Source organism: Dipodomys ordii, unplaced genomic scaffold (genome assembly GCF_000151885.1).
Source record: "Dipodomys ordii isolate 6190 unplaced genomic scaffold, Dord_2.0 Scaffold41, whole genome shotgun sequence".
Taxonomy (NCBI): domain Eukaryota; kingdom Metazoa; phylum Chordata; class Mammalia; order Rodentia; family Heteromyidae; genus Dipodomys; species Dipodomys ordii.
The window spans coordinates 7332402-7404490 of NW_012267257.1; the positions used below are offsets into that span (position 1 = coordinate 7332402).

At 38.7% G+C, this 72089-nt stretch overlaps 3 protein-coding genes across 4 annotated transcripts in view; 1 reads left to right on the top strand and 2 right to left on the bottom strand.

The window, feature by feature from the left end:
• The first annotated feature begins 27435 nt into the window (after positions 1-27435).
• Sepp1 (selenoprotein P, plasma, 1) lies at positions 27436-37522 on the top strand. Of its 2 annotated transcripts, none has more exons than XM_013018586.1 (5): positions 27436-27539; positions 30639-30854; positions 31519-31731; positions 33870-33987; positions 36109-37522. In XM_013018586.1, the coding sequence occupies exons 2-5, from the start codon at positions 30652-30654 to the stop codon at positions 36718-36720; spliced, it is 1146 nt and encodes a 381-aa protein (XP_012874040.1). In that variant the 5' UTR covers positions 27436-27539; positions 30639-30651; the 3' UTR covers positions 36721-37522. The 2 variants fall into 2 exon arrangements, with proteins under 2 accessions (XP_012874040.1, XP_012874041.1); XM_013018587.1 differs by lacking the exon at positions 27436-27539 and adding an exon at positions 27951-28027.
• On the bottom strand, positions 36941-59100 carry Ccdc152 (coiled-coil domain containing 152). The gene is made up of 8 exons (XM_013018588.1): positions 59014-59100; positions 54368-54473; positions 47033-47101; positions 46152-46216; positions 43918-44020; positions 39793-39920; positions 38002-38085; positions 36941-37741 (listed from the first exon to the last, which is right to left on the bottom strand). The coding sequence occupies exons 1-8, from the start codon at positions 59098-59100 to the stop codon at positions 37619-37621; spliced, it is 765 nt and encodes a 254-aa protein (XP_012874042.1). The 3' UTR covers positions 36941-37618.
• Positions 59101-71837: 12737 nt separating this feature from the next.
• Positions 71838-72089, bottom strand: part of Ghr (growth hormone receptor) — a 125996-nt gene continuing 125744 nt past the window's right edge. Inside the window, exon 10 of the mRNA XM_013018643.1 lies at positions 71838-72089. This exon is cut by the window's right edge and continues 2758 nt beyond it. The gene's annotated coding sequence lies outside the window, so the exon portion shown is untranslated.

Below are 72089 nucleotides of genomic sequence, written 5' to 3' on the forward strand. Positions count from 1 at the left end.
AGGGTTGAAGGAGAGCTGGAGGGGCAAAGCGAGATGCACCATGGGCAATGCAGGATGCTGGCAGATACTGAGCAAAGGAGCCGTAGTGCTCTATGAAAAGAGCAGAGTCAGTGAGGTGAAGACGGAAGTGTGGCTTCTAATCCTGACCCCAGCAGTTATTGATGCTGATCAACTGCATCACCCAGCCAGGCACTGGGTGGTTCATACCTGTAATCTTCCTATTCAGGAGCCTGACAGCTAAGGATCAGGGTTCAAAGCCCTTCCAGGAAGGAAAGTCTGTGAGGCTCTTATCTCTAACAAATCACCAAAAAGCTGGAAGTAGAGCTGTGGCTCAAGTGGTAGAGTGCTAGCCTCGAGCAAAAGAAGCTCAAAGGCAATGGGCAGTGCCTAGGCCCTGAGTTCAAGCCCCATGATGGTCACAAAGCAAAACAAAAATCCCCAAACATCAACAACAAACGAAAGTGTATATATGAAATCCTTACCTACAATGTGGCTTTTATGTGATAGTAGCCTTTGGATCAAAACTTGAATTCAAATATTATATATTTATATATATACACACACACACATGCACATATACATACATTTATATATCCATATATATCCATATCTGTATATATACATATATATAGTATCTATATATACATACACGGATATATGGATATATATATATATATATATATATATGGATACTAGGTCTAAGTAATGCAATCTTGTCCTCATTATCATCTTGGCACTTTAATAAAGGATGAGCACTTTCCTAAAATCTCTAGAGATGAAATAGGTCATTCTTTGAATTGCAGATGTGTCATATTATTTAGCTCCAGAACAGTCTTGCTCCAGGAAATTCTTGCCCTAAGCACCTAATTTTCCTCACCTGGCTTGCTTTTCTCCTGTAAAACACTTTTGTTAGGTTTAGCTCCTCACCTGGCTTGCTTACCTGTATGAAACACGTTGGTTAGGTTTAATTCCTCACACTGTTTTGGTGTATACAAGCTTTGTGCTAGCTACATTCTGGGCCGCAAGATTTTTGGGATTCGAATCTGCTTGCACATGCTGGCATTTTAATAAAGACTCCCAATTCAACCTCTTAAAGTGTGGCTTCTCTGTATCTTGCTGATCGAATTCCCTTATAGTAATAACTATAACGATATAATGTAATATAGTTATTGTCTCTTGCTCGGACAGGCTTTTGTTAGGGAGATTCAGATCCATATCCTTAAACTATTCACAACCTGTTCTCCTTGCCAGTGTAAACAAGCTATGAATCACATTCACAGGCATTCCTAGTAAAAAGAGTCAGCTACCCACACTCCACCCCCAAATCATGGGCCACCTGAAACAGAGTGTCCTTGTCACCTTAGCTGGAACAAAACAACTGGAATGGTGCAAAAAACACCATAGTCTATAGCACGTGATACTTAAATTGTTAAACTTAAGTCACAGATCTATGTATTCATATGTTGGCAATTGAATAAACATTCCTCTGTGGTGTGTGTGTGTGTGTGTGTAATTTTAAACACTGAATAACACAGAGGAACAGGAGAGCTGTGCAGTTGATTCCTGCACTAGATTCTACCCTCTCCATCTCAGCAAGTGTGTATTATGCCAGGAATGCAACCATCCCTGTTGCATGTAGGCTGAGCTCTCTGTCAGAAGACAGATCGTGGTAAGATAAGGATTGACTGAGGAAGAACTTAAAAAAATGAAGAAAAGCAAAAGGAATGCTAAATCCCCCCAAACACATCTATAAACTATAGAGTATCTTAACCTGGGATCAAGAATTATCAAACACTAGAAAAGTGAGGGAGAATTTGATTAAATCCTTAGTTATGAAGAAAATGTATGAGAAGAATAAGTTTGGTTAAAAAATGGTTTGTTGAAATTTGAAAATGTCAGTAAAAATATGTTTCTCTTGGCCAAAATATCTGATTGATAACTGCAAGAAGCTGGATGGAGATGTAGTCCAGCTGAGGAGTCCTGGCTTAGGGTGTGGGAAGGTTTGATTGTCACAAAAAGTTAAAACCAAAAGAAGAGAAAAGAAAACAACAAAACCTTCTCAAGGGTCTGGGATTCTAACTTGAGCTTTTTAAGAAGTATAAACAAGATCATCCCATGGAGGAAGAAAGAGAACAAGACTTGACCTTTCCTGTGTAAAAAGAAAAGGAGTGAGGGGAGAGGAGAAGCAAAGGAATATCTTAACCAGATACCTTCTGAAGAATATTGGGGAGGGCTGAAGAGGTGCTGGATTCTATTGCAGAGCAGAATCGAACAGAGACGGTGTGTATAGATTCCTATTGGAAAAGGCAAGTGAGACAAACCGATGAGGAAGTTCTGTTTGACACAGACTGTTCCAGTTTGCCTTTGTTTTTAGCAGCTGCCACGTTCCTGTTCAAAGCCTTGTGATTCGAACTGTGTGCTATACACACGTGCTACAGCTGCAACACCAGGAAAAGGAACTTGGGGAGCTGGCAAACAACACAGGCACCTACATTAAACAAACAAGCCATGGTCCCCATGGGCCAGAGATAAGATGATGGTGGAGCAGGGGACAAAGGGCAATCAGTGGACTTTCCGAGCTTTCATTTCTGACAGCATTTGTCCTGGAGGGGACAAGAAGGATATCTTCCATTATTCCAGAGAAAATATTCAAACACTAACAGGTAGTTTTTCTTCTGGGGTTTCTTAACAAGTAACCAGAGTCAACAAAGCTGATAAAGCCTGCTCCTTCCCAACCCCATGATTGTGCAAATAGTTTTTTTTTTTCTGAAATGGAGTTTAAAGTGTTAGTTTTATTAATGAAAGAAGAAGAAAAAGAAAGAAAGAAAAAGAAAAAGCTGGGTGCCAGTGGCTCATTCTTGTAATCCTAGCTCCTTAGGAGGCTGAGATCTGAGGATAGCAGTTTGAAATCAGTCGGGGCAGGAAAGTTCAAGAGACTATTATCTCCAATTGACTACCAAAAAGGGTGGAAGTGGAATGGTGGCTGAAGTGGTGGAGTGCTAGCTTTGAGCACGAAAACTCAAGGACAACACCCAGGGCTTGAGTCCAAGCCAAGTCCCAGGACAAGCACAGAAAGAAAGAAGGAAAGGAAGAAAGGAAGGAAGAAAGAAAGAAAGAAAGAGAGGAAGGAAGGAAGGAAAGAAAAACAAACTTGGATAAAAGAATACTATTTGGTTTAAATGCCAAAGCATATAAATTGAGGCAATTCATTTTGCTATTGAGAATTGGAAAAGAGCCAGTAGAAATTTGGCTAGGTCTGCCAGAGAGTGGGGGAAAGACAGGCAGCCATTGTTTCTGGGCAAAGGCAGGTGGAAAGAAATCACGAGAGGACAGGCCTAGCAGGAGGAAAGGGGGTGTGTGAACATCTCCCTGCCCCCAATTCTGCTCCATCATTAGGACAGATGAACAAATAGGCTCCTCTTTCCTGGCCACACAATTTCTGGTTCTTCTCTATTTGTGGTAGAGGCTCACCACTTGAGCCACAGCTTGACTTCTGCTTTTTGGTAGTTAATTGGAGATGAGTCTCACAAGATTTTCTGCCTGGGGGACTTCAAACCATGATCCTCAGATCTCAGTCACCTAAGTAGGTAGAATTTGAGTTGTGAGCCACCAACACCTGGCTCTTCTCTCGCTGTAGTGGCCATATACAGTGTTGGATTTGTAAGACCTGATCCATTGGCTATGGAGCTTCACTTTCCTCCAATGACTGATTCGCTGAGTAGGGCTGTGTAAATTAGGACTGAAGAAAGGGAGACAAAAGCAAATCCAGCAGAAACTTATTAGCTTGTGTACCCTGTATACTCATGAGAGCCTTTGGAGATGAGTAATTCTGTGTGGTTAGAATTTGAACTTTTATAGTGTCTTAGCAAAGAATGATAATCTAATAGCGAAGTGACAAGGCAGAGGAAAAGGACTTTGATCTTCTCCAGCAATCTGATTTTGGAGAGGTAAATCTCTATCTATCTATCTACCTATCTATCAATCCAAGCGTTTAGAGTTGTATGGTGATTCCAGTGAGAGAGAGCTCAAAACAATCAGTGTGCTGAAGTGGCGGATTTGCCATATTCTGGTATTTCCTCTGCATGAAAACTTTACTTTCTAGTTCCTTTGGAAATAATAGCCCTCAGGCTTTCTGAGGATTCCTTGAGATAATCCTTTCGAAGTTCCCAGAACTGGCCTAGGAAACAGTCCGTGTTCGATAAATGCTACCTGCCATCATCGCTGCTACCACTGAAATCCTGTGAGTTTCTCCAAAGCCATTTGATTACTGATTTGTGGATAAGGGAAGCTGTGGATACAAGCTGCTAAGTAGAAAGTAGAGAAGCAAAATTTATGAATAGGATTTTCTTCCTTCTAGAAATTCCTGGAGATGGTGAGAAGATTAGTTGCAACAGCTGATTGGGAGATCACCCAGTCAGGATCAAGCATTAAATACTACGGTCTAGATTTTGCTAGCACAGATGGGTGTTACTTAGGTCTGCAGATCTCTGAGGGTCACATAAAAATAAAAGGGAAATTATGAAAGCAGTTTTGAAAGAGCTTTTCAATATTGAACTGAGAGATCATAAAGGGGGCAGGACATAAGCATAATTCCATCAGCTGCCTAGGAATGTGAATTTCAGTCACCTCTATCTCTTGACTACATCAGGAAAACTGTACAATTACATTAGATCCAGAGGTTGAAGATACACATTAAGAAGTGTCCATTTTGCATAGACAGTATTATTTTCTTCTCTAGGCCATGTAGCCCTTGCCCCCACCCCCAACCTTTTTAGCATCCCAAAGCCCGTATTTCCTGCTTCTTGCAGAATTCTGATGGGGAGCTCTCTGTGTCTCCTGAGTTGCACTTCTTAAGACCTCAAATAAATTCCTGTTTGTGCACTTTCTGAGTTTGAATTGATTGACAGTGATACACAAGGAAATAAATTGTCCATTCAGGTGCAGAGAGAAAAAGGGCAAAAAGTGAATGGATGTCTAATCAAAGATTAGGGTAGGATCCTAAGTCTTTTTTTTTTTTTTTTGTCAGTTGTTTGGCCTGAACTCTGGGCCTGGGCGCTGTCCCTCAGCTCTTCAGCTCAAGGTAAACACTCAACCACTTGAGCCACAGCACTACTCCCAGTTTTCTGGTGGTTTTTTGGAGAAAAGAGTTTCATGGACTTTCTTGCCTGGGCTGGCTTTGAACCGTGTTCCTCAGATCTCAGCCTCCTGAGTAGCTAGGATTACAGGTGTGAGCCACCAGCGCCAGGCCCTAAGTCTTGATTTGCAGAAAAAAATCTTCTTTTGGCTTAACTTGAAGCTGAATATAAATGACTCCTCATTGAAATAGAGCTGGGAGATTGTACAAGAGGGAAGCGAGGAGAAGTAGCTTTCCTTTGCTGTGAGGGTACTGAGATGGAAAGGGTTAAGTCCAGCGCTCACACACACAACTGTTGCCCTTACTTTGATCATCAAAAGCAAATGTTCGCTATAACTGCTAGTCAATTTTTAATCTCAGGAAGTACACCCTTGGGCTTTGAGAAAAAAGACAACATGCTGTTTGCATGGAGTAATCTTTTGAATGAAAATTACAAGAAGTACCTGCCCAAGCCCCCAACAGACCAGACTACAAATCAAAATGGAGTCACTCACATCTCCAGACTGAAACGCACTTGTTTTCTGAGCTTGCCAGAAATCAGGACAGGTAAAAGTGAAGTTTTCTACACTGTTTTGATGGGCATGGAATGTTCCTTCTGCTGTCATCCTTTGTTCTTTTGCTGGCAATGAGGTTTGAACTCATGACTTCGCATTTGCTAGGCAAGCACCACTGGAGCACATCATCAGCCCTTCTTGCTTTGGTTATTGTTTCAGACAGGGTCTCAGTTTTGTCTGCAACTGGCCTCAGATTGTGATCCTCATACCTCCACGTCTTGTGTAAATGAACTACCACACCCAGCTAATCCTTGTCTCCTTTACGCCTTGTAGAAAGGATTGCTTAATCTGATATTAGTTAGTCTGGTTTATCAGTTATTACTCTATTGGTCTGACTCCTTGTCTCCTGCCTTATAAGGAAAAAAAAATCAAAATGGCCATGTGATTTTAGTTCTTCGTGTCTGCTTTTTCAGCTTTTTTTTCCCTGCCTAAAAACTAACCTCTTCTCTTCAGTTTATTAGAATATTTATGCTGTTTTATGGACTAAGTGTTACCTGATTCTAAAATTTCAAAATAAACTCAACTAAGATCTTCAAATCAGTTCACAATTTTATCCTTTGGTGATATCTAGTTGTACAGTGTACTGACTAGATTATTCAGATTGTCTAAAGCTGTTATATTCTAGGTGCTTCTGCAACTGGGATATGATTGAGGATGACTGTACACCAAGTGGGGAATCTGTTAGAAAAGCAAGGTAAAGATGGTGAGCTATTGGGCCTCCTCTGACCCTTTGACATGGAATTCTTTCTCTCTTGTGGCAAAAATAGAGCAATGTCTTCATAAAACCATGGGCTTTCAACTACTGAGCACACAGGTAAAGCACATTTTCCAGAGCTTTTGGGATCATGTGATTAACACTAGAAAATGTTCTAGCTCCCTCTCCCCTTTTTCCCTCCCTTACTCTCTTCCTCTCCCTTTCTCTCCCCACCCCCTCCCTTTAAGCAAGCAGAGCCACAGTCAGAGGGGTACTCTGAGTCAGAGTCTTGGAGTAATCCCCCTGGAATTGCTGCTGAAGCAGCAGGAGTGTAAAGTGGATGAGAAATAAAACTGTTGATATTCAGCCACAGGAAAGGACAAGCAAGGCTGGTGTGTGTTCCAAATGGGAACCTCTCTCGATGTCACATTTAACACACAGTGGTTTCAGATCTTTGCAGGAAAAATGGCTGGGCTCCACAGGCTGGCCAGATGTGTGTGAGGTGGAAGACTTAACATCTTGGCACTATAATCTGGGGCGGGGGTGGGGGGTGGGGGAGTAGGGGGGTGAGGGGGCGGTAGGCTGAGCGATCTTTAGGTGGACCAAGGCCAAGAGTGGCAGTGGTGGAACTGGTGAATGTGTGAACATCTCTGATTCCATCTTGATCTTTCATCAGTGGATGCCCACAAGCTCCCGTGTTTTTGGACCATGAGTATGTGTCTTGTGGGAAGGCCAGATAGATCCAGTGCTTGAAAGTAGGTATGAAGTACGAATTAAGGTCGGAGCAATTAAGTCAAGAAGAAGGATGTAGTCATGTTTTCACTCAGAGTAGTGGTAAGAGGCTGTATGGACCCCTCTGTGCTTGTTAGTGGGATAGGAGCCGAGCTCCTCACCACATGGGCCGAGAGAGTACAGGACTTGTAGCTTCAGTGAAATGGTTGAGTTGGCCAACAGAACATTTGTTAGCCAACAACTTTTCAACTTGGCCTGGCTGACCCCTGTGACTGTGCTGAATAGTAAATACTTCAGTGGAACAATGAGATCTATTCACATATCCAGGCTAGTTCTGGGTCTGCTGTCACAGAATTAAGTATTCCCATAGCAGCCCTAACTTAGAGGATAAAAAGCAGATTTTCTTTTTTCAAAGCCACCTAACAGTTCCCCTGTCTTCTCAAAGCCCTCTCCAGTATGGTGGTTTAACCCAACCATAGCTGACCTGGGCAATTTTGATCATATGAACAGGGTGTGCATTTAGAATGATCAAATCTCTAACCATGTCAGCTATATTATGGCTGTTAAGGCTGTTTTGACTGATGTTCACAAGCAAAGTCTGTTTTAATTTTTCACAGCATGAAGTCATGAAAAGGTATTTATTATCTCTTAGATTATGATTCCAAGAATGTGGCTGTTTGGCTGGCACAAGCTGGACATTAATACTACCCAGGGACATAGGCTTAGTGTCAAATGCATTATAATGGTACTACACCATAGGGATTAATTCAAGACATCTCGACGACTGATTTGTGTAGGCTCATGCTTGTCATGGGCCATATTAGCTACACTGAAAGGATTAGAATACTATATAAGGACTATTATAGCACACTAAAACAAGCATATCTGTCGCCAGACGGAATTAGAGTGATTATCTTTATAATAGCTATAAAATATGACTATAATCATATAGGATCACTGTGTATATTATCTGTTTGGATCATGAAAATGATGCACATTCGCTGATGGGGACTTTGAAAGACTGCAAGATTGTTTTTTCAGGAGAATCTAAGCGATAACCACAAACTAGGCTACAGAGGCCACCCTGACCGCTGATACAGCTTGTGGTTGCTCAACGTTCACTTTGTATAGAAACAGAAAGCAGCACAACAGAAAGCAGCACAGCGTCCACTCCTGTGTGTAGAGAGGCTAGGCCTGCCTACATAGACTGAGTTTTGTTGCCTCAACTTCCTTATTTAGAAAGGTTAAGTGATTATGGCATATGAGATCCAGCAAAGCCTTCCAATTAAAAGCACCTTAGAATTATTTTAGAAAAATAAAACCAATTATAAAATATTTTTAAGGTACTGGAAATAATAACTAGATACTCATATCTACTGATAAGTAAGTATTCACATTTTGGCATTAAAATTTTTTATTGTTATTATAAAGATAAGGTAAAGAGGGGTTGTAGTTACATAAGTCAGTTAAAGAGAACCTTCCTTCCTCCTTCCTTTCTTCCTTCCTTCCTTCCTTCCTTCCTTCCTTCCTTCCTTCCTTCCTTCCTTCCTTCCTCCTTCCCTCCTTCCCTCCCTCCCTCCCTCCCTTGCTCCCTCCCCCCCTCCTCTCTCTCTCTCTTGCCAGTCCTGTGGCTTGAACTCTGGGCCTGGGCACTGGCCCTGAGCTTCTTTTGCTCAAGGCTAACACTCTACCACTTGAGCCACAGCACCACTTCGATTTTTTTCTGTTTATGTGGTACTGAGGAATCTAACTCAGGACTTCATATATGGTGGGCATGAACTCCACCACTAAGCCACCTTCCCAGCCCAATTGACCTTTTTAACACATATGCTTGTATTGTAAATCATTCAGATTATGCTTTGTTTTCACTTATCTGAATAATGTACCCCATCTACACTGGATTCCAAATCCTCTTAAGCCATTGGACAGGGCAACTGTGGGGGTTAGTTTCATGAATGCTGCCAGATTATTTGCAAGCAGTTTCCACAAAAGTTCTGGCCTTCTATGTTGAGGTTTTCTCAAACTCTGGAATTTCCTTAGCTGAATAGGCAAAGACTTGCAAGTTTACATTCCCACCAACAATGCAGTAAGGTTCCCTTCTGGCCACATCCCCTCCAGCATCTGTTGTTATTAGAGTTCTTGATTATAGCCATTCTAACTGAGGTGAGGTGGTATCTCAATGTTGTTTTGATTTGCATTTCTTTTATGGATAGAGACGTTGAACATTTCTTCATGTATCTATTGGCCATTCTTATTTCCTCTTCAGAGAAGTTTCTCTTTAAGTCTTTAGCCCACTTATTTATTGGGCAGTTGTTTCTTTGAAGATTTGTTGTTGGGGAATTTAACTTTTTGAGTTCCAAGTATATTTTAGATATGAGACCCTGTTGTATGGCTAGTGAAGATCTTCTCCCAATCTGTGGGTTTTCTATTGATCTTGCTAGCTATGTCCTTTGCCATGCAGAAGCTCTGCAATTTCATGCAATCCCATTTGTCCAACCTTTCTTTGATTTGCTGTGTTTTTTGGTTTCTATTACGAACATTTTGACCTGTGCCAAGGAGAGGTAAGGATTCTTCTATTCCTTCCTGTAAAGTTTTCAGGATGTCTGCTTTGACTTTGAGGTCTTCGATCCATTTGGAGTTGATTCTGGTGCAGGGTGATATATAAGGATCTAGCTTTAGTTTTCTACAGGTGATTAATTAATTTAGCCAGCACCATTTACTGAAGAGGCTGTCTTTCTACTATTCTATTTTTTTTTAGCTCCCTTATCAAAGATTAAGTGGCTATAGGTCTGTGGGTTCATTAGGGACATAAATATTTTTTTCTTTCTTGCTATTGTTTCTAATGTACTTATAATATACCATGTGATTTTTTTGTTTCTTTGTATGTTCCTCCCCCACAGTATAACCCCTGTTTTCACTGTATTTGATGTTGGTGCCCTGCATCTTGTGTATACATTTCTCTATTTCAGGGAGGGGAAGGGAAAAAAACAAAATGCTTAAATAGGGATGCAGGTTGACCCACTGTAACAATGATATGTACAAGACACTATGTTGAAAATGAACTTTACAACTTTTGCAGGGGTGGGGGGGAGTGTGGTTGTGGAGGTGAGGAAGGAAGGGATGGTAGGGGAAAAACAAAGGAGGAGGCAACAATGCTAGATAGGAAGTGTACTCATTACCTTGCTTGTGTAACTATAACCCCTCTGTACAGTATTTTTACAATAAAAAATGTACAAAAAATGTCTTCAGCCAGGAACAAGATTCCTTGTATTTTGGTTCTTGCCTGAACAGAAAAGTAGTCTTGAAAGTGTTAAATTTCACTTGTAGCCTCTCCAAGAACACCAACTATAACAGCACGTTCAGTATAAAAGAATTCTAATTTAACAGACTAAGTATAGTTTTAAAATGTGTTCTAGTCATCACACCCATTCATCTTAAGTCAAAATGTATATTTTGGCAGGTTTTTTCTTCCATATTAAATTATTTTAATCACACACACAAAGAAGACTTGCAAGTATCAGGGAGTAAAGCCAAAAGCAATGATCAACGAATGAGAGGCCGAGTCAAGGATAAAATTTTCCTTGTTCTTCTCAGGGAAAATTCTAAGTCACAATGCATAAAATTGCTCAGAGAGCCCAAACAAAGGTTAATGAGTTGAAATGCCCAACTCTCAATCATCTATGCAACTCTGTTATGTCAAGTATACTTAGCTCCCCACTTCTGTTTTGACATACTTCTCTAAAGGGCATGCATCCACCTCTCTGGGTTGCTGACTGAGCCATGGTTGCTGACAGAAATGTGGTATAATTCTTCGGTATTATAAGGTTAAAAAAGTCATATACCCCTGAGAATTCAATATAGTAATATTCTTACTTATTATATGTTTTTAAATTTTGTGTTTCAAAAAGATTGTATATATTTAGCAGAGTGTTGCTGTTGTTGGTTGTGGGGACTGAGCTCTGGGCCTGGGCACTGTCCCTTAGCTCTTCTGCTCAAGGCTAGTGCTCTACCACATGAGCCACAGTACCTCTTCCGCCTTTTTTTGCTTATGTGGTGCTGAGGAATTGAACCCAGGGCCTCATGCAGGCAAGGCAAGCGCTCTACCACTGAGCCACCTTCCCAGCCCCTGAGATTAAAAAAAATATTAGAGTGTGTTAGATTCATGAAAAAGGAGGAAATAGGCCTTGAGAATTTGAGCAGTATTACTTTGGTTGGGTCCTTTGTAACACATAGCAAAGTCTTAGACACAAAAAGACATGTTTAATAAATATACATCGTATGGATGGAAGAATTAGAAATAAGAATCAGAAGGACATCAAAGCTGGGTTGCTTTTCTAATAGGCCTGAGGATGAGGGAGAGAACTATTTTTTTCTAATTACTTCCAAGCATAAATGCTTAGTTACAAAAAATTGAACCAAAATTGTTTCTATTAATCTTTCATCCTTGAGTTCTTGTGGCATTATAGGGCATAATGCTGTCTTAATTACTTGTCTGTGCTTTATTAATTTATTTCTGCAGTTCATTAAATACTCTAAGAACATCTTGATTTGCTTTTCTTTGTCTCCCTTTAATTCCTAACCTGGAGCAGGACTTGATTTCAATAAAAGCTGAGCTCTTCATTAATTGCTGATAGATTAAGGGATACTTACTTTTTATAAAAAGTTATGCAGATGTGTTAAAAATGAGAGATTAAATTCTCCTTTAAGTGCTGAGGTTTGCTGACTTTGCTTGGAGACAAACAAGGACAAACTTTGAGCAGAGCTTCCGTTCTTTGGAAACATGTGATCTTAGTCTGCAAACATTAGCAAATTTGAGAATGTTCTAGTATTTATTTATTGCATAACACAAATGCACAGCTTGGTGAGTGTTAATATTTTCTGAGAATGACAACAGACTTTGGAAAAGATAAAGTCTGTAAAAATAGTCCACAGTTATCCAGTGTTAGACCTGGGCTTCCTTTGCCAGGAAGCCTAGGCCAGGATAAAAAGCCCAGCTTGGTAATATATAAGTCTGGGAATCAAGAGATTAGAGTTCTAGTTCTGTCTATCTGTGAGGTGATGGGAGTCTAACCTAGTTCCTGGACCTTCAGTTCCTTGTATTTAATAGGAGAGGCATGGGGCTGGGAAGGTGGCTTAGTGGTAGAGCGCTTGCCTTGCATGCCTGAGGCCCTGGGTTCGATTCCTCAGCACCATATAAGCAAAAAGAAAAACAAAGCCGGAAGTGGCGCTGTGGCTCAAGTGGTAGAGCGCTAGCCTTGAGCTGAAGAGCCGAGGGACAGCTCCCAGGCCCAGAGTTCAGGCTCCACGACCGGACCCCCCCAAAAATAGGAGAGTCATGAATTTCTGATAATGGAAAATATCTCTTCCCACTTTAAGATCTAATTGTTAATTGGAATCTGCAATCACTATGATAGAAAGAATATGTAACGATGATAGAAATTGTTAGTATAGGAAAAATAGGATGAAGAATGGAGAATAAAATAGTGATCATTTCTAGAGAAAGGAGTTAATTCTTTAATGAAAAGCTTGTCTCTCACAGAATCTAAACTGCATAGTTATAGGATTATTTCACTGATGAGATGTTGAAATCCATAGATATATCCATTTAAGCACTATGTGAGCCCAAGTCATGAGTAAGTAGGTTACATTGAACTAGGCTCTCCTATGCATTTCTCAGTTATTTACTTTGTATTCTGGGGTACTGAGGACCAAACCTCTGATCTCCATGTCCATCACTATTTTCTTTTTTGTGCCAGTACTGGAGCCTGAACTCAGGCCCTGCATGTCATCCCTTAGCATTTCTGCTCAAAGGTAGCATCCTGCCACTTGGGCCACAGCTCCACTTCTAGCTTTTTGCTGATTAATTGGAGATTAAAGTCTCATAGTCTTTTTTGCCTGGACTGGCTTCAAACTGCAATCCTTAGATCTCAGTCTCTTGAGTTGCTAGGATTACAGTTGAGAACCACTGGCACCCAGAAACAGAGTTTCTTGAACCTTGAGTATCGTGTGTCTCAGATGCATTTAACTGAAGACTATGGCCCTGGACAGTCTAAGACATGCTAAAACCAAAAATATACTATTAGCTAATAGGACATACGCAGTAAGAAAGAATTGAAGGCCTTATATCAAAATCAATTGTGCCATAGAAGTTCAGCTACATATCAAACTTTGTCATATTTAACTCCTTTCGTGGTCTTGCATTTTACTTCATATTTATTCTTTTTTTTTGGCCAGTCCTGGAGCTTGAACTCAGGGCCTGGGCACTGTCCCTGAGCTTCTTTTGCTTGATGCTAGCACTCTACCACTTGAGCCATAGTGCCGCTTCCAGCTTTTTTCTGTGTATGTGGTACTGAGGAATTGAACCCAGGGTTTCATGCATGGTAGGCAAACACTCTACCACTAAGCCACATTCCCAGCCCCTCACTTCATATTTATTCCAGTGAGAATCATATGCCAAGCAGTAGCATAACACAGAAGTTGGGATCATTCCAGAGAGTACATTGGGACCTGAGTAAGTGGGAGATGATGAAGAGGCTGAATGTTCTATCTCCACAGCCTGTGAATTGGAATGAAGGATAGAACTACACTGAACTATGCATTGGAAAGTAAGTAGTAAAGGTGGGACAGAAAAATCACTTTTTCCAATAATCAATATCTAGTATTATCTAACTGTGAAACCAAAAATCTGTTTTCTTCCCCCAGAAAATTAACATTTGTTTATTTAAATGGAAGAATTTGACTCCAATTTAATAGATCCCAAATCCTTTCTGCAGATATCACTCAATTCAGCCAACAGCCCCATGGATGTGGAAGTCGGTGAGTGCTGGAGGCGACGGGTCAGCTTTGGAAGGACTCATGTGAGTGACCAGCTCACACTCCTCTTTTTGTTTCCTTGAAGTTGCTGAAGGCTGTTCGATCCATCTGCTTCCTGTATGGGTCTCATGTGAGGCGAGCACTCCCTTTCATTTCAAAGCTCTTATAGTTCTTTTTTTTTTAAAATAGTTTTTGGTTGTGAAATACTGTACAGAGGGGCTTCAGTTACACGAGCAAGGTAATGAGTACATTTCCTATCAAGCATTGTTGCCTTCTCCTTTGTTTTCCCCCAACCATCCCTTCCCTCCCACCTCCTCAGCTACAGCCCCCACCCCACTCGCCTAAATTGTAAAGTTTGTTTTTCCACATAATGTCTTGTATTTTTAGTTTTTTTTTTTATTTTTGTCGGTTGTGGGGCTTGAACTCTGGGCCTGGGAGCTGTCCCTCAGCTCTTCAGCTCAAGGCTAGCACTCTAGCACTTGAGCCACAGCACCACTTCTGGCTTTTTTTTCTCTGCTTATGTGGTGCTGAGAAATCAAACCCAGGGCCTCATGCATGCAAGGCAAGCGCTTACCACTGAGTCACCTTCCCGCTCTTATAGTTCCTTAAGTTCAAAGGGATCAGGTCTCACTCTGATAGGGTGATCACGGTTTATTAGGGGAAAAAAAGTGGCTGACAAGAAAAACTCATGGAAAATCAGGAACAATTAGGGTGATATGTTTCATATGGAATACTATTTGGGAGGAAGGGGACTCTTTAAAATCCAAGTTATTCTTTTGAACTCTTACCCTTTGACTTTGTTATCTTCATTAGAGCATCGCTATTACTGGTAAATATATTTTGGCAGTACCAGAGTTAGAAATCAGGGTGTCTTGATCACTAAGTTGATGTTCTACCACCTGTTCTCCAGTCCTGTTTTCTGCTGGTCATCTTTTTGAGATAGAGTCTCATGAGTTTTTATGCACAGGCTGATCTCAAACCATCATCTTCCTGCTCTCAGTCTTCCAAGTAGTTAGGATTACAGGAAAGTCATAGGCAATCAGCAGGGCCATTTTCTTTCTTTCTTTCTTTCTTTCTTTCTTTCTTTCTTTCTTTCTTTCTTTCTTTCTTTCTTTCTTTCTTTCTTTCTTTCTTTCTCTCTCTCTCTCTCTTTCTTTCTTTGTGAAGGCCACATTTTTAATTTTTACTTCTCTTTGTATATTGTAACCTCTCTCAAAATCAATTGCATGAGGCTCTTCAAATCTTCCAAGTTAAATTCCTGAGAGAATTTGTTATTCTAGCTGATATTCACCATCTGTTTTGGGCTGGGTGTCTCAGGCTGCTGCTATCTGTTTGCAGCCTTTGGCTACAGTCTTTGTGTTCTTACCATTCTCAGAACTGAGGAGATATTTCCTGGTGCTGCTAAGAAATGTGATTTATATTGAACACCTGCCTTCCTTCTGGGAATCTAGAATTTTGTCACATGCGAGGTGTACAGCCAATGTCAGTAGCTGCCAACAAAAATGTTGAACGCTTTGTCTCTCATGGGAGAGAGAGAGGAAGAAGTACTTCCTTGTGCTGGAGGAAGTAGCACAGGCAAATGTGTCTCCACATAGAAGACTAGAACATGGGGGCCTGCACATAGTTCTGTAGCTCCTGACTATGCTGTTTCCACTATGATCTGACTATGTATCCTTGCCACCACAACACTGCAATGCATCTTAACCATGAGTCCACTCTATTCTGAGTTCTGAGATACCACAACTAATCAATTCAGAACTGTTTATGGAGGAGGGCGGGTTGAGTCATGTTTTGTCATCTTGTTACCCCAGCTTAGGGAGTGGTCTAGAACAGTAATTCTCATTTCTGGCTACAAAACTGATTTTTCTGTGATGGCTTTAAAAATTAAAACGCAGCTAAGGTTAATGTGAATTTTAGAATTAGAATCTCTGGAGATGGCCTAGAGAATTTCATGTTTAAAAATCTTGCAGCAATGCTAAGTGCTGGTGGCTTACCCCTGTGATCCTAGCTACTCAGGAGGATCTCAGTTCAAAGCCAGCCTGCGCAGGAAAGTCGGTGAGACTCATCTCCAATTAACACCAAAAAGCCAGAAGTGAAGCTATGGCCCAGCTAGTAGAGTGCTAGCCTTGAGCAAAAAAGCTCAGGGTTAGTGCCCAATCGCTGTGTTCAAGCCCCAGGACTGGCACACAAACATGTGCACACATACACAATCCTGCAGTGATTCCAATGGTTTTTTCTTATATGATTTTATTTGAAGACTGTAGGCTTGGGAGGCACTGAGCTGGTAAGTGGTGCATTCCAAGAAAGCGATGAAACACCCACGTTGTCATGCATCCTGGAAAAAAATAAAGGGATTGCTTAAATGTACATGTGTCCCACACTGTAAGAATTACGTCAACTTAGGAGTCCTACTAGGCCAACTTATAGCAGAAAATCCATTCTGTGCTTCCAGAATTGGGTCTTGATACAAAAGAACAAGCAGGCGATAGAACATTAAAACATATATGGGCGAGCACTGGTGGCTCACACCTGTAACCTTCGCTACTCAGGAGGCTGAGATCTGAGGAACATGGTTCAAAGCCAGCTTGGGAAGAAAAGTTTGTAAGACTCTTATCTCCAATTAACCACAAAAAAGCCAGAAGTGGAGCTGTGGCTCAAGTGGTGGAGCACTAGTCTTGAACTGAAGAGCTGAGGGACAGTGCCCAGGCTCAGAGTTCATGGTCAAAGACTGGGGAAAAAAAAGAAAAGAAAAGAAAAAGAAAATCTGAATTGGGCCAGGCACTGGTAGCTCACATGTGTATTCCTAGTTACTCAGGATGCTGAGCTTTGCAGACTGCAGTTCGAAGCCAGCCCAGGCAGATACATCTGTAAGACTCTTATCTCTAGTAAATCAGCAAAAAGCCATATGAGGATATTTGGTTCAAGTGATAGAGTGCCAGCCTTGAGCAAAAAAGCCAAGCCAGGAGCATGAGGCCCTGAGTTTAAGCCCCAGGATTGGCATAGTGGTGTGTGTGTGTGTGTGTGTGTACGTGTGCACACACCAATTTGCTTTTGGAAGGGACTTGAAACTCACTGATTCTAAGAACTTCTGGTTTACATTCTTGTGAGGTTTTGCATTTTAGGAAACTTGAATAGCTGCAAGTGATGGAGACTGCTTTTTGGTGATCATGGTGGAATAGAGGACTCGATGAGGTGACTTCCTAATCCCTGTGGAATTTAACCAGAGTCTGTCTTACTGGCTGACATCCGGCCCGTGGCTTGGCCTATAGCTGACCTTGAGATCCATTGCTAAGCGTACCAGAGGAGCGAATGTCAATTCTGCCCCCACCATTCTGTGGTCTCCGAAGCATTTCATTTCATAATTTCATTTTGTTTTTCTTCCTACAAGTGAACCGAGCCATCTGGCAGTAGGGATGTGGAGTCAGCAGGAATGGTTCTGTTTTTCTTTTACTGCCTGGCAACATCTTCAGTGCTCAGCACTGACTGTGCTTGTGTTTTGGAAGTTGTCCCAAAGAAAAGGAGGCTTCTGGGAGCTTCAAATTGTGTGAAATTCTACACGCCGAGACTTGCAGAAAAACTGCTCAGAGGAGACGCCATGAAAGTTCTCCCTCTATTCTTTTCCCCGCTTGGACTCTGGGGTCTAGCCCTGCTTCATTCTTCTACTTCCCCATCCTTCTGCTTCCTTGTCTGCTTTCCTGTTGAAGCTGTCTATTTAAGAGCTCAGTTTACTTCAAGTAAACTGGACTTTCAATCCTGCTACATTTTCTAGAAGTGTGGAGATAGTCTAGGATGACAAATCTATCTATCTATCTATCTATCTATCTATCTATCTATCTATCTATCTATCTATCTATCTATCTATCCATCCATCCATCTATCTGCCTATCTGTCTGTCCATCTGTCTGTATATCAGCTGTTGGGCTGTCCTGTCAGTGGTGCTGAGCTCATGTGAGTTAGACTGGGGAGTTGCTGGTCTTAAGTTGGCTCCTGTAGTTGTTGGAAGATTCATTTCTTTGCTGCTGTGGCACTGAAGGCCTCTCAGCTCTTTGCCACTTGGGCTTCTCCATAGGAAGGCTCACAGCACAGCAGCTGGCTTCCCTTAGAGCCAGAAAACAAGTTCAAGAAGGAAGAGAGAAGTAAATTGGAGTTCTAGATGTCACTCCTGTAGTCCTGCCTTAGAAGTGGGTCAGGACTCAGAAAGTGCAAGACTGAGAGTTCAAATCGCAGAGCTGACAAGACAAATTGAGTTACTCAAGAAGAAATGATTACACAAGGACATGTAATGGGTACTAGAAGGCAGGCATCACTGGGAACCTCCTCAATCCCCATTCTCAAATGGCCTCTTTTCTTTTTAAATAGTTTAAAAATATTTTATTGGGGCTGGGAAGGTGGCTCAGTGGTAGAATGCTTGCCTTGCATGCATGAGACCCTGGGTTCGATTCCTCAGCACCACATAAGCAGAAAAAGTGGCTCAAGTGGTAGAGTGCTAGCCTTGAGCTGAAGAGCTGAGGGACAGCGCCCAGGCCCAGAGTTCAGGCCCCACAACCGACCAAAAGAAATATATATATATATATATGTATATATATATCATATATATATATATATATATAAAATATAACTAAATAATGTTAAGTTTAAAAATGCTAAAAAATATAGAGAGGCTCATCAGAGATTGTAGAGGATGGCTGCCAATAATTGTATGATTTAAGGTAAATTACTCAGCCTCTGTAAACCTTAAAGAGACAAGGTAAGAAGCTAGGTAGCTCCTTGTGTAGACACAAACACATCCGCATTTTTAAAGGCTCCTGAGCCTTGAGGTACAGTCATTCTCCCATTAGTGAGAGACTCACTGTGATCTAGAAGCATAATAAGGTTTATGAAACCAATATGTCAGGTGCTCAATAGCAAAAAGGAAGGGGACACTAGATCAGAGGTCCCTGCCCTAGGAATTCCCAGGATGGGAAGATTGCCTGGGCCCAGAGATGACTTACTGTTGCAAAGTACTATGGAAATTGGTCTAAGCCAAGTCTAACCTGACTGCTTGGACTAATATCAGCATCACCACCCCTTCTGTGGGGACCTCAGAGCTCATGAGATGTGTGTCACAGAAACACCCTTGTGAAATCGAAGATGCTGGGTAGCACTGGAATCCCCAATATGGAGCACAGTGTGGCTGCTTAACCATGTCTGGATGTGGGTACTGATGAGAGTGTGTGTGTGTGGGTGAATAGAGGGGGAGAAGGATGGTGAATATGATCAAAACACTTCATGTACAGCTGTGGAAATGAAGCTTGTTGAGATGGTTTGGCACGAGGAAATGTAGGAGAGTGATGGAGGGGGTGAATCTGATCAGTATACATTGTATACATATATATATGCATATATCAATATACTGTAAACATACATGGACATGTCAAAACGGAATCCCCTTGTACAACTAATCTATGCTAATAAAATGTGGAGAAAATTATGCTAATTTGCTTATAAACACAGGAAGGATGGCGGGAGGAAGGAAAGAAGGAAGGAAGGAAAAAGGGAAGGAATGAAGGAAGTCAATCATTTGGGCTACTAAGCAGTGTTCACCATTGTATATAGATCGAGATTTCCTGGCATACTAGTACTGGACTAAACGATATTGTCTCTGGATAAGATGCATCCTCCAAGGGCTCAAGCCTGCTAGAGAAATGGACTTCTAGGTAGGCTTCTGGCTGCTTTTACCAGGGAGGAGAAGAAGAAGAAGAAGTAACAACATCCTGTTTTCTGTCTGTGGCCATAGGTCTCTAACTGCTAGGCACAAATTTCTCCTCAAACTTCCAGCAAACCTCATCCTTGAGCTAAAATCAAGAAAAGAGAACTCCAGCTTTTCTCAGCTCAAATGCAAATGAGATTCTCACTGTATTCAGCTTCCAGGGATGCTGTTTGTTTTCACCCAAATACAGGACTGCCTGGCCCCAGCTCTGAGGGACTTTGTCTGGATCCTGCTGGTGGACACCTAGGTTGGGAGCTGCTGGGAACAGTTTCTGTCAGCAATCCATTCCAGAAATCCACTCCTGCAGCTGGTTTCACTCAAGCCGTCATAGGTCATAGCAGCTGGCTAATTTCTTATTTTGAATATCTTTCTTCAATAGAAGGACCACCTTACTAAGACTCTTACAACATTGTCTTCTTAATTTTCATAGTGACTCTAAAAAAATCATTACACCCAGGAGACATCAAACCAAGCATAATAAACAATTGAGGTGACCGAGATGTCTAGGCACGAATTTCACTGGAAAGCTAGCAGTGTGAAATAGGGATCTGGCAACCATCTTAAACCAAGAATTTAAATGGCATATTACCTCCCCAAATATTCCAGCCAAATGCATGAATGCTCTCTCTTGAATCCCTTAAAAAAGAGCCCTTGCTGGAGGTGTGATAAACTAGCATCCACCTAGGAAGAAGCCCCAAGTTCAAACCCCAGTACTATCAATAAATACATAGCTCTTGGGTACTTCTAGGAAGGATGCTGGTGGCTGACAAGGAGGCAGAGACAGTTGGTTGGCTTATTTATGATTCCGCTCTGGATTTTACTCTCTTGGCTCCCTGTCCTTTTCTTCACACTGCGCCAAAGTGGTGTGATCATGTTACACCTAAGATTCTGGCAAGGTCGAGCTGGCCTGCCATCATGCCCTCAGTCCCAGCCACACAAGCTTGGCCCAGCGTTTTCAAATTGCCATATTTCTTCCAGAAGTATAGAGCATATGTGCTATCTTCCTGTAAGGTGACCTGATGAACTCTTAAATTCATTCTGATGGTAGTTAATTGATTGTTTCTCTTGTAAGTCCTCATTAATTCCAAGAACCTAATGATTTCTCTATTTTTGTATTCTTTTTCTTCTAAGCCTAAGACCTTGAGAGTTTAGAAACTTGCTGAAAGTCATATGGTTAATAAGTGAAAAAGCTTGACCATAATCTGATTTCCAGAGCCCGAGTAGTTAAACTGGTGCTAGCATTTGAACTGGAAAATAGAAGAAGCAGCACTTTGGGGCTAGGTAATGTTGACAAAGGTCTACTAAGGTTGGGATGGTCATGCCAAACTGAGGCCCTGAGGCTAGGAAGGCACCACTGAGGAGCGGAGAGGGGTAGGGTGAAAAAGGTGGTGTGGGATCATGCCATTTGCCTGGTTAAGCCCCCAGGATAAGTCAGATTGAAATAATGATGATATAGGTATAAAAAAAACCTTTGGCAAAAAGTGACAACCCTGCTCAGGAGATACATCCCAAGTCAAGGAACGCAACCAGGGCCAGTACAATGGGAAACACCAAAATAGGATCCTAGCCAGAACCTAGTGTGTGTGTGTGTGTGTGTGTGTGTGTGTGTGTGTGTAGGTGGCAAATCAAGTGGAAGCTGCAGCCAAGGACAAGATGTTTTGAAGATCAGGATGTGCTTTACAGCCTTAAATGATCACAAACAAGACCACACTAAAACTACCAGGACAACTATGTTTATTGCAGCATTATTTACCATAGCTAAGATATGGAACCAACCCAGATGCCCCTTAGTAGATGAATGGATCAAGAAAATGTGGTATATATACACAATGGAATTCTATGCCTCCATCAGAAAGAATGACATTGCCCCATTGTTAGGAAATGGAAAGACTTGGAAAAAATTATATTAAGTGAAATAAGCCAGACCCAAAGAAACATGGGTCCCATGGTTTCCTTTATTTGCAATAACTAGTATATGTCTGAGACAAGCAGAAAGGTCAGATAAATTGATGTTAGGCAAAATGAACCCCAAGATAAGGACTCAAATGGTTTTTCTTTCTTGCTATTGTTTCTAACTTTATAAGATATTTCTTTGTTGCTTTATATGTCCCTCTCCCATGGTATAACCCCTGTTTTCACTGTATTTGATGTTGGTATAATTTGTGGAGGGGAAGGGGAAAAACAAATTGTTTAAATAGGGATACAGGTGGACCCATTGCAACAATGAGATGTACAAGATGTTGTGGTGAAAAACGAACTTTACAACTTTGGCGCTGGGGGCTGGGGGGGGGGGATATGGGAAGGGATGGGAAGGGATGGGAAGGGGAAACAAAGGAGGAGGCAACAATGCTTGATAAGAAATGTACTCTTTACCTTGCTTGTGTAATTGTAACCCCTCTGTACAGGATCTTTACAATAAAATAATTTTTAACTCCCCCCCCAAAAAAGCTGCTCAAGGCTGCTAGTTTGGGGTCAGAGAACCGAGGAACTGGAATGGAATGTTCAGTTCCCTCCGGAATGGAATGCCTAGTTCATTTTACAGCTGTGTTTGTGCTGCCCCTTACCTTTGGAACATGAAGAAGACGTAAGACCCTAGATGATTAGGACACTACTGAAACATAGAGGTATATTTTCCAATGGCGCTTTCTGTTTCAGGTACTAACTGCACCTTTGTTACCTCACGTAACTGGGAGTACAAACACAAAGGTTGTGGTGACCACACTGGTATTTTAGATGATATACTTTTTCCATGGTCTGTCTGAGTGTGGAGCATACTTACAGGTCTGTGGACAGAGATCCTCCTTATGAATGTGCATTAATCTGGGTGCTGTGAGTTTTCTGGCCTCATGGTGTTTAGACAGAGACTAGAAAAGTGTTGAGAAGACAGGCTCCAGGATTGTTTCCTGCCTGAACTTTAACCAACAGGACTTTAAATCTTCATTGTTATAATTTCATGGTATGTCCAGCTGAAAAGAATCTGAGTGTTAGGATTCTGTATTCATTCCTGCCCTGAGTCTGCTGTCAGTCTTGTAGTCAGAGACATTTGTAGGGCTTTAATCCCTTTCACAAAAGTTTCTTCTCTGCCTGATTAAAAAAAGCCTCACAAATGAAATCTTTGTAAAATAGCCACAAGGACTATTTTTCTAGCAATAGACAGCATAGAATCAGCCTCAGGAGCAAGGAGAATGGCCTTGTCTTCCCATGTTGGCTCTCATGCTCAGAAGAATGGTGCGCTTAGTAGTTTCAATGAGCATTCTGTGAAAACATCTTGTCTAAAATGATGTATTATCCTCAAATGGTTATTCCATCAACAATTCTTAAGATTTCCCTTAAGATTCGACTAATACCCTTGAGATTTGAGAAACTCAACTTTTCAAAAAGTCTTGGGAGACTCTTGGCTAGTACACATACATGCACATGTAAAACAGAGTGGCAATGTAAGGCCGCCAAAAATTAGTATAAATTGTCTTAAAATATCGACTTGAGATGAGAGAAATAGTTTGGGGGAAACATGTTTCTACTATCAAAACCTACCCTTTTTGCAAAGTGGTAATGTGTGGCAGGCACCCTAGAAAGCCCTCAATTTTGAGGAAATCAGGATGAATGTTTATTGGCAGCTGATCTACAGCATTATTAATTTTGAGGTCAATTAATCAAAGAGACTTATATCACTATGTATCTAAAGAGTGAGGAAATAAAATATTTACTTAAGCTTTAGTGGCCATATGTTAACTCTATGTTAACTAGAGCAAATGACCAAGATAAATGCAATATTAGGATGAAGACTACTGCATCATTTGCTTTATGAGGTTTGCTGCACTCCTGGGGTTGCATGGAAGTTCGGAATTCTGGAATTCGTATTGCTGACTTCTTAAGTGTCAAGGGAAAACTCATCCATTTATCATCCATTATTTGACCAAATTGTTATTAAGAATCAATGATTTATATCAAAGTGCTCAGTGAATCTCTTGTAGTTCGGACCACCCATAGCCTTGAGAGCAGTTCTGGTATATTTTGGGATCTGCCTTAGTTCCTTACCCTGCCCTGTTGCTTGATAAGAGCCCCCCTTCCCTCTCCTCCCGCCCCTCCCCCCGCCTCACCCTGCACAATGCCTGTCCAGGCATTTGGGTAGGCTTGGATCACTCTTCTGACTCTTAACACCTCTGATATAATGTGTGGATGCTTTGGGATTTCAAGAGACTCATGCTAGAGTCTCACAGAGTTGCTGCACACACTACCTTTGGTTTGGGCAAGAATTTTTTTTTTCTTATTAGCATCTTTTTCCAAGCACCAATTCCTATGATGTTTTTCTCTGTTAGTGCTCTGTCCCACATGAAATTTGGCACTGTGTGTATTCACCCCTTAATTACATTTTTGTTTGATAGATCCAACAGTTGTCAGATCTGTAAACCTGTGAGCTTGAAGATTGCTCCCTTCAAAGTGTATTTGAGTTCCATCTACATCACAGAGGAGCTGGGTCTTCCCTAACACAAGCTGCCTCCCTTGCCTTCCTCTGGACATTGTTCTTACTTATCTTTTTACTTTGAAAAACATCTGGTGTTTTCCTAAACATCCTTTGTGAATTTAATGGTTTACTAACTGGTCAGAAGAGTGCACAAATAATATAGTTGATGCCGTTCCCAGGATGACATGTAGAGGGCCTTTCTGTACATGCCAGGGGAAAGAAAGATTAGTTAGGTCAAATAGGTGTATTTCCCCAAATTGTCGGACTAGTTCTCACCTGTCATTGTATATAAGACACCATTTAAACCAAAGACATTGATATTTTACATGGGTGTTTTGTATCATGATAATACTCACTTTCAAAAGATAAGTATTCAAATGTTTTTTCTTGCATGCGATTGTTTCTAACATATTTATAAGATGATTTCTTTGTTGCTTTGTATGTCCCTCCCCCATGGTATAACCCCTGCTTTCTCTGCATTTGATGATGGTATAATTTGTGGAGGGGAAGGGGACAAACAAATCGTTTAAATAGGGATACAGGTGGACCCATTGCAACAATGAGATGTACAAGTCGTTATGTCGAAAAAAGAACTTTACAACTTTGGCTGGGGGGAGGTGGGGGAAGCGGGGGGGGGGGGGGGGGGGGGGGGATATGGAAAGGGATGGGAAGGGGAAACAAAGGAGGAGGCAAAAATGTTTAATAAGAAATGAAAAAAAATTCTGAGATACTCGTATCTCAGAAATGCTAATTAATGGATCAATACTGTGTTATCATGTCTCAGTAAATAAACTTGATTTATAAAATCATGGTTTATAGCCCTTATAAATAGCTCTTTTCTCATGCACTTACACATGCTCTGAGACCTATTCTCCACAGAAACCACATACTACTTATAAAGTGAGAATGCTTATTAAATATATTAAATATATAAATATTATATATATATAAATATATTAAAATGCTTATTAAATATATGCATAGACACTTTGGGAGCAAATAGTAAGGGCACAGAAGAATGACACAGCCTAATGTCTCTATGTCCTGACTCCAGGTTGAACACTCTAACAGGTGAGATCATTAAGATACTCCTGGTACTGTTGCTGGTTTGTGAGTTGTAGCTGGAGAAGCAACCTTTCTGGGGAGATTTATAATCATTCAGATTTGCTGAGTGCCCCATAGATGGAGGGTAAAAGCCAAGCTAAGCATGCCGGCAGGACTTGCTTGAGTAGACGCTAACCTCACCACACCCACATGCCCCCCAGCTCAGTTCAGAGCTCCCTTTTTCTTTTTCTTTTCTTTCTTTTTTTTTGGGGGGGGGTCTGATCGTGGGGCCTGAACTCTGGGCTTGGGCGCTGTCCCTCAACTCTTCAGCTCAAGGCTAGCGCTCTACCACTTGAGCCACAGCACCACTTCCGGCTTTTTTCTTTTTGCTTATGTGGTGCTGAGGAATCGAACCCAGGGCCTCAGGCATGCAAGGCAAGCGCTCTACCCCTGAGCCACATCCCCAGCCCCTCCCTTTTCCTTTTTTTTTTTTTTTTTTTTCCTCCCTTTTCCTTTTAGAACTCATTTCCTAAAACCCAACAGCTCAGAGCCATCCTAGACACCATTGCATTTTGGTCTTTTATTCCTATCCTGCTTTTTCTTACTATATTTGATTTTGAGGTCCTTTAGGACAAAGGATGCAGTTTTTAATTTCCTTTTTAAAGCTCTACCAGCACAAAATTTAATATTGTACTTTGCAGACATACCCAGTGAACATATGATATAATATAATTTTAGCTAACCAAGCTTGGTTAACTAAACCAAGCTTTAGTTAACCAATGCTTGCTTGAAAATTCTGCTAAAATGCTGGATGGTCCCATATTGCCTAACATAGAAGCTAAGAATAAGTTCCTTTCAAGCATTATAAACTTTTATAAACATTATAAATTCACTGGCTTGGACAAAAGGAGACAGTAGATTTCCTGATTCCCTACAGCAGAAGGGCCAGTATTACTATTAGGTGTCTAATAGACCTAATGAAAATGGATCATGGGAGAGATGATCTGCTTCATACAAATAAATATTTTTTATAAGATTCTTTTAAAAAACAAGCATGTATCTGTGCTTTTTTTGTGGTACAAAATTATTTTAATCAGAATGTTAAAGGGATCTGAAATCTCAAAAACGCACCTGCTCTTTGATAGAATTAAGCAGAACTTAGTTTTCAAATGGCTTTTCATTTGTGTGAAGGTTCTTTATGGGGAAGATGAAATCTGAGTCTCTTTGTATTTCCTGCATCTTGCAAACCGTATCTAGCACATAACGATCAATGGGGGATTTGTGTGCACAAAATGCATTGACAGGAAAAAGAAAGGCTTGTTTGTAAACCATCACTTTCTGGGGATGACATCATCTGCCACTGTGTTTGGTTCTGTTGATCCCACAGACAGAGTGGCCCCCAAAACAGCAGCAGGGGAGTGCTCAGAAGAGAGTGTTTAGCTCAAAGTACTTACACATACCAGTGCTCATCCTTGAAATGACTAACGGTGAGAAGAACGTTATGTCCCAGTGAGAGGCAGAGTTCAGGGTTTATAGAGTCTAAGGAATTCCGGTTTAGGGCTGGGGGCCAGTTTGCTTCAGTGCACTCGGCAACCATTTATAAACCTCTTAATTAATGCCTGGGAACGAACATTCAAGACTGGGGCTTAGTCTCAAGGCTGCAGAGAAAACCCCTGAAATCGGCTGGTCAAGACCTTCTGTGATTTTCAATTAGGGCAGAAAGTGTATGCAGGAAGGCCCCCCGCATTCTCCCTCCACCCCTTGTCACCCCAAGTGTGCTAACAAGTGGGCAAATTGCTGGAAGGTCTGTAACAGCAGGAGATAAATATCATTTGAAACTGCAGGTGACTTACCCAACGAAGTTGCCGGTGAGTTTAGGCTTGCTAGGCACTACAAAGGAAAACAAAAGAATTTTTTTTCTCTCATGAAGCTGCAGCATAACTTGCTGGCTCAGCACATGTTTTTCCCTGTTATAGCTTTGGGAAAGAACAGAACTTGGAGCCTGTTCTGCCCTTAGCCCTTCCTCCCGCCCTCGACTGTACCATTAAATCCTAGATAATGGGGTGACTGAAAAGTATAGAGATTAGATGAACAGTTGTCAAAATCTTTTTCCCCCCTCTTCTGCATAGCAAGATTTGCTACTTGTTTTTTTTTAATTTGATAAATATCATAATCAGTTCAGGGGCTTGCTCTGCTTCCAAGGTCACTGCAAGAGAAGGCATTGAACTTTGGACTACAGCTGAGGGGTGAGGTAAACAACAGGACTATAAATATCAGAGTTTCTTTGCTTGGCTCTCTAGAGCTGGTCCAGAAAAGCAAGGAAGAAAGGAAGCAACTTGCTTGGAAGGGGTTGTGTAAGTAGGAACTTTGTTTAGCAATACTTGATTCTTTTAGAGTTTGGTAAACATTTTTTGAGTCCGGTATGTTTTTCCTTTATAGAACAGACTTTAAAAAGCTGGATAGAAGAAATAAAAAAAGGATAAAACAGGGATAAAAAGTGTCTGGGTGTAGTGGGCAACTGATAGTTTGCTTTCTGTGTCGCTGGGCCCAGGCACAGGTCTTGAGGTACACAAGTAGAATTATATGATCAATTTTAAGTATTTCCCACTGAAATGCAGAGTGTGAACAGAACAGGGAGAAACCATCCTTATGAGTTTAAAAAGCCTAGACTGAAATATACTTGTTCTCCAGTGTTGTTGTTTTAGAATAAAAGTAGGTAGGGGAGCAGAGTTTATCCACAATGCAGACCTGGTCACTCCGAAGGAATTGTAAGGAATCAGCAGCACACTGCAGTCGGGTGGTCTGTGAGGACATGCAGAGTTTGGCTGGTGAAGCAGGAGCGGTAGGTGACTAAGAGGCTTCCAGATGTTGGTCTGAGGGTCAGAGGGGGACGAGGGAGGAATTGTTGCTTATCCTGCTTTGAGTGGGGAACTGAAAATAAATGTAGATCAAGACTGGACATTTAATCTAGATTTTGTAATTTAAAAGTAAAGAGTTTAATGAAATTAACTACTGTCCAATTTTAAGACCAGTCACTAGTAAATCTAATCTTATTTATCCTCAACTTTTTTACATAGCTGACAGCTAAAATCAAAATAAAAATTACTATTTAAAAATGAGTAAGCTAACAAATCTGAGTAGCCTATTGTAACAGGAAAATCAGAAAATATTTTTCCTGATTCTAACAGGAAAATCAGAAAGTATGACTTCTTTGTTCGACTAGCCTTTGCCAATGGCTTGTTCTTTTCATCAGAATCCTACACAAGGGAAATACTCTCCATATACTTGTCATTTAACCATATGGAACTCTCTGCTCTATGACAGAGTATGAACTGCTGTCTTTATATGGGCAGTTTTATGGTCTCTGAATTGGTTCTACTCTTTGGGAAGTGGGGTAGTGGACATTGGACCCAGGGCTTGACCTAAATTTAGTCAGAAAATAGGGAAAATCTAGCCATTTTATTAAGAAAAAACTCCCCACCTTATCCTGATGTTCTTTTTACCATCACAGGACAATAGTTATTACAAGGCAATCTGTCTAAAATCTGCCAATGATCCAGTGGTAGAGAGGTCATGTTTTGGGTGTGACAGGCTAATTTGAATCCATTCTCTCATGTGACTTGCTGCCTGTGTGGTCATAGACTACATGCCAAACTTCTCTGGTAGCCATTCGCTCCTTGGCTGGAGAGGGGTAATGGCTATACAACTTGACATGATACATAATCTATGTATAGTTCTATCAAGGCTGAATAAATTATACCTGTAAGAATAATTGTATTAACAATGCAGATATATGCTGAAGAGACATTCTAGATTGTCCAAACATGCCTCCTCTTTAAAAAATGAGAATAGATGAAATAAATTAGAAAAGCTGAGATGACTTTTATATTCTTTTCCTACCCTCCTTTCTTTTTTTGGGGGGGGAGGGGTCTGGTCGTGGGGCTGAATTATGGGCCTGGGCGCTGTCCCTCAGCTCTTCAGCTCAAGGTGAGCGCTCTACCACTTGAACCACAGCACCACTTCCGGCTTTTTTTCTGCTTATGTGGTGCTGGGGAATTGAACCCAGGGCCTCATGCATGCAAGGCAAGCGCTCTACCACTGAGCCACCTTCCCAGCCTTCTTCTTTTCTTTTATCCTTCCTTCCCCTTCTCCTTTCTTTAGTTTTTATCAATTTAGGTTTTCTTTTTTGTTTTGTTTTGTTTTTGTTTTGGTTATTTGTAGGGCTTGCACTCTGGGGTTGGGTGCTGTCACTGACCTCTTTTGCTCAAGGCTAATGCTCTACTGCTTTGAGCCACAGCATCAGTTCTAGTTTTCTGGTGGTTAATTGGAGATAAGAATCTTACAGACTTTCCTGCCAGGCTGGTTTCTAACCACAATCTTCAGATCCCAGCCTCGTTAGATTCTTGGTTGTTTTTATTTTTTATGCAGTGCCTTACTGTGCAGCGAGGCTGGCCTAGTAGTTGCTCTGCATCCCAGTCTATCCTAGAACTCACCATCCTACTGCTCAGTATTGTAAGTGTTGGGATTATAGGTATGTGCCACCACATCCAGCTAAGTTAAATTTTGATATGTTAAATAAATGGAAAGCTAATCAGGTGTAAAAAACCTTAATCTATATACACTAATGCATTAGAGACTCAATCAATCTGATTTTAGGTTTCTTTTAACCTTTTTTTTTTTTTTTGGTAGCGGTCCTGGGGCCTGAACTCAGGGTCTGGACACTGTCCCTGAGCCATTTTGTGCAAGGCTAGCACTCTACCACGTGAGCCACAGAACCACTTCCGTCTTTTTCACAGTAGTCTATGCGAGATTAGAATTTTAGACTTTCTGCCAGGGCTGGCTTCTAACCATGATCCTCAGATCTCAGCCTTCTGAGTAGCTAGGTTTACAGGTGTGAGCCAATGGCACTTGGCTATTCTTCTAATCTTTTAATCCTGAGTTTATTGTAGATACATTGTTGCTAGCATTTCATCATCCCTCTTCTGCACAATGTTTGTGTTTTTCTTTTTCTTTTTTTTCAGTACTGAAGATTGATTTCAGCACTTTAAAACTTGAGCTCTTCCCCAGTCTGCTTGTGCACTGTTTTTTTTTTTTTTAGTACAGTCTCAGATGAGAGAATAAAAACATACTGACTTCCTAGATATTGAATTTTGTATTAATCTTTCTTCTTAGAGTATGACATTAAAATGAGCCTGAATAATCATAGAATGCTTGCTACAACAGATAATTAGTATTTTGACAGCTTTACTGACTCTAGTAGCTTGCTGATACCTCCTTTAAGGAAAATTTAGTTCAAGGAAGCTCCTTACAAAGGCATACTGAATTCACAAAGTGAAGCCGGAATCTGTGGACTGGGTATTCTTTATAGGAAGTAGAATTCTATCTAGTGGATTTATCATAGTTAGGCCTCTGAAGTCATTTGTGAAAAAGACTATCGGTTTTCTCTTTTACAGGATAACCCCAACAATGTGGAGAGGACTGGGGCTTGCCCTGGCTCTCTGTCTCCTTCCCTATGGAGGAACAGAGAGCCAAGGGCAAAGCTCCATTTGTAAGCAACCTCCAGCCTGGAGCATAAGAGATAAAAATCCAATGCTGGACTCCCACGGTACTGTGACCGTGGTTGCTCTTCTTCAAGCCAGCTGATACCTGTGCATCCTGCAGGCATCCAGGTAAGGGAGTATTACTGTGGCTTTGGGCAAAAGTTATAAAATAAATAACATATGTACATCAAATAAAAATGGAAATCATATAATTGATAAATCACTCTTTTGAGAAAAAGTATTTGCATAAAAGAAATTAGAAAGATAAAGAAGATGCACATCAAAATGTTTACAATGGCATTCCTGAGGTCCGTTTTTCTTCTTTTCTAACTTTCTGGTAAATATGTGTTATTCTTATGGAAATATTCTGAAATGTAGTCCAGCAGATGGAAGTTCTTTCCAAATAAGAAGAGGAGAATGTATCTAGAGAAGATAAACACTAGGCTATCTAGCCAAGGTTTTAGTCATTTAACAAATATGTAAGAAAAATATTTATTGAGTCACTCATGAAGTATTCATTGGATAGAACTCTCTATAAGATGAGTAACATAAATACATACTTTACAGCGTTAAAGGACTAAGTGAGCTAGTGTTTCCACAGCATTTAGCATAGGTTTTTGACTGAGCACAGGCTTTAAATGGTTCTAAAAATGAACGCTTCAGAGTTATCCAAGAACATAACAAATAATGTCAGTGAAAAAAATTAAGTGTCACAGGAAAAACCAGAATGTGGAAGAAGGGAGAATAAACCACTAATCAAAAAGCTGACTGATTTTATTTTTTCCCCTCTTAGATTGGAAGACCTGCGAGTAAAATTGGAGAAAGATGGATATTATAATATTTCTTATGTTGTTGTTAATCACCAAGGAAGCTCTTCTCGATTGAAATACATACATCTTAAAGATAAAGTTTCAGATAATATTACTGTTTTTCAACAAGAAGAAGACCAACCAGATGTCTGGGCTCTCTTAAATGGAGACAAAGATGACTTCTTCATATATGACAGGTATGTGCTTCCATGCCAGATTAAAGATTCCTATTTTGTATCTATTCACTATGCATTGCAATCTTCTTTGTTGTTAAATGCTTTATATCATTTATAATTTCATATACAAATTAATGTATTATATAGAAGTAAAAAATCACTTCTCATTTCTAGAAACACTTTCCACTTTTTGATTCCTATGACCCTGTGCTACACTAGTTTTTTTCTTCTAGTGCTCCTCCTCTTCTTTCTCTGTATAGGTTTGCTCTATTCAGGGTTATTTAGTTTTCCTTCTCATTAGGCTGGATTTCCTGCATAATCCATCTTACTTGTTCATTGACTACAACGTATGTTCTGATGAAACAAAGTTATCCACAGCTCCAACACAATGAGTGAACTACAATACAAACTAGGATGTTTAGTTCATGTATTCACAATATTTTAAATTCAGGTGTTCAAATCTAGACCACTTATCTTTCCCCAAAACTTGTTTCTACTTTAACCTTTGTGTGAATTATATAAAACCATCTTTTTGAGGAAATATGCAGCTCTACACAGGGCATATCATCCTCTTCTGTGTTGGAGAACATCGACGACATGATGTATGGTAGTCTTGCTGCCCTCTCCCTCTCATCCATCTATGCATCGTGGGTCAATCACCAAATTGTATGGATTCCAAATCCTCAGTGCATCTATGCTGTCTTCATAATCACAATCTGAAGTTATTCTCCTACTATCCCTCCTATACATTTTTGCAGCAACTTTCTCACTCGTTTCCTGCCTGCTTTATATTTACTTAAAAAGAATTTAAAAGATAATGTTTTGTTACTGAACACATAGTTCTAAATAGGTCTATTGAAGGTTTGTCTTTTTGAAATGACTTCTTGAAGCTAGACCATGCACTGTCCGTATTACCATTCTATTTGTTAAGTAAAGAAAATTGGCTGTACATTTTCCTCCTATAAACTGGAATCTGGTCAAACTGTACATCACATACAATTCTAATCTAAGAATTGTGCAGATGAATAACATACTTTGTAGGTTATGTGTGATTAGTTCTAATTTATAATGTCACAGTTGCATTTCCGATTGCAAAGTGTGTTAATCACTTAAGTATGATCTGCAGAAATCTTTTGGTTCCATGAAACACATTTCAGTTGAACCTCAAAGCATACACTGTCTTATGAAAACAGTCTTGGTGGAGTCTGCTTTCTCTTGGATCTTCTGAGTTTGGTGAAAGGGAGTTGACCTGAGCTTTATCACTACTTGGTCTTATTCAAATAACTTTTTTATATTGTGGTTCATTTTTTTAGGCCTCTAAACTTCTACCTTAGTCATTTAGTACAATACTTTGACATTCACATAAAGCTGTATACACTGGTAAAAACTGGGCAAGGAGGACATTTGAACCCCTTTCTGAGAATGCTAAATGTCCTCATTTTGTTGCACTGAGGTCTTTGCTATATTAGATATACTTTTTAATAAATGGGTTACTGAGTAAAGTTTGACAGCATACATTTGTAATCTCAGCTCTTGGGAATCTGATGCAGCAGGATCTTAAGTTTGAGGGCAGCCTAGACTACAGACTGAGTTCAAAGTAGAATTACAGTGAGATCCTATCTCACTGGGGAGGGAACAGTTTTGTGGTAGAGAACTTGCCTTGCGTGCAAGGCAAGTATCACATAATAAATGAACAAATGAAGTAAATACTGAGCAAGGGTTGGGATGTTTTTGTTATGCAGTAATCTCTCATTCTGTGGAAACTGGCTGCTGCAGCAGTTATAAAAAATTCATATATGTTTTCAGAACCCAATTTTTAAGTCAATGATTGGACTTTGGTAGAGTATATAGGTCAGTTACAAAATTGTATTTGACTAGTGACAGTGACTACATTGCATAAACATTTTTCAGTGACATCTCTGTAACACTTTGAACTGCAAATATTAGACATTGCTCTCTTGCTATGACCTAAAATGGCCTACAGTCCCTGGTTGTTCATTTGTAGACCCTACTCAAGGAGATATACAGGAGATGTGGAGGGATCTTAGTTCTAAGACTTTTAAACCTGTAATACATATACCCATCTGGTTTGGGTAGAATCATTAAGCAGAAAATATTGTAATAACAATGTTTTGTTGTTCTTTTTATTTTTTATGTAGATGTGGCCGTCTTGTATACCATCTTGGTTTGCCTTATTCCTTCCTAACCTTCCCATATGTAGAAGAAGCCATTAAGATTGCTTACTGTGAAGATAAATGTGGAAACTGCTCACTCCGGGTATTTTTCTGAATTATTTTTACTGGGAGAAAGAGGGAATTTTTAAGAGCTATCTATATAAGTTGGTATTGTATGATCCATTAGATAAGCAGTGTTTTTGTTGGTGAATGGAAAATAAGCGAGCTTTTATAATGATACTTTTTTGTTATGTAATACACATTTAAAAACTTATTTTCAAAATCCACATAGATGCTTTTATGTAAGATTTCAGAAACCAAAATCAATATAGCTTGCATATTTTAATAACCACAAAATAATATTATGAGTACAAATGCTCAAAGGATTTAGTCAACACATAAAACGTTATTATTGCAGTACTGTGAACATGTTGACAGTAATAGCAAAGCTTACCTCCCATGAAACTTGTGAGGGTACTGAGGTCTGATATTATCTAATCGATCAAGGACGTTAGACAACCAGCTTTTTTGTGAAGGCCTTCTCATTCAGCAACGTCAGTTATTGTTTTGACTTGAAAACAGAACATTTCCTACTCATTATTATCATTCCTAATAACTATGAGAATATGCCTTGAGAAGTGTTGTATGTAAATGTTTTTCATGAAAAGACAAAGAATTGATTTTAATTTCTATCAACTAGACTTATTTTTCCTCACACTAAAAAGAAAATAATTCTAAACCATGTTCCCTTTATGGGGTACATTGGCAAGATTCAAACTTAGATTTAAGGATAACTTTGACCTTTATTTATGGACTGTGTTTTCACAAAGTTTTCTCCAGCTCAAAGAAAGGCATCTCAAATAATAACAAATTGCTTAATGGATTTAGTTGATAAATTAAAGTTAATTGTTTTTGCATTTTTATGTTTAAATCTTCAAGACATGCAGACTGAAGTAGCAAAAATAAAGTACAAGCTTCATGTCTGGCCTATACCAATTACTTAGTAGATAGCATCTATATTGACTTCTTATAGAATTATTTTTGTATTTTTGTATTAGTGAAACTGCCCAATAGTTTTAACTATACCTACTTATATTTTTTAAAAGTAGGAACAATTCTCATAATAGGTTAAGAAAACAAACTACCTTTAAGGAAGAATATGCTGGCCTGTGAGGAAGGATAATATGCTATCTACAGCTGATATGTCATCAGCAAGGGCAGGTTATTTGATTTACTAAGAAAAATATGCTACCAACTAAAGTAGAATGCAATGCTGAAACACTACAGTAATAGGATGCACTCTAATTTTAGGAACAATAAAATGTGAAAAAATGCACCACAGAATCAGTGAAATTCAGTAATATTTTGTAAATTTAAATTATTCCTACAGCTGTTTGTGTGACACTTGTTTTTTGTATTGGTTTATAATAAACTATGAAGCTCTCACTTAGAAGTAATTCAGAAATAACCAGAAAATGAACTGATTAGTAGTTGTATGCTAAAAATCCAGTGGAATCTGTGACTTGTCAAAGCCTTCCAAATACTGTCACACTATATTGTGGGTCTTTGATTCTGACATGGATTTTATTTACAAATCAACACTGAAATTTGATATTATGTTGTTAGTGTCTGTGTTTGTGAGTACTACAAAACCAAGACAACGTTCAGTAAATTAAAGAACCACGTAGAATGGAAGATCATGATCAGTGGGGTCAGTTTGCATTCTCACCTGGCAGAATCTTATTAGAAAAATTAGCAAAGCTTTAGACAAGTTGAAAGACATTTTGTAGCATATGTTTAAGTATGAAGAACTACCAATTTTGTTTGTTTGTTTTTGGGTCCGGTCGTGGGGCCTGAACTCTGGGCCTGGGCGCTGTCCCTCAGCTCTTCAGCTCAAGGCTAGCACTCTACCACTTGAGTCACAGCGCCACTTTCGGCTTTTTTCTTTTTGCTTATGTGGTGCTGGGGAATCAAACCCAGGGCCTCATGCATGCAAGGCAAGCGCTCTACCACTGAGCCACCTTCCCAGCCCCGAAGAGCTACCAATTTTGAGCAGTTTACTGGCTTTGTTTTGAGTTATTAGAGGGAAACTATTTTGTGTCAGAATATAAAACTAGTTCTATCCTGATTCATTAGTTGGAATTCTGTATATATCATCTGTACCAATAACTTTCACTGTGTTGTTTATAAGGGTACTGACATGTGATTTACAAATCTATTTCAGAGTCTGGAAGATGAAGAGTTCTGTAAAAATGTGTCCTTAGCTACTGTGGGCAAAACAGCACAAGCTCCAGAGCCACATCACCACCATTCGCATCATCACAAGCATGGGCATCAGACTCTTGGGGGCAGTGAGCAAACAGAGAGTCAGCAACCAGGGGCACCAGATGCTTCTCTGCCTTCCCCTCCTCTAGGCCTCCACCACCCCCACCACCACCATCACCACAAAGGCCAGCATAAGGAACGGGAGGGTCACTTGGATAGCTGAGATTTGCCAGGAAGTGAAGGTTTAAAACTTTCACTTGCACAAAGGAAGCTGTGCCGGAAGGGATGTGTAAACCAATTACTGTGTAAGTTGTCCAAGGATTCAGAGTTAGCTCCCAGTAGCTGTTGTTGCCATTGCCGACATCTGATATTTGAGAAAACAGGGTCTGCGGTCACCTGACAGTGTGCAGAAAACCTTCCATCTTTATGCAGCTGACAGGGACTTTTTGAGGAGGAGAGAGTCATTGAATCTTGTCAGTGACGATCACCTCCAGCTGCCTGACAAGCAAGTCAGCAGCTCAAGCCCACAGTCAGCCCCAAATGAAGCTGAAATAATATGGCAAAAAAATGAAAATGACATTCAAACTAAGTATGCTAAATTAGATGTACTTCTCAGCTCAGTCTAGGCAAAATTTTGATCAGGCAACTAAAAAAATCATGTACAAACATGAAGAAATCTGTTGGATTGGCTTCTAAATTTAATACCACAGAAATTTTATCCCAACCAAATTTTTTATGGGACAACTGAAAAGTGATTGCAGTTTTTGGTTAATATGTCTTTCTTTTTCTTCTTCCAGTATTCTATTTGTATTGATGAGAACAGAAACGTAAACTATAACCTAGGGGTTTCTGTTGGATAGTTAGCAAATCAGAATGGAGGAAGAACAACAAAGACATGTTCTCCATATTTTTCTTTACTTATTTCTCAAAAATATATTATCTTTATCTTTTAAATCTTACCATTTTAGCTGATTAAACCTTCAATGAACTGGATTCTGCTTAAGATCCAAAAATAATTAATACATGAATACTTTGCAGGAAAAGTGTATATGACTACATTTTATAACATCCATTTGTCTTTTTTATATCTATGACTCATAGCTTAAATTTCACTGTCATAAACTCTTTGTATCTTGTTTTCTTGAACACTGTATCTCTCTTCTGAATTTTGAATGCTGTCTTGAAAGATGCAACAAGAAAGAAAAGTATGTTGTCTAGTGAAGGCTTAACAGCATTTCCATAGTTATTGATGGTTTAATAGGGAAACTAAGCCCTGTAAACTTGAACTCCTTATGGTAATACTGTCAAGCAAGAATGTAGCATACGACTGCATGGAGTATGGATTTGTCTAAATAAATTCAATAAAAAGCTTACATCTGTCTTTTTTCATTATCTAGGCAGTGTATTTATACTGAAAAGAGAAGTGAATTTCTTAATTGCTTAAAATACTAACAAATTTACCACGGTGCTCAAAAACGTTTACGCTTAAAGTTAAAATTTTTGCCAGCAGAAAGGCGTTGCTCTAAATCTCGAATGGTATTACGAAGAATAGCAATTTCCTTATTTTTCTCTTCTTGAAGATGCTGAAGCTTCTAAATGAAGCAGAAAAAAATGTTAATACAACTCATAAATAATGAAATTAGGCATAAGGAATGACAAAAATACAAATACAGTTTAAGCTAACATTAAAAAAACCCTTATTTTGAAAGGTTATAACAAATTTTATGTAATTTGAAGGGGACAAATAGCATAAGGATACAAGAAAAATAATTAAATATGTTACTAGATAATTTTAGTGGAAGCAGTAAGGAAATTAATTTCTTAAGATATAATCATGAGAAAACTCACATACCCTTCTGTAGATACTCTGTGGCAAAACAGCAGCATCTGCATATGATTTTGATTTGTTTTGAACTCTGGCTAGTTTGGCATCAAACTGAACAAATTTAAAAAGAAAGTTATTGAGAATGTTCTAGTTCTATAACTGGCAACAATTGTCTCTCTTTTATCTTTTTATATATTTTTTACTGTAAAGATACTGTATAGTCTTCCTTCCCTTCCCTTCCTATCCTTCCCTCCCTCCTTCCCTCCCTCCCTCCCTTCCTCCCCCCCTTCCTTCTTTCTTCTTTCCTTCCTTGCTTGCTTTCTTTCTTTCCTTTCTTTCGTGCTTGCTTGCTTTTTTTTCCTCTCTGCCTTGAATTCAGGGCCTAGCGCTATGCCTGAACTCTTTTGCTCAAGGCTAATGCTCTAGCACTTTGTGCCACAGCTTCACTTCCAGTTTTCTGGTGGTTAACTGGAGGTAAGACTCTCATGGACTTTCTTGTCTGGCTTTGAACTGTGATCCTTAGATCTCAGTCTCTTGAGTAGCATGGGTCACCAGTGCCCAGCAACAATTGTTTCTTATAAGTACAATCAAGGATATCCTTTGACACAGACTTTGTAATTCAAAAAAACCTTTAAGAAACAATTTCTTTTGCCAGTCCTGGGCCTTGAAGTCAGGGCCTGGACGCTGTCCCTGAGCTCTTCAACTCAAGGCAAGTGCTCTACCACTTGAGCCGCAGTGCCACTTCCGGCTTTTTCTGTTTATATGGTGCTGAGGAATTGAACCCAGGGCTTATGAATTTGAGCCAGGCACTCTACCACTGAGCCACTTTCCAAGCCCTCAGGTTTTTTTTTTTTTTGTTGGTCGTGGGGCTTGAACTCTAGGCCTGGGCGCTGTCCCTCAGCTCTATCAGCTCAAGGCAAGTGCTCTACCACTTGAGCCACAGCGCCACTTCCCCATGAAACAATTTTAAAGAAAGAAAAAAGAACATTTAGCTGCATGTTAGAATTACCTGAGGAACAAAGTGCTGGATCCTCTGCTTAGAAGATGCTTTATTTGTAATCCCATAAATTTTTTCTCAAGAAATTTGCTTTATTTGTACTTATAATATATAGTTTCACAGAAATTTATTTATTTATTTACTTTTTTGGCTGTGGGGCTTGAACTTTGGGCCTGGGCGCTGTCCCTCAGCTCTTCAGCTCAAGGCAAGCACTCTCCCACTTGAGCTACGGTGCCACTTCTGGTTTTCTAGTGGTTTATTGGAGATAAGAGTTTCACAGACTTCCCTGCCCGAGCTGGCTTTGACGCGAGATCCTCAGATCTCAGCCTCCTGAGTAGCTAGGATTACAGACATGAGCCACCGGCGCCCGGCTCACAGAAATTTATTAGATATTTGTCATTTTTTAATGCCAAATAGTTGGTTTACTAAAAGCTCCACAATTTCTGCTAGAGAAAGAACAACACTGAAGAGATGAAGACTAGAAATGAACTCCCCAGGCTGGAAAGGTGGTTTGATGAAATTGAAATATATTTGATTATAAAATGCAGGAAATTTCCTGAGTTGTTTGGGGAACTTTCCACAGGGTTCTACCTATATGTCAAGTGCAATGTAACTACTCAAGGCAGTGGAGCCAAAAGCTGTGTGGTGACTGAGCCTTTGCTGAAGAATTTCAGCCCTGGTTGAAGGATGGGTACCCATGCAGCCCTCCCACAGGATCATTTCTAGTCCTGAAATGTGTCTCACTGCAATTCAAAATTATGAAAGCATAGTTTAGACTAATGAAAATGTCCTCAAGTTTGGTTGACTCTTTAAGAACCTACCTCTACATGTAGTTTCATGATTTCATTTTGTTTTTCATTTTCTTGAGCAATTAATTTTGTATTTAACTCTGAAATCTCCATTTGCTTTTTCTCCATTAGTTCCTTGTGTTTTTCTTCATTTAATTCAACTGAATAAAACAAAAAGTCATTGACTGACAATTTCAAGGCCATGCTTTTATATCTTAAGTATTTTAAGAAATTCATAAGAAAGTAAATTTCATTCATAAAATAATTTTGAAAATTGCTTCATATGGTAGCTGGGCATTGGTGGTTCATACCTTCAATGCTAGCTACTGCTCTTTAGGGGCAGGACATATGTTACCCTACAAAAACTCCCAGAAAATGAAGCAAATTGTTTGTATGGCCTTAAAGCTCTAGAGAAAGCAACGACCAAGGCTAGGAGAAATGGAAATGCTCAAACTGTTCTGGCAGAGTACAGAAAAGAATTCAGAGATTACAGAAAACTTTTATGGATAGATGATGTGAAACAGAAAACTCCATCAGAGATAACCTTCTTCAGGAAGACCAAGAAGGAAACCATTAACCAAGGCCAACAGAAATGTGCCCGTAAGAGGCAAGGTAATGTCACCAAAAAGTTCAGTGTTCATTTTCCTCTGCAAGCAAGGGCTGACAATGAAACTAGTCAAAAGCTAAGCTCATTAGTATCCCTGGGATAATACCATTTCTACTACAGAGAAATAGAAGGATGATTAAGGCATACAACCACTAAAAGTTAGGAGGCCACAATTACCAAGCTAATAACTAGCAAAGCAGAGAGAAACCAAAGGGACTCACTCTGTTGAAAGTTTCAGAGATATATAAGTTGCCAGTTTTGCTTAACATCTACTACAAAATAAGAAAAATGAGGAAGAAGGAGATTGAGAGTTTGTGTCTTACCAGTCTGCTTTGAGTTAATAGAGATTTAGAGTTTGTGTCTTACCGGTCTGCTTTGCGTTAATATAATGAAATATTAGGGCAACTAAGTAACTAAAAGATTTATGTACATCATAGTTTCAGAGATTTAAGGTGTAAGATCAGGTTGGTCCCACTGCTTTGGCCTCTGATGAGGGCAGCAAGTGGTGGCACATGTGTAGGAGCAAGCAGTCACATTTTTGTGGTACTGGGGAATGAAGGCCGGGCTTCACACTTGTTAGGCACGTGCCCTATCAACTGAGCCATGTCACTGGTCCTTTTGCTTTTTAGTTTGTTTTTCAGATAGGTTCTTATGCTAACTCTGCTTGGGCTAGCAACAGACCACAGTCGTTCTACATTCACCTGTCAAGTGGCAGTGACCACAAATGCGTACCACCGTGCTCAGATAGTTTTTGAGATTGCATCTCACTAACTTTTTTGTAGGCTGGTCTTGGACTATAATCCTGTCTCTTCTTCCAGAGCAGCTGAGAATACAGGTATGAACTATGTATACCATCATGCCTAGATACTAGCTGTTTGAAAAAGTGAAAGATGACATTGCATTGTGGCTTGAATGTACATTTCCCTACTAATTATATTGAGAATCTTCTTACATGATTTTTATACTTAGTTTTAATAGCATAAACTAGTTGAATAAGTGAAATCTCATTGTTGCATTTCCACACATGGATACAATGTATCCTGGTGAATCTCAACCCTTCAATCACTCATTTTCTCTTTACATGATTATTTTTCAACTGTTTATCTCTTGGGTAATTCAAATGTTTGTTTAAATATTTTGGTCATTTCCTTGTTGAATTGTCTAAATTCTTTTTAGTGACTTATTAGAGTTTAGACACAAATTTGCAAGTGATTTCTCCCAGCACGTGGCTTGTCTTTATTTTCTTAGCAGTGTTATATAGAAGAGAAATTAACAATTTTGAAGGTAAATTTAGAATTTTTTCCCTTTACTGTTTGTACTTTTACTTATTTTCAACAAATTATGTCTAACTCAAGGGCACAATGATAATTTCTTATGTTTTCTTCTAGTAGGTGTGAAGGTGTGCGTGTGTGTGTGTATGCACACGTGCATGTGTGGAGTTTGAACTCAGGGCCTGAGCACTGTTTCTGAGCTCCTTTTGCTCAGGGTTAGTGTTCTACCAATTGAGCCACAGCTCCACTTCTGGCTTCTTAGTGGTTAATTGGAGATAAGAGTCTCATGAACTTTCCTGACTGGCTGACTTTGAACCATAATCCTCAAATCTAGCTTTCTGAGTGGTTTACAGCAGAAGCCATCAGTGCCCGGCTTCTTCTAACAGTTTTACATTTAGATTTACCATTTACTTCAAGTTAATTTTTTCTTTTTCAGTTGTTTGAGACAGAGTTTTGCTATGTAATACAAGGTACTTCAAGTTCATGCTCTTCTGTTTCAGCCTTCCAAGTGCAAGGTTACTGGTATGTGCAAAAATACCTGGTTTCAAGTTAGTTTTTTCACATGATGTGTGTGCATAAAGATGGATTCATTAAGGCAGATTTAAAACAACCATATCAAAGCAATTAACCCTTAACATAAATGTATGAGGTTGCTTTACTGAGGAAAATTTTATTACTGAAATTCTACTTAATATGTTGAGAATATAAATATAAAATTTATTAACTATACTTTCTTTACTAAGCAGTTTTACATTACACACACACACACACACACACACACACACACACACACACACGGCAGCACTGGGGTTTGAACTTGGGCCTGCTTGCTATGTAGATATTCTTACTTCTAAGCCATGTAATATATATGTATAGTGATTGCAGTAGTTGGTTTGATGATCCTCTTGTTTTCTTTTCTTTTTGATATACCTGGATTGACAGATGCATACCATTATGCCTAACTTCTTATGTTAAGATAGTCTTGTGGACTTTTTTGTCCAGGTTGCCCTGGAACTGCAATATTCCAGAGTTCAGTTTCTAACATTTCTAGGAAAACAAGTGTGCATTACCATAACCTACTATCTGTTGAGAAGGAGTCTTGAATGCTTGAGCTGGCTATGAACTTCCACTGTCCTGATCTAAGCCTCTTAAATGTGCCCAGTTCTTCATATTAGATAATATAAGTGTAAACGGTATACAAGAAATTTAGAAATGTATTGCTATCACACAAATATTTAGAAAGATACAGATGAAATATACTAAACTAAAATACATCAAGACAATTGATTTCAAAAAAGACAAAGATTACATTCTCTTTCATATGCATAATCTAGTCCTTATAATAATAACCTAAAAATAATCTAGTCCTTAAAAATGAATGACAGTGCTGGGAACTTGTGGCTCATACCTGTGGTCCTAGCTACTCAAGAGGCTGAAATCTGAAGATTGGGATTCAGAGCCAGTCTTGTAGATAAATCTAACAGACTTAACCCTTCCCCCAATTAACTAGTAAAAAGCAAGAACAGAGACCTGACTCAAGTAATAGAGTCTCAGATGTGAGCACTAGACACACACACACACAAATGGAATGACAGGAATGTAAAACAGGTTTTGTCTGAGGATTGATGTGCCAGTGGGAAGGTAAAAGGAAAGGGTGTAGGGGATGAATATGGTTGAAGTCCACTTTATGCACATATGTGACTAAAACCTGGTGAAATTGTTTCAAGAATAAGGAAAGGATGATATGGGAATATGATAAGAAGGAGTGAACTTTTTTCCCCCAGGTACATGTCTGGATGTCAATTTGTCTGTTTTTAGGAGCATACTACTATGCTCAGATTCTTCCACTGAGATTGAGTACTGTAGACTTTCTACCTGGCTTGGAACTGCTTGGCTTGAACTTTCTGATCTGAGCCTTCCATGAGCTAGAGTGCCAGGAGTGTGTGTCTACCTATTGGATGAGAAGGAGTCTCATAATTTTTTTTTTTTGCACAGGCTGGCCTTGAACCATGATCTTTCAGATCTCAGCATTCCAAATAGGTAGGATGATAGGCATGTGCCACTGATGCCTGGCTGAGATGGTGATCTGATATCAAGGTGTGTTGTATACATATATGGAAACATGACAATGATACTCCTTCATTAAACTCATATTTGTTAATAAAATGACAAAAAATAAAATAATATTATTAAAAAGAATACTGGCTATTATTGAAAAAATACTTGCATCTTTAAATTGTTTTGTGATGTCTTAGAATTCAGTAAATTAAACAAACTCACCTTTTTTTTGTAAATCCTGATAAAGCTTGCTTATTTCTATCTTATGTACTTCTTCTTTGGTTTTCATTTCACTTAGAAGTTTGGCAATACTATTCTTATATTCCTAGAGATTAACAGATGCATATATTCATTTAAATCTAAGCATGAATACATAATATTTTACTAACTAGGAGGGTAAAAATTTCAGTTTGTATTCATTTTTGATATGAGATCATAGCTAATGCTTTTTTTCGTTGTGTCAGAGATCACATATGTGAGGCATGATTCTCAAACTCTAATAATATCTAGAGAGAAAAATATTGACATTGCTTGAATAATCAACTTTGAGAAATTGCAACTGCTTTTTTTGTATGTATAAAATGTCCATTCTCTCTCTCTTTTTAATTTTGGTATAGATCCTGGGGCTTGAACTCACAGCCTGAGTGCTGTTCTTCTTCTTCTTTTTTTTTTTTTGCCAGTCATAGGGCTTGAACTCTGGGCCTGGGTACTGTCCCCAAGCTCTTCAGCTCAAGGCTAGTGCTCTGCTACTTGAGTAACAATACCACTTTTGGCTTTTTCTGTGTATGTGGTACTGAGGAATAGAATCTGGGGCTTCATGTATGCTAGGCAAGCACTCTACCACTAGGCCACATTTCCAGGTGGGTGCTGATGTTGAGTTTGTTTTGGCAAAGGCTAGCACTTTACCACTAGATACACAGCTTCACTTCTGGCTTTTTCTGAGTAGTTTACTATAAACAAGCATCTCACAGACTGTCCTGCCCTGATTGACTTTGAACTGTGATCTTCAGATCTCAGCCTCCTGAGCAGCTAGGATTACAGGCGTGAGTCACCAGTGCCCAGACTTTTTTGGTAGTTTTATTGGAGATAAAAGTCTTATGGATTTTCCTGCACAGGCTGGCTTTGAACTGTGATCCTCAGATTTCAGTCTTTTGAGTAGCTAGGATTACAAGCATGAGCCAGTGGCACCTGCCTAATTTTTATTTTTTTATTTTTTGTCGGTTGTGGGGCTTGAACTCTGGGCCTGGGCACTGTCCCTGCACTCTTCAGCTCAAGGTAAGCACTTTACCACTGGAGCCACAGTGTCACTTCCGGTTTTCTGGTGTTTATTGGAGATAAGAGTCTCTTTGAACCATGATCTCCAGATCACAGCCTGTTGAGTAGCTAGGATTACAGGCATGAGCCACTGGTGCCAGGTTGGCTAATTTTAATTAACAAAAATTACCTATATTTATAGTAGACAACTTATTTTAATGTATTTATCCATGATGGAATGATAAAAAATTAACATACAGATTTTCTCACATACCTTTTATGGTAAGAGCATTTAAAATTCATAAATAGCAATTTTCAAGTATATGATATATTTTTTTATTAACTATGATCACCACATTATACAACAGGCCTAATTTATTCCCAACCGAAATTTTGTATTGTTTGACCAATATCTTGTCAGTCACAGTTCTCCAACATCCACTGTCTCTATTAGGCACATTTGCTTTCTGGTATTGTGTTATATATTCTGTAATTACTCTCACTGTACTGTTCCTAAAGGAGATAAGAAAATGTAGCAGAGATTTTCATGGCCCTTGGTAACAATTAATTTGGGATCCACATAAAATAATCCCTTTATGATGGGGCAATGATTATCCTAATCACAAAATAATAGGCTAGATTTGTTTCATAATCAAAAGTTTAAAAAGTGATGTTTAACAGAGTATCTAAAGATGCTATTAACACTATTTGAAAATATGTAGCAAAAGAACTGTATTGTTTCTTGGTAGACACAGCAATGCAAATGATACATTAATACATTCTGTTTTATAAAAAGTCCAAGATCTCAATTAGTAAAACAAACATTCAGTTTTTAAAGATTTCTGAATATACAGAGGTACAAATACATATATCTGCATAGACAAATCTTGGCTGTGCTTATTAATGAAGATAATCTTTCTTTTTTTTCTTTTTGGTCCAGTTGTGGGGCCTGAATTCTGGGCCTGGGCTCTGTCTCTCAGCTCTTCAGCTCAAGGCTAGCACTCTACCACTTGAGCCACAGAGCCACTTCCAGCTTTTTTTCTTTTTGCTTATGTGGTGCCAAGGAATTGAACCCAGGGCCTCATGCATGCAAGGCAAGCGCTCTACCACTGAGCCACTTTCCCAGCCCCAATCTTTCTTTTTCTAATTAGAATAAATGCTCTGGAAGGACTTGAATGAATGCAAATGCTGCATAAGCTTACCTGTTCCTGGGATTTTAACTTTTCTTTCATAAGATCAGCATTTCTTTTTAGTTGTTCATTTTCACCTTGTAAAAATAAAAATAAATGGGCATACATGTAATATTCTTTAGTCATGAATATAGTTTAGTCACGAATTTAATTCATTTTTATGTAAACAGGTATTCAGCACTGTATTGTATTATTAAATGCAGTTGGTCCCCTGCATTTGTGAACCAAAAATATAAAGTGCGGATGGCTCACACCTGTAATCCTAGCTACTCAGGAGGTTGCGATCTGAGAATCATGGTTCAACGCTAGGACAGGCAGAAAGCCTTTTATCTCCAATTAACCACTAGAAAACCTAGAGTGGTGCAGTAGCTCAAAATGGTAGAGCACTAATCTTGAGTGAGAAGCTCAAAAACAATGCTCAGGTCCTGAGTTCAAGCCCCATGGCCAACAAAAACCAACCAAACAAAAAATATACATTATAAAAATATGTCTATACTAAACATGTACAGCCTTCTTATGTAGGTATTATAAGTAATTCTCTGATAAAGTAGCGAGGATGATATGAATAGGTTATATGCACATAGTATGCCATTTTATGTGCGACTTGAGTTTCCATAAACCTAGTATTTGCAGGGATGTTACAACCATTCTCCACTGGAAAACATCTCAAATGTTTTTGAAATAACTGAAAGAACTATCATGACATGAAATATCTCCTGATGTCTATGACAGATTATGACTAAATTGTTCTGTTTAGCACAGCATTTCTAATTATATAATGTTAGGAAAGTATGAACAAATACAAGTTAAAAGGAACCTGTAGTCAACAATGTTAATAACTCTATCTTAAAGGAGTTGAAAAAAATTCACTTTTGTTCTATATTTTTGCTCACCTTTCAAATTGTGTTGATATTCAATGGTCTGTTGTAGCCCTTTTATCATATTATGAAGAGTAGTACATTCTAAAATATAAAGATGATTTTGTATAAAAATCCTTTCTTTCACTTTTGGAATTATTTTTCTCAAAAGAAATAATTAAATAAAATTACACTTAACTGACAATTGTGAGATCCTAATAAACAAATATCTCTATGTAAATTATATAAATATTTTAAAGTCATCTTTTTTTTGTTGTTGTTGGTCATGGGGCTTGAATTCTGGGCCTGGGCGCTGTCCCTGAGCTCTTCAGCTCAAGGCAAGCACTCAACTACTTGAGGCATAGCGCCACTTCCTTAAAATAATCTTTTATGTCAAATAAATTCCAAGATTTAGTAATGAGTTTTTAAAGGCATAGCATATTAGAATCTTCCCTGAAAGTACACCTGGACATGTTATGGGACCATGAAGACTGATTCTACACAAATTATCTACAAAAAGAACATTCTAGCCAGGCCCGGGTGGCTCATGCCTATAATCCTAGCTACTCAGGAGGCTGAGATCTGAGGATAGCAGTTCAAAGCCAGCCTGGCAGGAAAGTCTATGAGGCTCTTATCTCCAATAAACCACCAGAAAACTGGAAGTGGTGCTGTGGCTCAAGTGGCAGAGCACTCACCTTGAGCTGAAGAGTTCAGGGACAGTGCCCAGGTCCAGAGTTCAAGCCCCACAACGGACAAAAAAAATCAATACTAATTGCAGCACTACTGACCATAGCTAAGATATGGAATAAACCCAGATGCCCCTCAGTAGATGAATGGATCAAGAAAATGTGGTATATACACAATGGAATTCTATGCCTCCATCAGAAAGAATGACATTGCCCCATTTGTTAGGAAATGGAAACAGTTGGAAAAAAGTATATTAAGTGAAGCAAGCCAGACCCAGTGAAACATAGAATTATGTCTAGAATATTTTATCTGAAGATCACAATAGCTCAATAGCTAGGGACAGATGTCCATATAAATGATGCTTATCGAAATGAACTCCAAGAAATGGAAACAGGAGGTTTTTGTTTGCAGTTCTTCCCTCTCCCCACCCCCCCCCCCCCCCCTTTGGTTTATTCCCCGTTGTCACTATTTCACTATTTTTGATTTCCATACCCTTTGTCTTATACATAAGTTTATCTGTTTTGGGGAAGGGAAGGGGAATCACAAAAATGATGGGACAAAGCGTGAACCAGTTCAACAATGATATTCTAGACACTATGTTGGAAACAAACTTTACAACTTGTGAGAGAGGAGTTGGGGAGGGGGAAAGCAGGAGAAAATGAGGGAGGGGGTAATACTGTTCAAAAAGAAATGTACTCACTACCTAGCTTATTTAACTGTAACCCCACTGTACATCATCTTTACAGTTTAAAAAAAGGCAGTATTTATGTAAAGTACTTTGGCAGAAACAAACAAAAATACTGTCACTGAAGAATGCAAAACTGTTTACCTTTTGGTTTGCAACAGCCTCTATCTACTTTCAAGTAAGCTGACAGAAACCAAAGTTTTTGCAAATGATGAAAAGCTTTATGCAGATAGGAGGTTCTACTTTTGTGGCCTTTCCCTCTTTTTTGTTCTCTCTACCACTGACTTACACAAAGTTCTTACCATCTCCCTTTTCTCTATCTTCCTATTTCCAAGTTTGATAGACATTAGCTGAGAACCTGTCTCATGTATATTACTTAGATGCTAAACTGAGTAATCAAAAGATATAATATTCCTTATTGTCATTTGTCTTTGTCTCTTCTAATATAATAAGTTCACCAGTTAATTAAATACAGCACTAATGTTACCTTAGTGTCTGGCAAATTGAAACCAATTCTGTAGCTGAAACTATATTAGATATATATTCTTAAATGTGTATTTTAAAGTTTTGAACACAAGGTGGCTCTCTCATCACATTCTTTTTCTATAATGAGAACTGGATCTATAAGGAATTCTTCATAAGAGATTACATTTGACAATTTAGAATATAGCTTTTTAATTCTCTTTACAAATCTTAACACATTATATTTTCTTTTGGATTTTAACTATACAGATTGAAGAATATTCTTATTAAATTCTTCCTAAAAATCAGAACAGAATATGTAGCATATATAACTTAGTAAATCAATGATCATTTTGAACTCAATTTAGACTATAACGTTAGCGATTTGGGCCTTAATATATGTTTTATAGAGTACTTGGAAATACTAAGTGCAATTAAAACATTACTATAGGCCTGAAATGTTTCCCATATGCCCATATGTTAAAGGTTTGGTCCTCAGCCCATAGGAAGGTATAAAAAAAAGTATAGCTACCAAGAGGTAATTAGGTCATTGTGGGCATATCTTCAAAGGGAATTGTGAAACTATATTTTTCTTTCTATCGTTCACACCTAGCTATTATGCAAATAGGCCTCCTCTACCCCATGTCCCCCCATCTCATGATGTGCCACTACAGACCCAAAGCAACGGAGCAACTGGTCACAGATTGAAAACTGCAGAACTGTAAGCCAAAGAACAGTGGTAGCTGGTGGTCCTCTTCCTTTTCCAACTTCTCTTTCTCTTCCTCCTCCTCTTCTTTTTTTTTTTTTGTGCCAGTACTGGGGCTCTAACTCAGGGCCTGTTAGCTGTTCCTTAGCTTTTTAACTCAAGGCCAGCACTTTATCACCTGAATCACAGCTCCACTTCCAGCTTTTGGTGGTTAACTGGAGTTAAGAGTCTCAAAGACTTTCCTGCCTGGTCTGGCTTTAAACTATGACATGTTGTCACTGTATTTGATTCTGGTACCCTTTTATTGCATACACATTCACTTGAATTAGGGAAGGGAAGGGGAACAACAAACAGAATGGTGAGACAAAGGACAAGGGGGGGAAAACCAATGCAACAGAGATATACACAAGACAATATGTTGGAAATGATCTGTACAACTTGGGAGGTGGAGGTGGGGGGAGGGAAAGTAGGAGGAAAATGAAGAAAGGGTAACAAGTTTGACAAGAAATGTACTTATTACCTTACTGTAACCCCTCTGTATATCACCCTGACAATAAAAACAAACAAACAAACAAAACTATGACCTGTCTAACTAGGATTACTGGTGTGAGCCACCTGCCTGGCAGTTCTCTTTTAAGTTCACTTATTTCATGTATTTTTTTTATAGTAACAGAAGCTGACTAACACAGTCAAATAAAGGATTTTCTCTAGGAATGAGTTTGCAGTGCTAACACAATTACTTTATCTCTCATACTAGTACTTTTTCTTTCATGTAGTACTTACGCAGATGAGTAGAAAAGTGTCTATAGGTGTTTATAGAGGCTCTTTTTTCATGTGTGATAATTTTATTCTCAGTTTAGCATTATAAACTTAAAGCAGCTTTTCAATACCTTAGCTATAAATTTACTATTTTAATCTATAATTGCTGTAAGGAATCTCCATGTAATTTTCACAGTGACATACAGAGGAAGGAGACTAGATTACACACATATTTCAGATGCTTTCATAACATAGTTTTTGCCTTATTTAAACCCATTACACAGTAAATGAAAGGTCTCCCTACACAAAATCTCATTCAGGAAAGTAATTCTTAAGCCTCATTTGTTGATTTTATTTGCTATTTAACTGCATCAATATTATTTTTATACTCTGCCTTCATGTTAATTTACATAAAATATATTCATTGTAATATACAAGGAAAAGGCAAGTTTATACTTGATCTTATCTATAATGCTCATAACCATATTTACTAATGAGTTCATCACATGTTAAATACTAAAGCATTAAGTGATTTTTAAATAATACATACAACCTTAGTGTATTATTATGTAGATAATTAAGGCAGTTCTTTTTGTTGTTGTTGACTGTTATAGGGCTTGAACTCAGGGCCTGGGCACTGTCCCTGAGCCTTTTTGTGCTCAAGGCCAGGACTCTACCACTTGAGACACAGGTCTACGGCTGGTTTTTGAGTGGTTTATTGGAGATAAGATTTTCTGCGTAGAGCTGGCTTTGAACTGTGATCATCAGATCTCAGTCTCCAGAGTGGCTGGGATTACAGGTATGAGCCACCAGTGAGAGGCTCTTTTCTTAATAGTCAAAATTAGGATGAAACCAAGGTACCCTTGAACATGTGAATAAATTGTGGTACTTGAACATAATACAATAATGATATTTTAAAATTTTATTTTATTGTAAAGATGCTGTACAGAGGGGTTAGTTACATGAGTAAGGTAATGAGTACATTTCTTATCAAACATTGTTATCCCCTCCTTTGTTTTTATTCTACTATCCCTTCCCTCCCCCAGCTTCCCCACTCCCCCCACTCTGCCTTGCCCACACCAGAAGTTGTAAAGTTCATTTCCAACATAGTATCGTGTGAGTATCATTGCTGCAATTGGTCATCCTGTGTCCTTGTTTCAGCATAAATAAAGTTTAAAGTTTTTTATTTATATTTTTTAATTTTTTTGGGGGGGGTCTGGTCATGGGGCCTGAACTCTGGGTCTGGGTGCTGTCCCTCAGCATTTCAGCTCAAGGCTAGCGCTCTACCACTTGAGCCACAGCACCACTTCGGGCTTTTTTTCTTTTTGCTTATGTGGTGCTGAGGAATCAAACCCAGGGCCTCATACATGCAAGGCAAGCGCTCTACCACTGAGCCACCTTCCCAGCCCCAATAAATAAAGTTTTATTATTAAATCATTCATCTACACGGAGGAACCTTCAATGCATACTGCTAAGTGAAAGGAGACAAGCTGAAAAGGCTACATAGTTTATGGTTCCAGGTATATGACATCTACAAAATGCGAAATGGTAGTAGACTCCGTGAAAAGATCATGATTGTCAGGGATTCATGGGGATGAAGGGATTTTTTTTAGGGCAGTGAAATTATCGATAGGATTCCATAATAGTAGATACACATTACAACCTATAGAACGTACAGCAGAAAAAATAAGCACTTTCGACATAACGTCTTGTATATCTCATTGATGCAATGGGTCCACCTGTATCCCTATTTAACTGATTTGTTTTTTCCCTTCCCCTCCACAAATTATACCAACATCAAATACAGTGAAAACAGGGGTTATACCATGGGGGAGGGACATACACAGCAACAAAGAAATAATCTTATAAATGTGTTAGAAACAATTGCATGAGAGGAAAAAAAACATTTGAACACATATTTTAGGGGTGGGGGGAGGAGGACTGGGTAGGGGGGCAGGGGGAGGATGGGAAGGGATGGGAAGGGGAAACAAAGGAGGAGGCTACAATGCTTGATAAGAAATGTACTCATTTTCTTGCCCATGTAATTGTAACATTTTCACAATAAAAAAATAAAAATTAAAAAAATAAGCACTAATGTAAACTGGTCATTCGTTACTGTGTCACTGTAGCCCAATGAATCTGTAACAAATGTGCCACAAAAATGTAAGTTATGATCATAGGGAAATTGAGGGGAGTGGAAGCATATATGGGAGTTCTGTTCTTCCACTCATGTTTTCCTGTAAATGTAAAATTGCTTCCAAATGTTTATTAAGCTGGGTGCTAGTGGCTTACTCCTACAATTCTAGTTACTCAGGAGGCTGAGATCTAAGGATGCAGGTTCAAAACTAGCCTGGATAGGAAAGTCCATGAGACTCTTATCTCTACTTAATCACTGAAAAGCTGTAAGTGGAGCTGATCCTTAAGTAGTACAGTGCTAGCCTTGAGCAAAATAGCTCAAGAACAGTACCTAAGCTCTGAGTTCAAGCCCCAGGATGGCAAAAAAAGTTTACTAAGTTAAAAAAAATCAAACTAGGGCTGGGAAGGTAGCTCAGTGGTAGAGTGCTTGCCTTGCATGCCTGAGGCCCTGTGTTCGATTCCTCAGCACCACATATGCAAAAAGGAAAAAAAAAGCCGGAAGTGGCGCTGTGGCTCAAGTGGTGGAGCACTAGCCTTGAGCTGAAGAGCTGAGGGACAGTGCCCAAGCCCAGAGTTCAGGCCCCACGACCGGACCAAAAAAAAAAATCAAACTAACAAATTCTTTAATGATTTCTAATGTTGTATCACTTAGGAAGACTACTCCTTTATCAAAATAAAATTAATTCTAGTTTTTTGTGGTTTCATTTTTCTGGCAGTTAAAACTATTTTTAGATATACAGGAAAATTGGGAATATCACAGAGAATTACCTCAATTAAATACAGGCAAGTCTAAATAAAAAAAAGAAATAAATACAGGCAAGTCTGTTTAATTCTATTATTAACACTTTCTATCAGTGTTGTAGCTTTCTTACAATTAACAAATCAATGTCAATACTCTATTACAAACTAAAATTCATACTTCATTCAGATTTCCTCCATTTTTACCCAGTACTCCTTTTCTGTTCTAAAATTCTATCCATCAAACCTCAGTTCACCTATTTGTCATGTCTTCTTGGGTTACTCTTGGTTATGACAGTTTTGTATCCTTGACAGTTTTCCCAAGTACTGCTCACTAATTTTGCAATATCCTTCTTTGGTGGTTTGTGAGGTTTTATCTCATGACTAGACTAAGGAGGAGGACTGCAGCACTAAAGTGTCATTTTCATAACTTCATATCATTATACATATAAAAGGACTTATGGAAATTCATTTCATACTTGGGATATGAATAAATACTATTGTATTTATTCTGCTGCTCAAATTGTTCCAGCTTAATTCCTTCAGTTGGCTTCCATCATTAGGGGTTTATTATCTCTTTGAACACTTCCTTACTTTTTGGCACTAAAAGAGGCTATTTAGGTTTCCATTATTTATGGAATCTGAGAATCAGCCAGCCAGTTCTTTTTATTAGAGAATGATATTAAAACCAAAATCTGGTCATTATATTCAATGCATCTTATGTAAAAAATGAACTATGTAACTTGAGAGTAGGAATGGGAGGGGAAAACAACATCTGGGCACTAGATGTTCTCATTGCTATTAGATTATTTTGCTTCTAGGCCTTAGTTGATATAGCATGAAATGATATGTTTTTAAATACTAAAATTTTTGGCCCATCTCATATTTATTTTGCTGTAATCATGAGGTAGGAATTCAACTTTTCCCTGTGGTTTTATAGGTCTATAGTGATCCTTCAATTTGCCATTTCTTAGATGAGGAGATTTAGATTATTTAGCTGCTTTCATTCTATGTTTCTCTATTGGTAAAGAAGGTTAATGCACAAGTTTTAATAATCTTTTAGAGTTCAAGACTAAAATAAGAGGATTCTCTGAAAAGTTCTACATGGATTTAAATACGTCATACAAATGAGTTGTATAGTATTATTCACTGTTGTGCCCTCATGAATTAGTACATTTTCACGCAGAACTCAACTAACCTTTTTTAGTCGAGACTTCTTTTGCTTGCATTATTTTTAATAAACTATTAGACTTTTCCAATTGAATATCCAGTAAATTATTCTTTCCACTTGTTTCTAGCATTTTCTGTAGAAAAAAGAATATATATATATATATATATATATGATTATCAAAACAATGCAGCTATTTTGATTCTTTTACTAAGTATAAGAAAACCAGTAAGAATATCTCAGTCTAAAATTAAATCTGGAATATAATTTTAAATAAACTAACTTCCAAGTTTATATTTAATTTTGAAAGTAACATGATAGGACTTGGAATATATGTAGCTCAGTAGCAAGGTACTTTCTTAGCATTCAAGAGGCCTGGAGATCCATCCCCTGCCCAGTACCACACCTCCTCCACTCAGCACCCTACCTCCCCCATGGTAAAATATTAAAACTGGGTAACTAAAATATGCTCTAACTTGAGTCTTTGCTTTCCAGCTACTCAACTCTCAGCCTCATGGTTAACAATTCTTAGCCATAAGTAGTATAGACATTTGTAGACACAGTCACTAAGAAGGCTGATACAAGAGGATTTCTATCCCCAGACAACATATTGAGACTTTGTCTCAAAATAAACAAAAACAGGGGCTGGGAAGGTGGCTCAGTGGTAGAGCACTTGCCTTGCATGCATGAGGCCCTGGGTTTGATTCCCCAGCACCACATAAGCAAAAAGAAAAAAAGCTGGAAGTGGCGCTGTGGCTCAAGTGGTAGAACGCTAGCCTTGAGCTGAAGAGCTGAGGGACAGTGCCCAGGCCCAGAGTTCAGGCCCCACGACCGCAAAAAAAAACCACACACACACACACACAAAATAAACAAAAACATTAAAAAATCCTAACAAGTTCAAACAAACTACAAAACAAACAAGAATAATTCTTTATATATGCTTTCAAACTATTTTATGACTGTATAACTATAGAAAATGACCATATTTATTCTCTACACTTAGGCTGTTTCATTTAGCACTATTATCTGAAAAAAGCTGTCATATAAACTTGTGTAGATCCACCTATTGAGGAGAATGTGTTGTGTCTACTTGTTTTTCTACTGATGGTGAATATTTTTTTTTTGGGGGTCCGGTTGTGGGGCCTGAACTCTGGGTCTGGGCACTGTCCCTCAACTCTTCAGCTCAAGGCTAGCGCTTTACCACTTGAGCCACAGCGCCACTTCCAGCTTTTTTCTTTTTGCTTATGTGGTGCTGAGGAATCTAACCCAGGGCCTCAGGCATGCAAGGCACGCGCTCTACCACTGAGCCATCTTCCCAGCCCCGATGGTGAATATTTTTAACATGTCCCTTTGGTATCCTTATAAACAGAATAAGCATCCGAACACTCTTTAAATAATTAAAAGTCAGTATCCATGACCAGTCATGATACACACACACACACACACACACACACACACACACACTTCTAATCTCACTACTGCTGATTTATCTCAACGACATCCTGCTATTTCATCTGTATAACTATATATATTATAATATCAAAAGATAAAACTGTTCTTAAGTATGATCATAATACCATTACTACATAAAAATGACCAATTTTTTCTTACTTAAAAAATTTAAGAATCCCAAATGTTTACAAACAAGACCACACTAAAGCTACCAGCACAATAATGTTTATTGCAGCATTATTTACCATAGCTAAGATATGGAACCAATCCAGATGCCCCTCAGTAGATGAATGGATCAAGAAAATGTGGTATATATACACAATGGAATTCTATGCCTCCATCAGAAAGAATGACATTGCCCCATTTGTTAGGAAATGGAAAAACTTGGAAGAAATTATATTAAGTGAAGTAAGCCAGGCCCAAAGAAACATAGGTCCCATGGTTTCCCTTATATGCAATATCTAGTATATGTATGAGTCAAGCGGAAAAGGCCAGATAATGTGATGTCAGGAAAATGAACTCTTAGATATGTATTTTCATGTTTTTTTTCTTTCATGCATGTGTTTCTAATGCATATATAAGATTATCTCTTTGTTGCTTTGTATGTCCCTCCCCCACAGTATAACCCCTGTTTTCACTATGTTTGATGTCAGTATAACTTGTGGAGGAGATGGGGAAAAACCAGTTGTTTAAGGATACAGGTGGACCTGTTGCAACAATGAGAAGTACAAGTTGTCATGTCCAAAACGAGCTTTACAACGTCGGTGCGAGGGGGGGGGAAAGGGGGGGAAGGAGAAGGATTGGGATTGGGGGGGAGGGGGGAGGCTGGGAAGGGATGTGAAGGGTAAACAAAGGAGGAGGCTGCAATGCTTGGTAAGAAATGTACGCATTATCCTGCCCATGTAATTGTAACCCCTCTGTACAGTATGTTCACAAATAAAATAAAATAAAATTAAAAAAATTTAAGAATACAACAGATCTTTTTTTTCTTTTTAATTGTGAAAATACCGTACAGAGGGGTTACAATTACATGGGCAAGGTAATGAGTATTTTACTATTTATTTATTTTTTTCTTGGTTGGTTGTGGGGCCTGAACTCTGGAACTCTGGGCCTGGGCACTGTCTCTCAGCTCTTCAGCTCAAGGCTAGAGCTCTACCACTTGAGCCACAGCGCTACTTCCAACTTTTTCTGCTTATGTGGGGCTGAGGAATTGAACCCAGGGCCTCATATATGCAAGGCAAGCACTCTACCACTGAGCCACCTTTCCAGGCCCAAGAGTACATTTCTTATCAATCATTGTTGCCTCCTCGTTTCCCCTTCCTATCCCATCCCTTCCCCTCCCCTTCCCCGGTCCCCCCTCCCTCCACCTCCCCGGGCCAAAGTTGTAAAGTTAGTTTTTTGACATAACGTCCTGTACATCTCATTGCATTGTTGCATCTCATGTACATCTGTATCCCTATTTAAACGATTTGTTTTTTCCCTTACCCTCCACAAATTATACCAACATCAAATACAGTGAAAATAGGGGTTATGCTGTGGGGGAGGGACATACAAAGTAACAAAGAAATAATCTTATAAATATGTTAGAAACAATCGCAAGAAAGAAAAAACATTTGAATACTTTGGCAATAGATCTTTCCAAGTAAATCTCTAAGCTCACTGCACTAATTCCTTTCTCATGGATCATATTTCTCTTCTTTCTCTTTCTTTTTTTTTTTTGGGGGTCTGGTCGTGGGGCCTGAACTCTGGGCCTGGGCGATGTCCCTCAGCCAATTCAGCTCAAGGCTAGCACTCTACCACTTGAGCCACAGCGCCAATTCTGGCTTTTTTCTTTTTGCTTATGTGGTGCTTAGGAATGGAACTCAGGGCCTCATGCATGCAAGGCAAGTGCTCTACCACTGAGCCACCTTCCCAACCCCTTTCTTCTTTCTTGTTAGGCTAATCACTTAAGAAAACTCAAGTTTATTGTTTAAAAGAAGCTCATAATATCTCAAAACAGTATAAAAACTCTTTAATTATGGGCAATTTGTTTGTGTGTTTGTGTGTGTGTATATGTCTGTACATACATGAGTACACAGAGGAAAAGAAGGAATAGCAAGGGAGAAAGAAAACAGCCAGGTGCTATGGGCTCACATTTGTAATCCTAGACACTTGGGAGGCTGAAAATGGGAAGAGGCCAGTCCAAGCAGAAAAACTTTGAGAGATTCCTTCATAGGCACCTGCCTATGATCCCAGAAACAAAGGTTAAAAGTAGTCGGACCATAGCTCAGGCCCATGCCTAGTTGGAAAATAAGACTCATGCTCAGTTGATTAAAAATAACCAGTGATAAAGAGGACAGGAACCATGGCTCAGTAGCAAGTGCAGTACCCTGAGTTCAAACAAACCTCCAGTACTGTCAAAAAAATCAACAAACACCAAAATAGGAAAAAACTAAAAAAAAATTAGTGATTATTAGTAGGAAATTTAAAGATGAATCTAATTCTCATTAAAACTACTTCTGGTTGGACACTGGTGGCTCATGCCTGCAATCCTAGCTACTCAGGAGACTGAGATCTGAAGATCATAGTTTGAAGCCAGCCTAGGCAGGAAAGCTGTGAGACTCTTATCTACAACTGATCACTGAAAAAGCTGGAAATGGTGCTATGGCTGGAGTGGTAGGGTGCTAACCTGGAGCACAAAAAAGCTCAGAGACATCACTCAAGGCCAGAGTTCAAGCCTCAAGGCTGGCAAAAAAACAAGAACAAACAAAAGAAACAACCCAGAAAAAAAACCAAACCCCCAAAACAAACAAAAAAACTACTTCTGAGCCTAGTACCAGTGGCTCACTCCTGTAATCCTAGTTACTCAAGAGGCTGAGATCTGAGAATCATTGCTCAAAGCCAGCCCAGGCAGGAAAGTCCAAGAGACTTTTATCTCCAATTACTCACTCAAAAACAGAAGTAGAGCTGTGGCTCAAAATTGTAGAGCACTAGCCTCCAGCAAAACAGCTCAGGGACAGCACCCATGCCCTGAGTTCAAGCCCCACAACCGACAACAAAATAACAACAGAAGCTACTTCTGAATTTATGGACATCCTAGACATTTAGATAAGTAGTTTCACTTTAATTTTGGCACTACACTCATCAATACAAGTGAGTCAGACAAGATATGTTTTATATAGATTTTCCTAAATGCAAAATACAATAAAATTTATATACTAAAATCCTTTGCTACCATTACATACCTTCTCTATGTGTGAGAAATCATTTATAAGTTTGTCAAGATTCACAGTCCCAATTGTTTTCATATATCCTTCACTGCTTTTACTCATGTCTGAAACAAGGAAGGATAGTATTAAATAAGATCTAAAACATCACAGTAGCAATCATAATGAAGTTTCTGTACTCATAGAACCCAATTGAGCTCTGTTTTACTCAGAATTGTTGTTATACTCAGTATTAACAACTGTCAAATGCGTAGGTCTTCTCTAACCCTTGCCATAATGTTTTAGTTAACAAATCTAAAATTAGTGCAATGATAGATGAGTCTATAGAAATTATTTGTCTATGTTTCTTCTTTAAGAAACAATAAGGTCACTAACATAACTCCTTAGCCATTAGCATGGCTGCTGTATTATTAAATTTGACTCTTGACTTTTAAGTGTTAAGCATTTTCAATTTATGATTCTAACCACATTCAAGTGTTAAATAATTTGTTATTTTTTGTTAGTCTGATTACGTTTCATTTGGTTGGTAATCTGTGTGGTAAATTGATTATATGGAAATGAGTGTGGTTGAAACAATCTTTCTACCAGGTGCTGGTAGTTCACACGTGAGCCTAGAGACTCAGGAGGCAGAGATCTGAGGATGATGCTTTGAAAACCAGACAGGGCAGGAAAGTCCATGAGACATTTATTTCCAATTGACCACCAAAAACCCAGAAGTGAAGCTATGGCTCAAGTGGTCAAGAACTGGCCTTGAAAAAAAAAAATTCTCAGGGACAGCACCTAGACACTGACTTAAGGCTCCAGGACTGGCATACACACAAAAACGCCCCTCACCAATCTTCTTTATTTATTCCCTTGCATTTTTTTGGGTAAGAGTAATTATTGGGACTAGCCAGTTAACTATTGAAGAGCAAGACTTGTAAATTTGTTCCTATAGAACCAACCATAAGAAATTCTTTACAATTCCATAGGTAAACTCATCCTGTGAGGATAGAGAGAATGGCTCTTGCCTAACAGAATTTACAAGGTGTCTTGAAGAGATCAAAATTATTACAATATGAAAGCATGGACATTAGTTTTTAGAATCCCTCTCCCCCAGCAAAAAGAATGGGAAAATATAAATTTGAAACTCAAGTGTTCTAGGCTGAAAAAAAAGAACACAAGTTCAAAGAAAAGAATAAGGAAAATTCACAAAGTAATAATTAAAAATAACTTTGAAGGGGCATATTACTGGTTGGAAAGAGTGCATCAAGACATACAACACTTGATAATGTTAATCGAGAATTTTTATTTCCTTATTTTTCAGCAATTCAATAGTTTTGAAATAGAAATTTTAGCTGTGCATTTTCAATTTATTGAATTATTACCTTCTGTACACGACTAAAACTGTAAATAAATTTTCTTCAATAAAGCTTGATCCAATGGTAGAAAAATAATCATAATAATCTTCCTTGAAAATACAGCAAAATTCACTGGTAAGCAAAATTAAGAATCACTATTTGATATTACAATTATTCTTTAATGGACTTGTATAATGATCTACAACAGCTAATGCAAAACTCCCTCCACCTCTTTTAGTCCCTAATGTTTTTTGAAAAAAGGTTTACCAGAGTTTTGTGTCAGAACAAGGCCCCTGAATTTTAATTCAAGCTTGATTTCTCCAAACTCATATTTCTTAATAAGATTCAGGGTATTTTCTCTTATAAAGCAATTGCTAAACGTTAGGGGTGGCACTCAAAGGTAGACTACTTGCCTAGAAGGCCAGAGGCCTTGGGTTCCATTCTCCAGCACTGCCACAAACAAACAAAAATTATACCACACGCTATTTATTGTATTCTCTCCTTTTTTGACACCCTACCCTAGAAGCCAAATCATCTCTAGGTAACTTAATTGTCCCTTCCTCCAATTTCCTATGTCTAGAATTTTCAGTGGTGATATATGTGTAGACATATCTGGATATAAATATACACCTCTATCGTCTTTGCTGGCCAAGCAGGTGACAAACTGAAGACTCAATGCTTGTTAAATTCTTCAGTGAGCAGCGGACTGATTTATGAGACTCGAAGCTCTGCTTGAACCCATGTGCGCAGGCAAGTGAAGGTTCCAGTTCCTTCTATGGCCTGATGCCAGTTGCTTGATGAACCCGAACCCAACCTGTTGGGCTGCTGGTGCTGCTCCAGGAGGTCGGTCTGGGGTCTTCTCCTCTTCTCCCCTCCTCGCTGCCCCCACGAATTCACCCTCTGGGTGGGGGTGGGGGGCCCAGCGTCCCCCCCAGCATCTGGGGTCCTCCCAGGCCCAAGTGAAATGAAATGCTGGGCTGGGGGGGGGAGGTGAGAGAATTTGCCGGGGAAAACTATGGAAGGACCTGGGACACCAGGAGGAGGTGCGAAGGAAAGAATCCTCGTGGAAAAAGCTGGAATTCGAAGGGCCCAGAAACGCCGTGGAACTCACCAGCTCGAGGCTCTCAGTCCTTCCGGGCCCCTGCCTCGGCCCTCTTGACTCATATCCGGTCCATCCCTCACTGTGGCCCTCCTCACGGGAAGCAAGTTCCCTACAACCACTGTTCCGGCTTTCTTCTGGTCCGCTTTCTCCTGGCTCAGGTGGTGCCCTGGTCTGGTGTCCTCTGCCACGGCGTTAGTCCTTAACTAACCTGATCTAGTTCCTATCAGCATCTACAGCTTCTTAGCAGAGGCCATGTGGTTCAACATACACCCAGTGAGGACATTTATGACATTGATTTGTCTTGATCTGTGAGTCAGCACCCTTGAAGAAATGATAATCCATATTTCGAGTCATAATTTACAAATAAGCCTTTTCTTTTAAAGTACCAGGATCAGTAGATTTCTCAGCTAGAGACATGTTTTTCTTGGCTTAGTGATTAAGGGCAAGAGATGGACTCTTGTGTGGGGTCAAGCCCCCATGCCTTTATTTATCGATGAGAGAGCATGAGTAAATTCTTAATTTAACATACTTCAGCCACTTTATCTGTGTAATAGAGAATAATGGTGTCTAAACCCGGCTCCACTGTCTCATGCCTGTAATCCTAGCTATTTAAAAGGCTGAGATCTGGGGATTTGAAACAAGTCCAGGCAGGAAAGTCCCCTGAGACTCATATAGCTAACTAATCACCAAAAAGCTGGAAGTGAAAGTATGGCTAAGTGGTAGAGCACCAGTGGTGAGCAAAAAATCTAAAGGATAGTGCCCAGGTCCTGAGTTCAAGCCTTCACAATTAGCATACACAAAAAAGTTTTTATTTCATCAAAGTAGATTGTTGTGATAATGAAAGGATTCACTCAAAAGGTTCACAACAAAATGTTCAATATTTTTAAGTGTTCAATAATTTTAAGTGTTGCTTCATAGTAATTTGAAAGTACATCATTATTTCTTTTAAAGTTTATATACTGCCAACAAATTTTATGTGAGAGATGCAGGATTTACTTCCCTTAATTTGAGTTTTCTATGGAATTTGAAAATTGGCAAGCAAGAAAACAAAACTGCTACAAGATCATCCATATTCATTATTTAAAAGGTAGCATAGCTGAGTGCTAACTCTAGACCAAAGTGGGAAATGTGGGATACAGCCCTCAATCTGATGTTTAAGTAAGTTTTCTTGACTTTAGCAATGGCAAATGACATCTTAAGAATAAATGTCTAGTATTTTCACAATAAATAAAGAAAAAATGTCTACCTTCACAAAGGCCTGGGCTTAATCTCCAGAACTGCAAATATAAACAAACAAATCAATGTCAAAATTGCTGATTCTACAAAATTAGCACACTTAAAATATTGCCTATAATAATTGTATTAGTTGAATCAAGTCCATTGTAAAACCCATCTAAAATATTCCCTTTCCTGTTGTGATTTCTGGATTATTTGTGGCATTATCAGGCTGTTTCAAGTAATGTGTTATATCTCCAGTATGCTCTCTCTCTCTCTCCCCCCATAGATAAACAGATCTGTACTAGCATATATATACATACATATCTCATGATATTCAACATAGGTAGAAGTATTAGGAATGAACCAACAAACCAGATATAAGTCAATACACTTTACTTGATTTTTATGGTTTGTTATGGATCACAAGTTTCACTTTAAGTTGAAAGATGTTAGCTTTTTATTTTTGTCTAAGAATCCCAGTGGATTCAAAATAGGTCTGCCAGTGAGAAGCTACATGAACATTTCATGTTTATATTTTTTAAATGGGAACACCTTTTACAGTTGTAGTCAGTTTTGTTTCTGAAATATCACCTAATTCAGAAACACATCATTGAGTATTTGCTCAGAAAATTTTCATTTTCTGGCTGGTCACTGGTTAAATATTTATTCAGAAATGGCCTGGGAGATGATTGCAGGGCAAAACAAATTACATTTTTATGCCATACTAACAAAGAAAGTAAAATTGGAATCTATTAAAAATACTCTAATTTGGAAAGGAAGTTTTTCGGTTGCATCCAGGCCATTGGGAAAACAACCACAACCCAGAGCTATAAATTTATGCATAAAAGAATGCTAAGATAAGTAAAGCATTGACTTTTAAATTTAGGTTGTAGTCAGGGTTATTTATTATTCTCTTCCAAAATGTTGGTTTGCAAGGTACCAGCTGCCAAAGATTTGGTCACTAACGAGAAGAAATTCTGCTTCTGCTTTCCAGTTTACAGTCTCATTGGAGAAATTAGCAGTGGATCAAAGGCTGGTGTATGCTACTGACCATACTACTTTGGCATTAGGATCTTAGCTCATTACTGTAGTTGACATTTCTAATGTGCAATAATGGCAAAACATGACAGAATGTCTCCCATGTCCTGGCAAGTGTTTGGCAGTGGATTAACGAGTCTATTGAGTTTGTATCATATTGGTAAACTAAAATCTTTCAACATTCTTAAGTCCCTGTTGAGGACAGTTTCCCCTGCCTTAAGAAATTATCCAGTTATTGAAATTCTAGTTCAATCACATTCATTGATATTTATTTATAAAATGTTATAAGTAGGATAGAAATCCCCTACAGGTGAAATATAAATTCAAAATGGAAGTAAAGACTAAGAGTTATTATGGGACACAAATACATAGATCTATAGTCTATAAGTTTTGTTACATTTTTGTTTGTTTTTTTTTAACTGTATTTTTTTTGCTTTTCTTTTTTGGTACTGGGGATCGAACCCAGGACGTTGCGCTTGCTAGGCAAGCGCTTTGCCACTGAGCTACATCCCAGCCCTTGTTACATTTTTAATACAGATTTGGCTTTGAATTCATACTGGCCAAACTAAAAATACATACAGGCTCAAATTACTTATTTTTCCTTGTGAAAAAAATAACAACAAGTTTTTCCAGAGGGAACAGGATTCCTGACTCAAACTTCTTAATTTATCAAATCAAGGATGAAATAAGTACTTGATAATTTTAATAAGTATTTTTCTCAATATTAACCATAGAGATTAGTCAGAAAGGACTTTATAGGGCAGTTTCTTGAAAGTATCTTTATTTAAAGATGATTGTAGGCTGGGGTATACTTCCTGACAGAGCACATGTGAAGCATAAGGGATACCTTTGGTTTGATTGTGATTTATAAAATGTCAGAGTAAGTCAGAGAGGAAAATCGTAATGAAACATGAGACCTGCTATTCAAAGTATAGTCTCCAGATCACCATCAACAGCATCTAGGAATTTAAATAAATGCAGAATCTCAGACATGACTAAAACTACTGAATCAAGCACTTTGTTTTAACAAGATTTCTGAGTGATCCTTGTGCACATTAAATGTCCTAAAAAGTGCAGGTGGCATATACCTGTATTTCCAGTTACTCAGGAGGCAGATTTGGAAGATCATGGTTTGAGGCCAGTCCAGGAAAAGTTAGGGAGACTATCTTAAAAAAGGATGAAGAAACAAAAGAAGGAGGAGGACGAGAATGAGGAGGAGGAAGAGAAGAAGGAAGAAAAAAAAAGAAAGAAAAAGGCTGATGTGTGTGTGTGTGTGTGTGTGTGTGTGTGTATGTGTTTTGTGTGTATGAAATTGTAGAATGCTTACCTAGCATGCTTCAGGTCCTGGAGCAGAGGTTCTAGGGGGTGGGGAGGGGAAAGAATAAAACTTTATAAAGTGTTGGTTTTCTAAGTACAAAGTTCCAAGTCTTTTTATTTCTTTCATTTGCCTTTTGAATACTGATAGCATATACTCATTTACTTATTAAAGAAATATTGTTGGGTTTTAACTTGTGGTGTGTGTGTGTGTGTGTGTGTGTGTGTGTGTGTGTGTTTCCATCCTGTGACTTGAACTCAGGGTCTGGGAGCTGTCTTTCAGTTTTTTTTTGCTCAAGGCTAGCATTATACCACTTGACCCACAGATCCACTTTCTCTCTCTCTCTCTCTCTCTCTCTCTCTTTCTCTTAAAGTTAACTGGAGATAAGAGTTTCATGGACTTTCCTGTCCTGGCTGGCTTTGAACCGCGATCCTCAGATCTCAGCCTCCTCAGTAGCTAGGATGACAGATGTGACTTAGCAGCAGTATGTTCAACATGTTCTGAGATGCATGAGAATAATAGGAACAAACAGAACAGACACAACCCCAGTTTAAGAGGTAAAGAAAAAAAAGAGGTAAATAGGTAACCAAAAAGTAAGTAACCATTATGTAAGAACTATAATAAGTGCAAAGAAAGAAATGTAACTTACCCATGGAGGATAACTTTCTGCCATTACAGTTATTCATAGTTAACCATGGTCCAAAAAAAAACTAAATGAAAAATTCTAGAAATAGGCAATTCATGATTTTTAAGTTGCATGCCACTCTGAATTGGTAAAGATATTATGTCACTTCTGTGTCCACCTTGGGACAATAATAATCATTTGTTCAGAGTATCCAGCATATAATTGGAATGTATCAAGTATTTATTTTACTTAGTTATTTAGTAGTATCCTCAGTTATTTGATCAACTGTGGAGGGTTTGAAATTCATGCATCCAAGAAACCGTAATTTTATTTAAAACTTTGTATTATTCTATTAACAATTGCACTGCAAAGTATTACTTATTGTTGCTAATATCTTACCATGCCTTTTAGTTTTCATTTTTTTCTTTTCTTTTTCGTGTTACTGGAGTTTGATCTCAGGGACTCCTGCTTGCACGGGAAGTGCTCTATAACCAGTTGAACCATGCCTCCTCCCTCCTTTTTTCTTTGCCAGTCCCAGGGCTTGAACTCAAGGCCTGGGCACTGATCCTGAGCCTCTTTTACTCAAGGTTAGAACTCTACCACTTGAGCCTCAGTGCCACTTCTAGCTTTTTCTGTTAATGCAGTATTGAGGAATTGAATCCAGGACTTCATGCATACTAGGCAAGCACTCTACTACTAATCCATACTCCCAGTCCCATTTTTTAAAAATTATCTTTAATTAGCTGAGCAAAGGGATTTCAATTCAACATGTCAGTTTATGAGTGAAGTTTATCTTAATGTGACCTCTCCCATCATTCTCCCCATCTGGCCCCAACCCTCTCAACAATACCTAATTTATAAACTAAATGTATATATGGGGAGGTAATATTTGCAGTCATTTTCCAAACTTTACCATTATCTAGCCGTACATAAACTTGTCAAAATAAAATAGTTGCAGAATGTATGCCTAAGGATGAAAACAGGAGTGTGTGTGTGTGTGTGTGTGTGTGTGTGTGTGTGTGTGTATGTGTGTATATGACCGAGTCTCATTATGTAACTATGTGAATGATGCTATTTTTTCCCATAGTAGACAGTAAAAATATGAAACAAAGAAATTACCTATATAGTTGTATATATTCTCATACATGGTTGTAAATATTTAAGCAATGTATTTAAAATGGAGAGAATGAAAAGGCAGGTGAGTTTTTGTTTTGGTGCTGCTATTAGAGCCTCACATTCCTAACTCAACCTTTTCACTTATGGCTGACTCTCAACCACTGGAATTTTGCTGGTTAATTGGAGGTAAAATGTATCTTTCCAGGATCACTAGTTGAACATGATCAAAGATCTTAGTCTCCTGAGTAGCTGGTATTACAGGATTAAACTATACTATCAGATTACTACCAGTGACCAGCTCAGGGGACTTTCTTTTCAAGAGAAAGCACATTTTAGTATAACTCCTCAGGAAGTTAACAACAGACAGACTCTTCTTGATAAAGATCATAAAACCCCCAAAGACCACTTTATTTTTCATTTCACACATTTTATTATCTTACAAAAGTTGTATAAAGGAGTTGTCATTTAATAAAAGAATTTATGAATACAATGCATCTTGAGCAATGTCACCCTTCAACATTTTTTACCAACCTCTTCCAGACCTCCTTTTCCCTCACTGTCCTTAATTTTCTGGATATACATTGAATTCTTCACCACATTTCCCCCTTCTTCTTTTCTTCATTTGTCTACCCCTCTCCCCTTGATCCCTCTTCACCCCTTTCAAGTACTCATTTCCTGGTGTTCATTTCGTGGAAGTTTGACTTTGCCTTTCTAAGATACTACATTATTTGAGTTCTCCCTTGAAGTTACCATACTTCAGTTAATAAATTCTCATATACCTGCATCCTACCCAATATACTTACTTACAAGTTTATAAGCTAAGTTTAGCTTTCACAATGAAGGGAAAAGGACCGTTTTATTAGAAATAAAATCACTTGAAACATGAAAAAAAGTTAAATTAACAGGAACGTTAGTCAGCATGGCAATTTCTAGCATGTCAGACTGCCACAGCCACAACTTCTGGGAAATACATCTTCTTCTGAAATCTCAGGTGAGACTGATGACCTACGTGATTAAATTTTTTTAAAGTAGTGATTGTTGTTCAGGGAACAACACAGGCCACAAAGTCTGATTGTGCTGATATAGAAATGATTTCACATGTAGAGTGGAACAATCCTTTGGGAAACTGGCAGTGTGAATGTTGAGATCACTTGGACACTGTACAATCTCAAAAACATTCTTTAAGTACTGAGGTTATATGGCAGTTATCTCCCAGAAATACTTCATCAGAAGACATCAGGAGGTCATAATCAAATGCAGGTGATCTGGCCAAGAACAGAGAAGGGCTGCGTGGAACATGCACTGGCTCTTCTCCAGCACAAGTCCAGATCAGAGAAAAAAGGAGAAGTAGCTCTCTGAACAGCAGGAAAGCCTTCATTCAGCCAGAGCTCAACCCACTGCATCTCCAGGAAACAGAAAATTGTTGAGTGGATCCCAGGGGACTTTTAAACATGGTGAACAGATGAGCGTGATGGTACATGCCTGTAATCCCAACAGTTGGGGAGAAACTAGAGCAGGAGGATCAAGAGCTCTGAGCCAGGCTACATAGTGAGACCCTGCGTCAAAAACTAAACTAGAAAAAGAAGAAGAAGCCAACAAAAAACATGAGCTAATCTGGATGTTCTTTATGTTTCTCCTCCCACTAAGGAAGTCATAAATTAGAGGAAAAAAGAAGAAACAAATAGAAAACCTGGAGCATAGTAAACAGCACTAGTGTGGATGCTCTTCATTCTTTATTTCCACTAAGGAAGTCATTGTGTGTGCGCGCACACGTGCGCACGCGCGCGTGTGTGTGTGTGTATGTACTCTCTCACACACATATATACATACACATATACATGAATATATATATATATATAGGCATGCTAAGATACATCAGGGTGACATATATGTATATATGACATATATATATATATATATATATATGACACATGACACATGATGACTACCACACACAAATGAATAGGCAGAGTGATTATGACCTTCCTGATATCATCAGAGTGACTGAAGACATTAAGGATGTCATATTCTTCTTGAAAAGAAACTTAACCAGATCTGAGGGAATCAAGCATTTGTTGATCCTCAGTGAGAATCTTTCATCAATTGATTTGCCATTGGCCATTTAATTCTACCCCACGCACCACTTGCTCACAGATACATCTGCATCCTTCTTGTAGACTCAGGTTGGACCATGTCATCTTGAATCAGTTACACTGAGGTTTAAATAGGTATGTCTAAACACGAGTTGATGGTGGTTTGTAGAAATATGCATTTAGAATATTTAACTAAACTAAAAATGAAGTTCTAGACCATAATCGTGTGCATTCTATATAGAATAAGTGTAAAATTTTAGTCTTATTGCATAACATTTAGAAACTTTTAAAGAACCTAGGATATCCTGAACAAAATAACACAGATTAAAATGCAAAATGAACTTTAAATGCTTTCAAATATCACTTCTTCCAGATTACACAGTTAGGGCTAGGCCAATAAAATTGGTTTAACTAGAGTATTGTACATATATGTATATGTGCCTTTTAAAACACCTGCATTTGCTGATCACTGTATGACACAAGATTATCTTCTAATGTCTCCGTGAAAATGGGCAATTACTACAAATCTTGGACTATTCCATCTTTTAACAGGAATTGGTTGTTAAACAGGAATTGGTTGTTAAACATTGTTTATGTTTGTCAGAACAGAGACTTCTTTGGCACTGCTTCTTTGGATCCATGGATTATACAAAACCATCAAATTTTCTTTTTTCTTTTTTACCTGGTGAACCATATCAGAAACTTTTCCTCCATTATGCGTAATTTCTAGAACAATCGAGCAGTCAGAGTCTGGGTGCCACCCTGACTCTATCACTTTCTGGTTTATTGACTTTAGGAAAAATCTCTTGGTTTTCTGAACACCAATTTTTCTCCCCTATAAAAAAATGCTAACAACTATGTCTGACTTGGTTGCAATAGTAATTTGTTTTGTTCAAGTGAATTAATATACATGAATGTTCTTTATAAAACTAGAAGCTATATAAAGTTATTTTAATCATATAGTACCATGTAAAGGAGAGCTGACAACAAAAATCTTTGTGCTTCAGATTTTTCCATTGAGAAAGCCAATTGAATACAATTTCCTGAAAATAATTTCATCTTTATAGAAAATCTGCTAACATCTGTTAAGGTTCACAAAACAATTAAGTAGAGATGTCTTTTAAGTCAGCAGAAAATCAATAGCTATATATTGCTATAAAGATAACTTCCTGGTACTACAATACAAAAATCTACTATATTTGAAGTTTAATCTACATGAATTTTAAAAAACTCAGTAGGTAGCAGTTAGAGTGAATTATAGCAAAGTATGTTTCTCCTCATGAAGAGTGATATAAGCATTTCTTAGTGTTGAAAACTTTAGATTTCAGAGAGTACTGAGTGTTTGGAGCACTCAGAGATGAGAATTAATTAGTGTTGGTAAATCCCCATGGTAACTCATTAAGTCATTTCAGTCTTTAAGGTGAGTTCTTTTTTTTTGGGGGGGTCCGGTCATGGGACCTGAACTCTGGGCCTGGGCGCTGTCCCTCAGCTCTTCAGCTCAGGGCTAGCACTCTACCACTTGAGCCACAGCACCACTTCCAGCTGGGTTTGAGTTCTTTTTTTTTTTTTTATTTCAGTCTTTAAGGTGAAAAGGCAGAAAATTCTAAATGTTTAGAGAAATGTCATTCTATATATGGAAAAATTAATATACTCAAATTGAGATGACACAGAAGAGGTAATTGATTTGGCAAACCTCATTGTCTTATTTTTAGAAACTGCCACAGCCACCTCACCTTCAGCAACCATAACTCTGAACAGTCAGCAACCATTATCACCCAAGTATGTATGACATTCGGTTAGCAAAAAGATTAGCTAAGCCTTTTTCAACTTTAAACAACAACATTAAAGTATGTATACTTTTTAAACATAATGTTCTGGCATATGTATTGGACTATAGTATGATCTAAATAACTTTCATATTTACCAAGAAACGAAACTTGGTATGGTTTACTTTATTGCAATATTTCATTATTCCAGTTGTTTCCTCTTATAAAATGTATGCAAGAAATGAATAACAAGTCCTTACAATGGCGACTTCTTATTTGTTGCTTTTTTTCTATAAACGTTGATGCAGTATATGATCCAATATCTTAGTTAAAGGACATAACTATTCAAGTCATATTTGCAAATAAAAAAGCCTAGAGGTTTTACTTCTAGGTGAATCTAAGATCCTTCAGGCAATGACCACTCTGAGGGCAGAAGACAGCAGTGAAAAAAAGTTGTTTTTTTCTTCTTCTCCTGTGTTTCTCTCTCTCTCTCTTATGCTCAAGCATTTTGAAAAGTGTGGCAGTTTTCATTCAACATTCTAAAGCAATAAATGTTCAGTAACGCATCAATGTCACTGGCAAGTCCCCATTTTGCCCCACCTCTCAGCATGCAATGCCTGCCAAGAACCTGTCATTCAGTAGTGACCCCACTCAGAGTGTCCTTTAACAGGAATTTGTTTCATGGCTTTTTGCCTCTCAAAGTCCTACCCAACCTACTTAGATGACCCTCCTTCCTTCATGCCCGGGGAATCAAGAGGAAGGGAGACTTACTATTTGTTTACCATGATGACAAGCAGCCAGTGTAGCAAACTGATCTGTGCCAGTTGTCAGTAGAGTAGGGAAGGCTGCTTTTCCTCCTTTTAGGCAGCATGCTCAAGCTAGAGATGTAAAGACAATCCAAAGCACCACTTTCCTATGAGTTTACATCAACCTGGATGTACCATTTGACTTCTATGACACAACCAAAACATGCCTCTATGAATCCCGCCCATAGGTAGCAGCTGCCCCCAAAGAGGGCATAGTACACATAAGCCATTTCTGAGATGGTCTCCTCTAAAACTGAAGGCAGAAAGCTGCCTCCTCTGCTTCCATATGGTCTAGCACACATCAAAATTCTTCACCTCATTGCCCACGTGCATTGCCCTCTTGCAACGAGATCTCAATCCACAATCCAAGTTATGATGCTTCTCTGGTTGGAGTTGGACAACAGAAGACATACACAATCAGGATTCCAAGAAAATAAATTTATTAAACTTTGAAGGAAAAACTCCACGGACATAAAGAAAGTTAAATATATACTGCAGGACACAACTAGTCATACTAGTGAATAATGGCTTGTGTGGCCAGCAAAAGTACCAAAATGACATTCTGAGACTGATTGAGGTATTTAGCTATTTTTTTTTGGCTATAGAAATGTGGTCAGCCTATTGTGAAAGAATAAAATAGGTCTTCCAAACACATAGCTTTAAGTTGAATTAGGT

Excerpts from the sequence above, each read along its gene's own strand:
- Ccdc152 (XM_013018588.1), bottom strand. The coding sequence starts at position 59,100 with ATGAGTAAAAGCAGTGAAGGATATATGAAAACAATTGGGACTGTGAAT. Across the intron at positions 47,102-54,367 it reads AGAAGTCTCGACTAAAAAAG|AATGTACTACTCTTCATAAT; the intron begins GTTAGTTGAGTT and ends TTTATATTTTAG. Across the intron at positions 46,217-47,032 it reads ATATCAACACAATTTGAAAG|GTGAAAATGAACAACTAAAA; the intron begins GTGAGCAAAAAT and ends TATTTTTACAAG.